Consider the following 72,089-nt stretch of genomic DNA (forward strand, 5'->3'; position numbering starts at 1 on the left):
AACCAAAAAGGGTAATATTTTAGAAACTATCTCTAGAAATGACAAAGCATATAAGGCCATTGTACGTAAAAGCTCACCTTAATGGAAAACCTATTCCAAGGGTACTTTTGGATAATGGGTTGGTAGTGAATATACTGCCACTCAAGATAGTGAAGGCTTTGGGAAAAACAGAAGAAGATCTGACAATAACAGAAGTATCAGTTTCAACATTTATAGGTGAGATTACTAAAACATTTGGTGTTTTACCTGTAGAAATCACTATTGGAAATAAGACTTCACTATTCGCTTTCTTTGTTGTAAATTATTCTGCTAGTTACAATGTTTTATTGGGGAAAGATTAGATTCATGCAAATTGGTGTGTACCATTCTCCCTTCACTAGTTTTTGCTTTTTTGGAAAGGCAATGATGAAGAAGTGGTAGGGCAGATAGGCAATCTTTTTTCACTTGTTCAGATGCAATAAAAGCCAGATATTATGATGTGCATTTTGGGCCAATCAAGTTTACAGGAAGGAAAAAGAATGGAGATCCCAAACATGTTTATATGTGCAAAAAGGAAACTAAGATCATATCAAAGCACTTCTCAAACCTACAAGCATCGTGCCATACAAGCCGATGTCTCAGCCCATCATAGAAGAGATTGATGATTGAGCACTCCAACGAGGAACTGGCAGCAATTGCAGCCACTACATTAAAATATTTGTGCAGCATACTTTCGAGAGACTTGAGTTGGAGGGGTTTCAAGAGGTGGATGGAGCTGAGATAATCTTTAAGGAAGAACTAGAAGATGATGTGGAGGAAATAAAAATTGAAGACTTAGTAATGGCGTCCCAGAAATTTGAAGATATGAGACCAGAAGTCCATGATCCTCTAGAGGAAGTTAACCTTGGTACCTCAGAAGAACCCAAGGTGACATACATTAGCATTTTATTACCAGAACATTTGAGAAAAGAAATTATGAAGACTTTACATGAGTTCAAGGATTGCTTTGCATGGAGCTATAAAGAAATGCCTGGTTTGTACAGGAGCTTGGTAGAGCACTGCCTTCCCATTAAGGAAGAATTTAAGCCATATCAACAACCAGCTAGGAGAACGTCTAAAGAAATTGAACTCAAGGTAAAGGAAGAAATTGAGAAATTTCTAAAAGCAGGCTTTATTAGACCAACAAGGTATTCCCAGTGGCTTTCCAATATTGTGCCTGTTATAGAAAGGAATGGGAAACTACGTGTATGTGTTAATTTTAGAGATTTAAATCCAGCAACTCCTATAGATATGTATGTAGCAGACATGTTAATTGATGCTACTACTACTTATGAAATATTATCTTTTATGGATGGTTATTCAAGTTATAATCAGATTTTAATTATTGTAGATGATGTTTCTAAGACTGCTTTTAGATGTCCATGATAAATAAGGACATTTGAATGGCTTATTATGCCCTTTGGATTGAAAAATGTAGGTGCCACTTATCAAAGAGCCATGAATGCCATTTTTCATGATATGCTAGGTCATCATATGGAAGTTTATATTGATGACATAGTAGTAAAGTTTCAAAAAAGGTATTAATCATGTGGAGCACCTAAGGAAAAGGTTTCAGAGAATGAAAGAGCATAGACTAAAGTTAAATCCATTGGAATGTGTTTTTGGAGGTTTTTTAGTACATCAACGAGGAGTGGAGGTAGATAAGAATAAGGCCAAGGAAATTATTGAAGTAAAACCTCCACAAAATAAAAAGGAGCTCCAGAGATTTTTGGTCAGGTAAATTATTTTAGGACATTTATCTCTAACTTGGTAGGAAAAGTCAAAGAATTTTCAGACCTACTTAAACTAAAGCAAGTAGAAGATTCAAATGGGAAGAGCACCATCAAAAGGCGTATGAAAGGATCAAAGAGTACTTGACAAAACTGCCAGTCTTAATGCCTCCTAGATATGGATTTCCACTTTAAGTTATACTTGTCAGCCGCAAATGAATCTATAGGTTGTTTGTTAGCACAAAATAATTCTATGGGTCACGAGCATGCTATTTATTACTTAAGTAGATTTTTAACCTCTATTGAGGTTAGATATTCACCAATTGAAAAGGCGTGTGGCACTTTATTTTTCTTGTACAAAGTTAAGACATTATCTCATTAAATCAAGGGTGTGTGTGGTATCTCAAACAGACTTGGTGAAATACATGCTCAGCAAACCACTTATCATAGAGAAAATACATAGAAGGTCATTGGCTTTAACTGAATTCTCATTAATTTATTTTCCTCAACAAATTATGAAATGACAAGCAGGGTTGATTTCCTAGCTGACCATCCTTCCTTTGAGTTTAGAGAAAATAAGGAGCAGGGATTGCTAGTGAATAACATGGAAGTTCAAACATGGATGCTAAAATTTGATGGATCAAGCATAGAAAAGTTTGTAAGTGTACGAGTCATCATAACATTACCAAGTGGAACTAAAACAACATTCACTTGGCATTTGATAATACGAACAACCAAGCTGAGTATGAAGCCCTTGTGATTGGATTGAAAATTCTATAAGAGTTAGGAGAAAAAGAAGTTAGGTTATCAGAGATTCTTAGCTAGTTCTCAAATAATTATCAAGGGAGTATAAATGTAGTAGCTTATCTTTAGATCCTTATTTTACTACTGCTACTCAAATTATTGATTCATTCAAGGAAGTTTCTTTCTTACATATACCTAGAGAAGAGAATTGGGAAGCAGATGAGCTGGCTTAGATAGCTTCAAGCCTTAGGATGAGTGAAGAGCTTACTCACAAATTAATTATGGTGGAAAAAAGAATGCATCCATCAATAGTTAAAAGAGGAATTAACGTGGAAACTTTCAATTTTCATGCAGGAGTTGTTGAAGATTGGATGAGTAACTTAAAAAAATCTTGATTGTCTTAGAAAGAAAATGGCTCACAAGATAAAGATGCAGGCTCAGAACTATGTCTTGTTGGAGGAAGAATTGTATAAGAAAGGTCATGATGGATTGTTGCTGAGATGCCTACAATCTCTAGATGCAATGGAGGTAATGAAACAGGTATATGAAGGCGTCTGTAGAGCACATCAAGCAAGGGTGAAAATGAGATGGCTAATTAGGAGACATGGCTACTTTTAGCCAACTATCCTAAAAGATTGTATAAATTATGCCCAATAGGTATGAATAATGTCAGAAGTATGGAAACATTCATAAAGGTCTAGGGGATGAACTATATTCAATTGTCAAGCCATGGCCATTCAAGGGATAGGCTATTGATTTAATAGGTAAAATTCATCCAGCTTCATCTAAGGGTCATAGTTTCATTATTGTGGCAACTGATTATTTTACCAAATGGGTGGAGGCTATCCCTGTGAAAAAAGTAGAATAAAAGGATATGGTTCAATTCATAAAGGAACATATTATTCATAGATTTGGCATCCCACAGTCCATCACTACTGACCAAGGAACTATGTTTACTGAGGAAGACATGGAGGAATTTGCAGGAACTTGTTGAACTTTTGGCCAAGAGTGAGAAGCTGAACACAGATTATGATGCTGCTTCTATAAAAGTATGAACCACTTACTGTTGCGCTTCATTCAAGCTCATCAGGTCAATGCTTAACAAATGTTGAAGATTAACTTTGGCTGACTTGACAAAAGCCTCTGAAGGAAGAGAATGTATGGAGCTATTATCTGAAGAAGCCTTAGTGAGAAATCCAAAATAAGGTTCGAGAAGGGATTGACACATTCAGGTACTAAAGCCATAACCTGTAAAATAATATATCACATCATATTAGCTATGTAAAAAAAAAAAAAAAAGAAGTGAAGTACAGGAAAAAAGAAGTTCCAAAAAGTGAGAAATACCTCATAAAAGATGAAAGGAGTAGGAGCATCAACGCTTTTAGAATTTTTGGAGGCACCACTCCTAAAGGGAGGGTCAGGAATACACTGATTAAATAGGTTACCACCAGTTTCGATCTCAATGTCAATATCATCATCATCTGCAGATTTATATGGTTGACCTCCATTAAGAACATCACCAACATTAAGAGGCAGAGAGTTTTCTTCACTCTATAAGAAAAGAAATAAAGCAAAGGTTTAAGACATTTACAAATAGAGCTCTATTTACTAAAGATAGGGAAATAAAAGCATTTCACTTGAGAGAAAGAGGAAGAGGACTTATCCTCACTTTGGTCGAAAGAAGAAACCAAAAGACTTAATGGGTCCGCAGAAGTGTTGGAGAAAGTACTCTTCTGTTTAATTCGTCTTGAACACCAAACTGCCTTAGAAGCAGTCTTAAAAGCAAAAGGAGCTTTAGTAGCAACTTTAGGAGGAGGTTTTGGCCTAGACACCTTTGTCTTTGTTGAAGAAAGAGGCTTGATTGAGGAAGGAGAAATTGCCCTTTTGCTAGACATTTTTTGAGTAGCAAGGGTAGTTGTAGTCTTCAATTTCTTTTTAGACCGAGGAACAGGAGATAACCTTTAAAAAAGGAAGAAATATATATATATATATATATATATATATATATATATATTCGAAATTTCGCTAGCTTTGGAATTATGAAGGACTTCTGTGTCAAGAAAGTGGTTTGTTCTTTCGGAGGTGGCAAGAAGCTATTTTTTGAAAGGAAATTTTGTACCAACTTTAGTGATAATTTATCTTGGTGGTTAAATTTATCCCACCATTTGACTTTGAACCTTCGGGTAAGGATGATTTCTCCATCTGCTACTTGATTAAAATGGACATACCAAACACATACCCAGAGGAGAAAAAAGTTTGAACAAAATAGAAGTAACGGGGGAAAACGTCTTTCTATCTATGGGCGATGTTGAAGAATCATCATCAAAAAATCTAGAAGAGGTATATATATATATATATGTAAGAGAAATATATACCTGCCAGCATCGACTCAAGAGTATCAAGAGCAATACTAGAATAAAGCAAAGGCCACCAAGTCTTAAAAGCAAAAGTCTATACTCTAATGACTGGAATAATGGAGCAAGAAAGAGATCGTTGTTGTCCCACTAAATCTCGAACAATATCAATAGTCACGTGGTCATGGATAAAGAGAGCAGAAAAGTAAACACGATGAATCACCTGATAAAATGCAAACTATATGCTCCATAAAGAAGGCAAATATCTCACAAATCGTGGAGGAGTATGAGAGAGAGCATTGGTGAAGCAAAAAGAACCCCCAATAACTAATAAACGACTGGTGGTAAAAGCATAAAAGAGCGTCGCTCTCAAATCAAGAAAAGCTTTCAGATTTGAGGCAAAATACAATGAAACCACCAAGGATTAACAATGGATCACGGCAACCCTAAATATCAAGATGCTGGATGGATCTCTCAATCAAAGAATAGAAAAAGGTAAAGATTTCAACAACTCCCAATGAGGTGGTGACAGTCTTTAGCTCTATGCTTGGAAAAATGAGAGGAGAAAGACATGGCTCTAATCTGAATGTGGGAAAGTAAGTAAACAACCAAAGTTGAACTATCCATAAGTGACAACCAGCTCTAAATAAAGGTAAGTCAGTAACAACCTGCTGAAGAGAATGACAAGTATAAGCCAGAAGCATAGTACCCAAATATGAAGATTCTCCCTGATACCATGGCCTGAGCTATAGGAAGTATCTCCGTGGAGGGTTTACCAGACACTAGGCAAATAATGTATTGATTAATAAGAACCTATAGGAAGTCAAAGTGCTCAGCTTTATAAGGTAAGCCATTACCCCTAAACCATCTTTAAATAATGCAGTGATAAAAGAATATGAAGTAGAGGACACAACATGAGCTAGTAAAAAGTGGATCCCTAGCATCTAGTAGTATGGCCGTTTCCTTACCTAATATAGGCAAACTAGCGAGGAAAATAATATCCTTAAGAGTCAAAAAAGCAGGTTCAAAAGGAAAAATGAAAGAATGAACAGAAGGAGACCAAAGCCTCAAAGCAGCACAAAGTTGATCCTGCTCTATAGGCATTCTAATGCCTAGACATTTGAATGAGATAGAAAATACCCAGACGCTTCCACATTTTTTCAAAATGAGGTTGAAGTCTGTCAAAAACTTGATGGTTCCATCTTCATGTTTAAGACATCGTCCTGCACAGAAGAATCATCGTCAAACATAGTAGATAAACCAGAAAAATTCTCACCTGAACGCAAAGTGACGGTGCTCAAGTGTTCCTCGGATTCAGTAGCTTTTGATGGAGTTCCCAATTGCTCTTCAGCTAGTAACTTGAAGATCAAGCCTACTTGATGCTCTATGTTCTTAATGGAGGCTTGTTGACTTTTAAGTACCCTCTCTGTTTGTTGGAATCTATCATCAAGACTTGTAATGAACCTCATCATCAGCTCCTCCAACACTAACTCTTCATCTTGAGTTGAAGGTGCAAGATTAAATTTCTTGATGTGGTTGCTGAGATTCTGGTGGTTCTGGGCCATCTAAGCTCCATCCAAAGGGTGAATGAGTGCTCCACTCTTGATTGTAGGTGCTTCCATACGAGTCATTTGGACAACTTCCCATATAATTCACATGTTCATAGTTATAAGAACAATGAGCAACATCACTATACAATGGACAATCATTACTCAAATGTAAACCACAACAAAATTCATAAAAAACTTGAGATCAAAGGATAGGTGTGGAGAGTTGATCGGTAGCCCTACAAACCGATTCCACTCGAGCTTCTAAAGATGCATGGGTATCCTAATTTTTAGCACTCTCTTGGTTCCTAATCCCATTTTCCAACGCATCATACAAAGAGTTTGAATTTAACATTGAACCTCCTTATCATTCACTACCTAAATCATAAACTTAACTAAATAAATATATACATAAAAAACAGAAATAAAATAAAATAAAAATGGCTAAATTAACAAATAGCAAATTTCACTCTAGTTTTCAAACATTCCTCGGCAACAGCGCTAAAAACTTGATGGATGCTATTTGTGCTAGCTACAATCTAAGGCAGTGTACCTATCGATGCAGTCTAGCACTAATGGCGAGTATCAAGGTCGTATTCTTCGGGAAAGTGAAAGCCCAAAGTTACTTCTTTGTTCTTTGTTATATTAACCTAAAATGAATGATGAATAATTTCTAAACTAACTAATAGCTACAAGCTAAGTTCTAAGGGAGATGCAGGAATGAATGGATAAACGAAATAACCAAGACAATAAAGTAAACCCAAAGGGAGCCTAAACTAGTTGGCAATCAAACAAAAGATAAAAGATTGATGAATCCAATTATGCTACCCGTGGACGAATTCTTAACCGAATTTGGTTTCTCTCTCTAGATAACCGAATTCCTAAACCTAATAACCTAAAGTTGGAATCTCTTCCTAACGATTGATTCTTAAATTAGCATTAAGCTTTAATCTGCCTCTATTAAGCTTTGTTAATTCTTAATCCGGCTAGTTAATTATCCTTATCTCTAAGTGATTATTAACCTTTTCTTGCTATTCAAAATTCCAATCGCCAAATGGACTTCTTAATCACACAAAGCAATCTAAACACCACAATTCACAACGTCTCATGAATAATGATATCTTATTAATACTAAAAGCAAGAAGAATACAAAACCAACTCAAACAATCCAACAACATAATATTAAGCCAACATAGTAAAGAAATCCTAATGGATTTAATCAGTCTAGCTAAACATGTTCATATTTAAAACAATCTAGGAAATCAATTACAATGAAAGAATAATGAAAATAAAACATGTACACCATTTTCTCTCGAATTGGATGAACAACTCCAAATCTGGATCTACACTTTGATTAATCTCCCAAATTGCCTTTTGAATTGCTCCACTACTGTTTTGCACTCGGAACCTTGCGATTCTGGGATTCTTCCTCCCTGCACCTCTCTCTCGCACTCAATACTGTGCAGAAACCGAACCAGCCGCCAGGGCTCCCTCTCACTCCTTCCTCCTCTTTCTAACGATTAAAAAATTTGTTTTCCTTATATATTTTATTTCAGCACGACCGTGGTCAAGGCCGTGCTGGTCAACACGGCCAGAGTCTAGGCCGTGTTGAAACTGTGGATCTCACCAAGTAGGTTTTCACCATGGCCGTGCCCCCGCCGATGCTGGCCACCACGGCCCGTGGTGGAGGCCATGGTGACCTCGAAAAATATGCCCAAACCATTATTTTGAAGACCAAGTTTCGATGGTTGGTCACTGCCAGAGTCCGGGCCGTGATGGTCAGCACGGCTTTGACTCAAGCCGTGCTCAATGTGTGCAACGCGAGCTCTTGTCCGATCTTGATGAATTCTCATCCATTTCCACACGTATTGATCTATAAATGCTCTTGAAATGCAAAAGAAGACAAAACATGGGTGATCTGGGAATAAAAGCACAATAATTGCTAAGAACATACGCAATAATATGCAAGCAAATATGTGTAAAACTATGCACATCAAAATCTGTCTATCCAGGTGCACTAATCTGAAGAAGATTTTAGCCAAGCCTTGATCTTGCCTGAAGGTTCTAAAGGCCGAACCACATAACCCAACAAGAGTTCACCAACATCATCAAGAGGATATGGACATATAAGAAGACTGCCTTGGTCATAATAAGCTCCCACACTGAGATAAGAGCTATCATGAATTGTCTCAAGAGTAAAAACATCAGGATATTCCCTGCATATAATAATTTTGTTTATTTATAACGGATGAATGCAAGTGTCAAATAAAGGAAGTAGGGAGTAAACCTGAAGGTCAAGAAGGATGGTAAGGAGGAGCCAAATAAGGAAGTAGAGGAAATGTAGTCGGAGCAACATTCAAGGGGGGGGCACATGTAGAAAGAAATAAAAAAAGATCAAGAAAGAAACATAACGAGAAGAAAAGGAGCAGAAAAAAAATTACCTCTCAGATGGAAGAAGTATTCACTCACGGATTTGCAAGAAAAGGCCTAGCAAGATGAGGAGAAAAATCAAATGAAAGAAGTCCTTGAGATAAAAGGTGCAAATATATCAGTGGTAAAAATAAATGAAAACATAATACACAAGCCAAATAAAGAAAAAACCTCAGCAGTGGCAGCATCAAAAGAAGTCTTATTCCTAGAAGAAGAATGGTGAACAAAGCCTCGATCCATGATTACAAAACAAAAAGAAAAAGTGCACATATTCCAATTATTTTGTAGTAGCTGAATGATTTTAAGATATAAGCCTGAATGTGTGTGGTGATACCTTGAATATAAAAAGTGTTAAGAGTTTACATTTTTTGTTGGATTAAGTTCCTCAAAGTTCATCAAAGGAAAGGACCAACTCAGTGTTTGGGTGCAATACCCTGAATTTTTCCCTTAATAATGATAATATTAATAATGATTAATTAATGAGTTTTTATTTAAGTTAATTTTAGCTTTATTTTTCTTTGGTTTAATTTGAAATGATTTAATGGAAATTTTAATATTAGTCAATTAAATGAATTATTTTTCTATACCCAATTAGTTTAAAATTTTAAGAATTAATTAAGTAAATTATTTGAAGGATAGATTATATTTTTTATTATTTAATTTAATTGTGTGTAGGACTTATTTGGAAAATTATTTTTGGATGAGGATTAAAAATATAATTTCATTAATATGGGGTAAATTGGAATTCTGCAGGACAAAATTGTAAGTAATTAAGAAAGTTGAGGGACCAAATTGTAATAAGAAAAAGTTTGGGGGCTTAATGTCGATATTGAAAGCAAAGAAAATTGGGGAAGAAGAGAGAGAAAGAGAGAGAGAGAGAGAGAGAGAGAGAGGGAGACGTCGGGGAAGATGAAGGAAGAGGAGGCAACATCATCAATCCGGTAGAGGGCGCTAGCGTTAGCGAGTCCGGCGGCATTAGTAGCGAGAGAAAAAAGAAGAAGAAAGAGAGGTAGCGGCTTCTAAGCGTCGTTCCAGCCGTTTTCGGCGGCCTTTCCGATCGATCTCGGTGGCGATCGGCTCCCCTTGGAGAGAGCTTCCTTTTGGTGGTGGCTGCGTCAGTTTTGGTGGCCGGAGGAGGGAGTTTCGGTGAAGTGGTGGTAGCCGTATTTTTCGGCTTTTCTGGCGAGCTCCGGCAGAGGATGGACGATCGGATGACGTACCCCGACTCTCCTCAGCTCAAGCTTCGCAATGGCACCGATTTCGTGGCGATCGAACTTCGTTTACGTCGGGAAGAGGAAGGAAGAGGCGGCGGTGTCATCCATTGGAGGCGGTGAGGGGCTTCTTGGTGCCGAGTCCGGGCGGTGGCAGCGTTAGCAGCGAGAGAAAAAAAAGAAGAAAGAGAGGCAGCAGCTTTCGAGCGTTGTTCCGGCGGCCTTTCCGGTCGATCTCGGTGGCGATCGACTCCCCTTGGAAAGAGCTTCCTTCTAGCGATGGCGGCATCAGTTTTGGTGGCCGGAGGAGGGAGTTCCGGCGAAGTGGTGGCAGCCATATTTTTCGGCGAGCTCCGGCGAAGGATGGACGATCGGAGGACGTATCCCGACTCTCCTCAGCTCAAGCTTCGCAATGGCACCTGTTTCGTGGCGATCGGACTTCGTTTGCAAATCGACAGTCGAGATCGTCCACAAATCTCTCCAGATGATCAGGTGTCAGATCAAAAAATCGAAAGCAGGGGTCGTCATCAACGCGTTGTTGTGAGTCTGATGGTGTGTTCGGATCATCGATCGGACTCCGGTGGCCAGAGGCGAGTCGACCAAGCGATCGAGCTTCTCGGTAATTTTCTCTGGCCCGTTGATCATGGAAATCTTTTGATTTAAAATTGTGCTTATTGTTTTGTGTTGAGTATTTAATATTTGTGATCTTAAAATAATTGCCTGTCAGTTTGCCTGCCTCATGTTTTGTGCTGTGTAGCGGAGTCGAGAAAATAGTGAAGTCTGGGGACCCGACTCCTGTTGTTTAAATTGTTGGATATTTGAAGTGTTTTTCTGGCAGGTCCTGGACCCATTTTTACGGGGGATAAATGTCCGTGTTGTAGGGGAGGTTCTGCCGGATTTTCAGTAGCATTCTCCCAAAACGGGATTCTTAGACAGTCAGTCCTAGGAGTCTATACCTAGGATTAATGATCGATTGTTTCAGCATTTTGATAAATTGTTTTCTGTGATTAGATGATCTGTCTGTTCGGCTCGCTCCAACCGAGGCACCGGAGCAGAGCTAGGAGGTTGCCAAATTCTATGAGTTAAAGTCATTTAATCATTGCACTATTGCTAAGTCTGATTTTAATATGCTATTTTAGAATTTATGCTTGATATGATTTTTAGTATCGCAATATAAATAATTTCACTTGATTATTAATTATTGAAATAATATAAATATTATTATTAGTAACGTTATAATAATACAAACGTTATTATTTTTTCCCCTAACGAATTGCACGTTGCTTTACCCTAAATTTTTAATCTTTGTTTCAATATGTGTTGAATGATTTCATTAGACAATGATATTTATTACATGTGATGATTGCAATTTGGGAATGTGGCTTTCGCAGAACATGCCACCTAATGGGTTACATCAGGACCGCATGCGCACCGGTAATGATCATGGACAGGTAATAAGATTATTATGAGTTTTGCCCTGGTCGAGCATGGCTCTCTGGGCTGATTTGAGTAAATTGCAGTAATAAGATTATTATGAGTTTTTCCTTGGTCGAGCATGGCTCTCTAGGCTGATTTGACTGAGATGCCGGAGTAAAGGACCCTGGTCGAGCTTCGCTCTTTGGGCGCCAGTCCTATTGGAATGAGATGCCAGAGTAAAGGTCCTTGGTCGAGCATTGCTCTCCGGGCACCGGCATATTTGGATACTTAAGTGACCAGACTAGAGGTAAGGTTCCTGGTCGAGCATTGCTCTTTGGGCGCCAATCTTATTGGATTAAGAGAGCCAAAAGGCTACTAGAATTTGGGGTTAGAGTTCTACTGAGCCACTCGTCCCGTAAAAGTAAATATATTTTTATTTATTCATTTATTTATTTATTATGGTATGATTATAATATGGGTTGTGTTTATGTGCATGGTTAATATACTGATTCTAATGATTAATATTTTTTGTGAAGACTGCAATAGGCTCTAGATTATTTGATTTTAACTCACTCTCGAGACTGACAATCTCAATTTATTTTTTTTCAGATTTATGACTGTTAGTCTTCCCGCGATTCTTCCTCAGTAACCCGACTTCTTCATCATTGGGTGGTGTTTGATTTGGTATGTCAAATTGTAAAAATCTTAGATTTTCCGCAGTAGTAATAGTAGGGATATCAGTGGTAATTTTCTGTAGTTTCGGGTCTCGCCTAATTCTTCAGGCAGACCGATTTAATTGTATAACATTTAATGTTACTGTAAATTATGGCGTTAATAATAGTAAAAGTTGAGATGAGATTTGTTTGAGTGGTGAGTGTCAGGCTTACTACGGGATTCGGTGGCCTTACGCCTACTCATTTCCTAGTGCCGGTCACGGGCCCACGGATGGGGTCATGACATTGGGGATCCAGTTCCTCAAGTTGGAAATGTTCTTAGGGATCCAGTTAATATTTTAAAATATTTTATTAAGGGAACCCCAAGTAAAATGGGTATTTGGGGTTCCAGTTTCTCAAGTTAGAAATCTCCTTGGGGATCCAGTTAATATTTTAAAATATTTTATTAAGAGAGCCCCAAGTAAAATGGATATTTGGGGATCCAGTTCCCTAAGTTGGAAATCTTCTTGGGGATCTAGTTAATATTTTAAAATATTTTATTAAAGGAGCCCCAAGTAAAATGGATAGTTAGGGATCCAGTTCTCCAAGTTGAAATTATTCTTGAGGATCCAGTTAATATTTTAAAATATTTTATGAAGGGCCCCAAGTAAAATTAGTATTTAGGGATTCAGTTTCCCAATCAAACTTTTTAACACAAATTTGCAATACCTCAAAAGCAAACATATTCTATACTCATCAAGTTGTGTCCTAAAAACCATTTCTAGCAATATACATACAAAATTAGCAAAAATACAATACAATAATCGAAAGTAATGGATAAAATTGTACCTTTTTTCTGCATTTTTTGATATACTTGGAGTTCCTTTGTAGGGGGTGAATATACCTCCCAATACCAAGGTCGGGTCTTTATACAAATAAAATCCCACAAATCACTAAAAGAATCAGAGCAAATGGATCTGGTTTGAAATGAACGCACCGGCTTTTAGTTTGTTCTAAGACCACCGAAGAGGACAGACCTGCTAGATGAAGCAACAATGTTCAAGCAGCAGCTTCAGACGATGGAGTGACAACAAGCGATGGCGAGACAACATGCAGGTGAACGATGGCAGCGCCATGAACGACCTGGTCTTCGATGACGTGCAACAGCTAAGCCCTTCCCAATAGCGATGGCAGCGAGATGACATTGGCAGGCGATGACAGGAAGCTGTTGTGGGAGGCGAAAGTGGAGGCAACAGAAGAATCATAAAAAAAAAAGAGGTACGTCAGAGAAGGAAGAAGAGGAAAGTGATGGTGAGGAAAAAGGAGAAAAAAGAAAATTTTGGAAATTTTATGAAATAGAGAAGGGTTTTTGAGGTATATTTGTGATTTTAAATGCGTTTTATTTGCAAAGTCAAGAAAAGAGATTGGTTTTGAAGAAGGAAGTTGAAAGGAAGGGGTTTTAGAGTCCTAGTGAGAGATGAAATTTTCTTGAAACTCTTTTGCTTCGATTTTCCAATACCACGCACCATATAAGTAATATTGGATTTTATGCCTAAAATTTTTGACATTGAATTGGGTAAGAATGGAGATTGAAAGAAAGCAGATTCATTATATATAGCCTTGGCTCATGAGCCAGGCATATATATATGAGGAAGGCAATTGTTGGGCTACAAATAATTTAGGATCAAGGTATAAAAGAAAAAGCCCAAAAGACTAAAAGCCCATAATTATTAATTTAACTAATTAAATAAATTAAAATTAATTAGTTTGGTTAGTTAATAATTGAGGTAATGTGAAGAAGAGTAGTGGGAAAAAGATAGGCAAGACGGTTACTTCCATTCTCCAAGATCAAGGAGATAATGGTGCTCTTGGCATAAAGTGGAAAAAAATCTTCAAGCAAACCAAACATGGGGATTTCTATAAAAAGAGCAAGGCAGCACTAATAAGAGGGGATAACAACAAAAACACTGCATAATACAAATTTCTAACAAACACATTTCAAAATTATAGTTTTCAGCTAATTATTACTCAGATATTTTCTTTGTATTTATATTCATTCCAAATATTCAATTTTTATACAGTTTCTCAGCAAATTAAGTACTAGTCATTTAGTAATCATCTACTGTTATTCTTTAATTAATTTTTATAGTGTCTTTTGAGGATCTAAATAGATTGTGGTAAAGCATTTTAAGAATTTATAAGAAATCTGATTAAAAAAGTCAATTAAAGCGCATTAATTACAAAAGAGCACGCTTAGCATCAAATTTCCACCAAATAGATTTTTAAAAAATTAGATAAATTTATTAAAAATATAAAACTCCAAAACTTATTTTAGTAATTAGGCATTTAAAAAAAAGAAATTAGTTTTAACTTTATTCATCTAATATGTTAATTCATTTTAATCCACATAGATTAAACATAGGTAGCTTGCAGGATTCAAAAGTTGTTTGAAATAAAGTTTACCATTTTCTCGTTATTTAGTTAACTATATAAATAAAATTATGGGCCATCAAAATTAATATCTAACGAGCCATTATGTTACTATTTATGTAATATCTTAACATATGATTACTGCTTAATTTGAAATCAAAATGTTGAAAATTATCACGTGATTATATTATGTGTGGTGCTACATACGATAATGAGTAGACCATAAGTGAAACTAATAAAGAAGGGATTCTTTCAGAAATATTTAAAAAAAAATATTAAATGTCACGACCCCACCCGTGGGCCCGTGACCGGCACTAGGGAATGGGTAGGCTTAAGGCCACCGAAACCCGTAGTAAGCCTGACACTCACTGATTTAAACAAATCTCATCTCAAATTAATATTATTAAAACCATAAATTATCTTAATAGTTACACTTTACAAAATTACTTCGGTCTACCAGAAAAACTAGGCGAGACCCGAAGCTCAGAAAATTTACAACTGATACATCTACTAATTACTACTGCGGAGAATCTAAGATTTACCAATTTACATACCAAATCAAATACATCACCCGATGATGAAGGAGTCGGATTCTTGAATAAGAGTCATGGAGAACTAACGATCACAAATCGAAAAGCGGTAAAAATGAGGACATCGGTCTAGAGTGAGTTAAAATCAAATAATCTAGGGACTATTGCTTCTTCTCAGAAAACATAGATTATTCAAATCAGTATATCAAACCATACTGTAATCGTACCCTACTATTTCCTTCACATAAAATATTAATCATTCGAATCAAAATATCAACCATGCACGTAAATACAATCCATATTATAATCATACCATAATAAATAAATAAATGAATAAATAAAAATATATTTTTACTTTTACGGGACGAGTGGCTCAGTAGAACCCTAACCCCAAATTCTAATAGCCTTTCGGCTCTCTTAATCCAACAGTGCAGCGCCCCAGAGAGCAAGCTCGATCAGGGTCCTTACCTCCAGCCTGAACACTTGAATTCCAAATAAGCCGGCGCCCAGAGAGCATCGCTCGATCAGGGACCTTAACTCCGGCAATCAACTGAACTCAGCCCAGAGAGCAAGCTCGATCAGGGCAGACAAATCCATAATAACCTTATATCCATGATCATTACCGGTGCGCACGCGGTCCTGATGTAACCCATCAGGTGGCATGTTCTACAAGCCACATTTCCCAATTCGCAATCATCACATATAATAAATATCATTATCTGATGAACTCATCCAACACATATCGAAATAAAGATTAAAGATTTAAGATAAAACGACGTGCAATTTGTGAGGGAAAAAAAATAATAACGTTTGTCTTATTATAACATACTAATAATAATATTTATATTATTTCAAATATTAATAATCAAGTGAAATCATTTATTTTGCGATACTAATAATCATATTAAGCACAAATTCTAAATAGCATATTAAAATCAAACTAGCAATAGCGCAAAGATTAAATGACTTTAACTCACAGGATTGGGCGACCTCCTAGCTCTGCTCCGGTGCCTCGGTTGGAGCGAGCCGAACAGACAGATCATCTAATCACGGAAAACAATTTATCAATACGCTGAGACAATCGATCATTAATCCTAGTCTAGACTCCACTGGGGACTGTCTAAGAATCTCGACTCGGGAACTACCGAAATTAGTGAACCTCCCCTACAACACGAACATTAACCCCGTAAAAGCAGGGCCGAGGACCTGCCGGAAAAACACTCCAAATACTTAACGATTCAAACAATAGGAGTCGGGTCCCCAAACTTCACTATTTCCACTCCGCCAGCACAAAGACAAAAATACAAGGCGGGACGGACAATTATTTTTACTCACAATAATCATCAAATACTCAATATAATCCAATAGACACAATTAAACCAAGAATTTCTAAAATTAACGGGCCAAGATAAATACCGAGAGCTGCGATCAGACACACCATCGGACTCTGGCAATGACGATGATTCCCACTTCCGATTTTTCGATCCGACACCCGATCATCCGGGAGAGATTTGCGGACGATCTCGACCATAGATTTGCCAACGAAGCCCGATCGCCCACGAAACCGGTGCCATCGCGAAGCTTGGCGGAGGAGAGTCGGGATATGTCCTCCGATCATCCATCCTCCACGGGAGCTCGCCGGAAAAGCCCAAAAACGCCGGTACCGCCACCATTATCTCTCTCCACCGGATCTTCCGTCTCCCGGCCACCACAGTCGCGCTGCTACTAAAAGAAAGCTCTCGCCGAGAGCCGATCACCACCCAACTCGTAGCCAAAACAGGAAGCGAAGCCGCCACACGCGCGATTCTCGCCTCACGCTCCATTGGGCCTGCTGCTGCCCGGCCATTGCGCTTCGCCTGCCTCCGCGCCCGGAGCTCGTCACCGACGCCGCCTTCCTTCCCTTCTTCTTGGCCATCGCTTTCTCTCTCCTGATCTCCTTTCTCTCTCCCCGATTCCATTTCTTTCAATATCGACATTAGGCCCCCGAACTTTTCCTTATTACAATTTGGTCCCTCAACTTCCTTAATTACTTACAATTTCATCCTGCAGAATTTCAATTTGACCCCCAAACTTCTTTTTAGCCTTTCAATTAAGCCCCTAACTATTTAATTTGGGCCAAATCCGAATTATTGAAAATACACAATTAAATTAAATAATCAAATTCCAACTTAAAATTTAATACTACTAATCAATTATAATACCAATTTTCCCAAAATTCTTTTATTAAAACATCCTTTATAATTTCTTCCAAAATTTTCCAATATATAATTTTATTTATATAAATATGCATTTGGAAAAAATAAATTTTGAATAACCAAAATATAATCATTTCTCAAATAATTTACTTGAATAAAAATAAAGCTAAAATTAACTTAAATAAAAACTCACTATTAAATATATAAAAAATAAATTCCGGGTGTTACATTAAATATATTACTTTTATTGTTACATTTTTTTTAAATATTATAAATTAAAAAATTATTTTAAAAATATGGTGGTATATATTAGGTATACATTTTTTACAAAATCGTATATATTATTATCAATTTGGTATATATTTTTATAATTTTTATGATATTTAATTTTTGGTGTATGTTACTATATGATTTTTATGATGTTTATGATGTTTACTATGTATTCAATAATATTAATTTGACTGCAAGTCAAACCATTGGAGAGTCGAATATATATAACTAGTATCTAAAACTATTTTTTAAGAATATAATTTATTTTATATATAAATCACATTTATTTAAAGAAAATTTGAAAATCATCATAAAGAGAACTTTTTTATTAAATGTACAATAAAAAGAATATATTAGGTATATATTAAGTATATGTTGGATATAGATTAGTCAAAATTCTAATTTTTCAATTTAAATCTTTTAATTTTAAAAATTATTTTTCTCAATAACAACAATATCAGTTTTAATTGATTGATTTAATTAAAGTTTATATAATAACTCTCGTGATTATTAGAAATTAAAAAAATAGTATTATAACAATTATTTTATTATTTTATATTTTATAAAATTGTAAAATATTTTGTATACTTATAACATAATATAATAAAAAGGTAGAAGCAAATGAGATTCATTCGATAAAGTATGAAATACATTAACTATATATTTTAATATTTAAAATATTTTAATATATGTATTTCTTTCTTTCTTTCAAATATAGAAAATTAAAAAGGTAAACTTTAAAAATTGATATACATTATATTCTTTTTAGTATTTATTGTATATATTTATAGTATATTTCAAATACTTATATACCGTTAAAAAAAGTCCAAAAATAGCAACAAATAGTATATGCTTAACAAAATATGATATATATTAAATATATATTTGGTATCTGCAACTATTTTCATTGATATAGATTGCATATTCTTATATAGATCATGTTCATGGGTTAACGAAAATGTGCAAAAGCTCTATTTGCCTCTGCCATTCTATGAGTCTCTTCCTTTTTGCGTATAGCAGTACACTCTTAGAAAATACTATATATTACACTTATTTTATTATATACTGGGTATAAAATGTATATGTTAGCTATATATTAGGTATATATGCTAGGTAACTTTTAATCAAAATTTTAATTTGTTTAATATGTTTTTATTCCGAAATTTAATTTTTTTTCTAGTAGCAAAGGTATATCAAAGTTTATTCAAAATAATAAAATACATTCAATTTATTTTAATATATGTTCCTTATATATAATATACTCACTATATTTATATCTTTAGAAACACAAGAAAAAGTTACAGTAAATGGTATAGATTTTATAAATTTTAGCATATGTTTTGTATATATTTGGTATAGATATAGTATATAAATAGTATTCAGAATTAGTTTTTAGTTTCAACTTGTATCTTTGGTATCCCATATAATTCAATTTATTAACCAACTCAAGTAGTTATTTCATTGTTTGTTCATATATAGGTAACATAGGTAGTATATTTTAAGCTAATTCTACACTTGTAGTACCCCAAAAAAAGAGAAAAAAAAAGAAAATAATTTTTAATATGCAAGAACAACATATCAAAAACTAAAAATTTAAAAAAAATCATACTCAAGATTTGTATACATTTCTGTAAATAAATAAAAAAAGAGAAACTTAATAACAAACTATTTTATGGTTCAAGCATATTAAAAAACAGTTGGAAGACAGAGAATTCAAAGTCATAAATTACCGTTTTATTCATTTTACAACATCCAAAAAACTATTCAGCTCTTCAATATTTGTATTCTTATTTTATTCAACAATACCACAATATAAAATTTGAATCAAATATCAGTAAAACCATTCAAACAATTTAAGATCAAATAATTTTAAAACCAAACTATTTCTTAATTGTTTCTTCAGATCAAACCAAATTAGATAACAAGAACTTAATTTCAAAGAAGATATAACTCATAAAAATTGTAAGAGTCTTTCCAACCAAGCATCCATGCCTTTCCATTATCAATGCTTGTCACATTACAATTATATAGCTTTAATTTGAGCTTTGGAGTTGTTAAAATTTCTTTCTTCTTAATATTGATTTAAATATTTTTTCGATTTTTGATACTCATTGAAGCTTCGCGCAATACACCCGATGAGGATGAAGAAAAAGAGCTTTGATATTCTCCTTTAGTATTGTTACAGCCGTAATGAGGAAGAAGAACAAGAAGAAAAAAAAGAATAAAAAAAATGATTACGGGAGTATAAAAAAAGATGCAATATCACAAAAAAAAATGCTAACTTGGTTTTTGACAAAAAAAGAGAAGATAATAGTCTTACAAGAGATAACAGTAAAAATAAGATATAACAGAAAAATGCAAATTCTAATCCACGTTTTAAGCCTAGTGATGTGATCTAGTTTGACTAGGAAACAACTTAATCCTAAAGAAAAGGGATTATTCAGATAACTAAATAACAGAACATACTAAAATATCTAACACTAGTTCAATTAACTCCAACATCCTCCCTATAAACTGAACACTGTTGCAGTTCAGTTTATACTTGGAGCGGCACAGACACCCAGAAGACTTCGAAACTTAATGAACAAATCTAGCTTCAATGGCTTGGTCATTATGTCTACAACTTGTTCTTGTGCTCCACAATGAACCAACTTCACAACTCCATCCTTAGTTAGTTCACGAAGAAAATGAAACCGGATATCTATATGTTTGCTTTGACCATGTAGTACAGGATTTTTTGAGAGTGCAACAGCTGAACTATTATAACAGAAAATCGTTGTACCATCACTTTGAACATGATCAAAACTCTGCAAAATTCTCTTCAACCAAACTGTTTGGCAAGCACAAGCAGCTGCCGTAACAAACTCAGCTTCAGTGGTAGATAAAGTGACTATTGTTTGTTTCTTTGAAAACCAAGAAACCACCCTTGAATTCAGTAGAAAAACAAAACCTGATGTACTCCTTCTATCATCAGAATCGCCAGCATAATCACTATCAGTAAATGCAATCAGCTCTGCATCTCCTCCCCTTTTATAAAATACGCCAAATTCAAATGTTCCTTTTATATATCTTAACACCCTTTTAGCAACTTGAAAATGAAGTTCAGTTGGCTGCTCCATATATCTGCTTAAAAGACTCACGATAAACATGATATCAGGCCGGGTGGCAGTTAAATACATTAAGCTGCCAATTAATTGCTTATAACGGCTACTATCTACTCTTGCTCCATTTTCATCCCTTGTGAGTCTGCAACCTGGAATAATTGGATTTTGGACTGGATTACAATTATCCATATTAAACCTTGCTAAAACCTCCTGGGCATACCTCTTTTGGCAAATGAAAATTCCATCTCCACTCTGCAGTACTTCTATACCAAGGAAATACCTCATTTTTCCAAGGTCTGTCATGTCAAACTCACGCATCATAGAACTTTTAAATTCAATGAACATTTCCTCATCATTTCCAGTAAAAATTAAATCATCAACATAAAGACAAGCAATCAGAATTTTACCTACTTCTCTAACTTTAGTGAATAAGGTATGCTCATAAGGACATCGCTAAAACCTTTCTTACTAAAATATGACTCTATTCGACTATACCAGGCTCGAGGTGCCTGTTTCAGTCCGTATAAAGCCTTTTTTAACTTGTAAACCTTCTATTCAGCACCATTTTTCTCATACCCAGGTGGCTGCTCAATAAAAATCGCTTCACTAAGTTCTCCATGCAGGAACGCAGACTTAACATCCAACTGAAAAATTTCCCACCGCTTCTGAGCAGCTAAAGAGATCACCAATCGAATTATTTCCAAGCGTGCTTACAGGGGCAAAGACTTTAGTGTCGTCCACACCATGTTTTTGGGTGTAACCCTTTGCAACCAGACGTGCTTTGTATTTCTCTACTTCACCATTTTCATTGAGCTTCATTTTATACATCTATTTGACACCAACCTTCTTTGCACCAGTAGGAAGATCTGTCAATTACCAAGTGTCATTCTTCTCTATAGCTTCAATCTCAGTATCCATTGTTGCTCTCCATTTCTCATCAATTTGTGCTGCTTCGAAGGAAATTGGATCATTTGCTGCAAACATGACCCAATTTGATGTCTCTTCTTCTTCGTCTGATAAACCTTCTCCGTTGACATAATCTCTCATCCAAGCTGGTTACCGTGTGATTTGAGGCTGCAAATGTTGAGTTGTGATGTCACGACCCCACCCGTGGGCCCGTGACTGGCACTAGGGAATGGGTAGGCGTAAGGCCACCGAAACCCGTAGTAAGCCTGACACTCACTGACTTAAATATATATAAAAAAAAATTCCAGGTGTTACATTCTCCCCCCCTTAAAAGAAATTCGACCTCGAATTTTAAAAGAAAAGGGGCTTCACTTACGACTAAAACTAATTAGGAACCTCTCATCTCCACTCGGCTTCTCGGGAACTTTCCTCGGCAGAAATAAACTAAACCACAAGACTCATCGACAAAATCCTTAAATAAAACTGGCGAACCTGAAAATCCGCGATCCTCACTTACTACTCCTCGGAAACCAAATCTTCACTTGCTTCCACACACTAAGGGTCCAACACGAGCAAAGGATCGAAAATACACTTCCTCAGCTCAGAGTTACAAACAACTGGATTTAACCTCAGAGAACATTACTAATACTTGGCGGCAAGTCCAACTTACATGCCACCTCACCAACCTGCTGACAAAACCAAGGGTCTCCACACAAGAAGGGCCAATTCTGATCCTGCCAAAAATCCACTCACCAAGTTTCCTTCCTAATGACGTGCCCCTTGCACGTACAGAAAAATCCTTAACATCTACATCACATCATCCTCGACATAACATCCATCTGATCGCATCAACCGACACAACCCATGCCATCCTGACACAAGATTCCTCCTTGACTAAAATTCAAAAGCGTCCTTTATTATCTAACATGGGGCCTACAGCTCCACAGATTCATTCCCACATCAACTCAGCTCGTCATCTAGAGAATTCTCAAGCTAACACTATTTACTTTGAAAAATTACATCTTTACTTACTTTATAATCATCACTGATAAAAACTTTATTATCTTGCAAGAACACTTTTGTAAAATCATAAAATCTTCAGCCATTTCTCTTTATATAAAATTCTACAATATCGCGCACCAGGGTGATGATGCCCCTATCACCAAGGGTTGCAATGCACAATGTATGATGCATGCCCTAAAATAAATTTATGTATGCCTAACAGTGAAATGCCATATGCATTCTTACGGGACTGGGCGCAATATTGTATTTTAAAACACTTGTTCTACTTAGAAAAATAAACAATGTTCGCTTAAGTTTCTCTAGATTTCCGAGCATCCGAAAATACTCCTGCCACCTTTCTTAAGCTTCTTACAACCACAAAAATCAACCATAAAGCTCTGACATCTACTCGACTTCCCAGGCACTAACTTCGGCGCTACTCAATAAGGCGATGCCTGGTGCGATGACGAGGCAGCTCATGACACGACTGCAACCACGCTCTACACTAAAACTGACTGCGGTGCCCACTATCGAAACCACAATCAAAGCTTCTAAAGGCGGACTGCACTAATCACTTGAAAAAACATCACGAATCTATCGCGCTTCGGATCCTCCCATCGCTACAAAGCACATTCTCAGCACAGCACCAAGGACAAGCTTACAAGAAAGGAAAGACTGACTCTCTAACAGTGAAGGCTGAGACACTGGAGTCAATGAAAATAACAAGACAGACATGATCCTAACTCCGCAGTACCAAGAAAAATATCAACTTAGGTCGAAGGAAATCTAAACCTAAGCTCTGATACCAACTTTGTCACGACCCCACCCGTGGGCCCGTGACCGGCACTGGGGAATGGGTAGGCGTAAGGCCACCGAAACCCGTAGTAAGCTTGACACTCACTGACTTAAATATATATAAAAAAAAATTACGGGTGTTACATGTGAGATCTTCACTTGAGTTGGAAGAATGTTCTTCATTTGAGCTATCACTTACTCTTTCCTCATTATCATCATTCTCACTAGCTTCCACTTCACTTTCATTTCCATTTGCTGCATTTGCACCATCATCTCCCCAATCTAAGTCAACTAGAACAGCTTCTTTATGACTTTTTTCCCAGTCCCAACTTTTGTCTTCTTCAAACACCACATCTCTACTTACTATGATCTTTTCAAAGATAGGATCATATAGTCTGAATGCTTTTGACTCCTCGCTAACTCCAAGAAAAACACATCTTCTGCTCTTATCGTCAAGCTTCGTTCTTTTACAATCAGGAATGTGAGCATGAGCTACACACCCAAAAACTTTAAAGTATGCTACCGATGGCTTGAGTCCGCTCCATGCTTCTTCTGGGCACTTGTTTTTCACGGCAAGTGTTGGACTTCTATTAAGGATATGAACTGTCCAATTGACAGCTTCTAGCTAAAATGTTTTGGGAACTTTCTTTTCTGAAATCATGCTTTGAACCATATTCATGATCGTCCTATTTTTGCGCTCAGCTACACCGTTTTGTTGGGGAGAGTAGGTAGTTGTTAGTTGTCTTCGAATGCCATTCTCACTATAAAAATTTATGAAATCAAGTGAAGTGAACTCCCCCTCACAGTCTGTTCGAAGACCTTTAATGGCTAAGCCACTCTCCTTTTCAACTCGATTCTTAAATTGTTGGAAAGTAACAAAAGCATCTGATTTTACAACCAAAAAATAAACCCAAACTTTTTGACTAAAATCATCAATGAAAGTGATCAGATACCTTTTGTTGCTGTTGGATATGGGACTGATTGGTCCACATATATCGGCATGCACCAATTCAAGAATTTGTGAAGCTCTCCATGTACTTTGTCGAGGGAAAGAATTTCTTTGTTGTTTCCCCACCAAGTAGTCTTCACATATTCTTGATGAAGTGTCGAAGTATGGAAGCCCTCTCACCATCCCTTTTTATTGAAGACGTCTCAATCCATTGAAACTTAGATGCCCATATCTACAATGCCACATTCAAGCTGGGTCATCCATGAAGGAGTTGAGACATTTCTCCTCTTTTATCTGTGTCACAGCAGATAACTTAAACATCTGATTCGACGACATCGCGATCTCCACAATTAGCCCTTTATTTGGATGAAAAATTTTGCACACTCCTTTTTTATGAGAAATTCAAGTCCTTTCTCAGCTAGTTGACCAATGCTCAATAGATAATTTTTTAATCCTGGAACATAGAACACACAAGTAATGATTTGCACATAACCATTTACTAATATGCGTACGGTACCTTTGCCTTTCACATCCATACTTGAATTGTCTCCCAATTTCACTTTCTCCCTGAAATTGTCATCAAGGTAAGAGAAAAGTTCCTTCTTTCCACACATATGGTTACTGCAGCTAGAATCTAAAAACCAAAACTCCTTGTTCTTGCTATTATTGTCACTCATATACGCCATCAGCAACATTTCTTCATTACTTTCTACATAGTTTGCTTTCTCATCAGATTCCTTGCTAGGACATTCATACTGAAAATGGCCAAGTTTGTGACAATGATAACATTCAACAGTGGATCTGTCTACTGCCTCCACCTCTTCCCTCTACCGCGATTCCTCCCTCGACCTCTTCCCCTTCCTCTCGAAGATTCTCCAAAAGTAACCTTCAGTGCTTGCTCTTCCATAACCTGAGATTTCATTCGCTGTTCATGCACTAGAAGACTGCTTTGTAACTCATCAATAGTGATAACATCCAAGTCTTTTGACTCTTCAATAGAGCACACAACATAGTTGAACTTGGGTGTCATGGATCGTAGAATCTTCTCAATAACATCTACATCCTCTATCTTTGCCTTATTGATTCTCAGCTTGTTGACGATTGTGAGAGTACGAGCAAAGTACTCATTTACAGTCTACCCTTCATTCATGCTAAGCACATCGTATTCCTTTTGTAGCGCTTGACGTTGTGCTCGTTGTGCCTTGATATTTTCGGCCCAAGGAATCCCAGAATACCTTTTGTTGTTTCTTTGTTCAAGATTGTTTCCAGAATTGATATATCAATGGCCTGAAATAGATAATTCTTTGCTTTCATATCTTTCAATCTTGCATCTTCAAAAACTTTCTTTTGTGCTTTATTGAGTTGCTCTCCTTCTGCTGCAGCAGGAACTCCATTCTTTATTACTGACCAATATTCCTTTGATCTCATGAAATTCTCCATGAGCATACACCAGTGATCGTAGTGCCCATCGAATTTCGGAATCGCTGCTTCTACGAATCCACTCTCGGTTGTCATATTCTCAATATTAATGTAGGAGACTACTGCTCCTATGATGATCAGACCTTTGTGATTGGCTCTGATACCAGATCTTAACTTGGTTTTGACCAAAAAAGAGAAGATAATAGTCTTACAAGAGATAACAGTAAAAATAAGAGATAACAGAAAAATACAAATTCTAATCCACGTTTTAAGCCTAGTGACGTGGTCTAGTTTGACTAGGAAACAACTTAATCCTAAAGAAAAGGGATTATTCAGCTAACTAAATAACAGAACATACTAAAATATCTAACACTAGTTTAATTAACTCCAACAAAAAAAAAAAAAAAATAAAGTAAAAATGAAAGAAAGACAAAACTACCGTATAAATGATATGTTCTTTTAAAAAATATATATATATATATATAGTGTGATTTCCTCAATAAAGAATTCAAGAGAGTGAACATCAAGGTTCAAATTTTACCAAGAGCAAACCCCTCTTAATTAATAGTAAAAGAATAAAAGAGAATGCGCGTATAAAAAGTGCCAGCTACAGTAAATTGAAATCCAATTTAAGGAGAAATTCGTAACTTCGCCTGCCCAAGCCCTACGCGTGTTGCCCCTCCCTCGCTGATTCCCTAATAAGAAAAGCGACGCCCTCGCTGATCCCCTAATAAGAAAAACGACGCCGTTTGCCTCCTTCATGTCTTTTCGCTACACCCGTCTAAAGTCCATTACTTACATGTCCCCACCCGCTTAACCTGCAATACTATACTAAAATAAAATGAAACTAAGAAGAATCGAAGTTTTGGTCCCATTATGAGGTGGCCAGGTGGACTTCAAATTGTCAAAGTGCTCAAGGGGAAAGGACTTAAGTTGCCTGGATAGACATGCTAGGCTAGGCTCCCCCATTACCATCGTAGATAAGAAATGCATGAAACAGTAGCTATTGATTCGGTTTTACACGATAAAGATGCCATAACAATATAAAAATAACTTCAGTAATTTTGACCACATAAATAAAATCATAGTTCATTAAATGCTTATATCATTCAAAATATTTATTTCGTAAAGTACACGAGGTGATTAATCACCGAGGAGAAAATATCCTCAAGAATTAATTTGGTTGATGTATGTGGATTGCCTGTCTTTGATGAAATTCATTATGCTTGATCCATTACCACGCTTGACAATTCTCCCGTTTTCCATATAGAAAGCACCATCTGCATACTCGAGTTCTTCTAACCGATGGGTTACCCATAGAGCTGTGATTTCACCAGATGCAGCCAAAGAACTCTTGACTGCTTTGATCACCCCAATCTAGAAATCAATAGAAATTTCTCTTGTTTAGAACAGCTTGATCCAGAGAGAGTAAATAAATAATGCTCCTGAGCAATTAGAGGTGGTTTATATCATGTGACTTCAAGAAATATCACTGTCATAAACACTACATGCAAAAAGAAAAAATGCTTGGAATCTTAGAGAATAAAACTGCCAAACTATGACCTTGGATTTGGAAGATAGGTGTTTATGTCCTTGAATTTTAGCTCATTAGAAGACATGATATTTACATGAAGATGCAAAAACAGAACCACAAAAATACAAAAGTTGGCATCATTATGATGTTAGTTAAAGCGCAGCAATTATTTAGAAAGATGAGATATCTGAACCTCCAAAGCAGAAGCACTGCAGTAAAGAAGAGATGGAGGGTAAGAGCAATATTAGTTTAATTGCCCTCCCCCTTGCAGAGAAACCATTCATGTGAAGCTCGCATCCTGCAGCAAAATGAAATATTCCCCTCCCGGCAGCAATTCGTTTGGTTGTGTGTTGTATACAGATAAGTATGCACCCAAATAAAATAGAAGAAAATAAGGTTTTGAAAAATGCATAGCCCGAAAGCATCTTCCTTTTCTATTTTTGCTTTTCTTTTCCTTTTCTTGATAATGTTTTATCAAGCAAATGCATCTGAGAATGCTGTCTTCACAATCAATCATAACATATTATCTGGCACCCATCAAGCAAGTGTAGTTGTTATAGATGCAATCAAACATGCAAATTAACCAAAGCAGGGAATCTTATCTCTATTATCAATCAATATCTGATTTTAAAACTGACACATTAATCACTGAAAATATCATACCTGATCATTATTATCCAAGAATGTTGTGAGCTCATCCAATAAAAGCACTTTGCATCTTTCAGCTAGAGCACCAGCAATGGCAATCCTTTGCTTTTGGCCCCCACTTAGGGTTTGAACTGGCCTCTGACTTGTAGAGCAAGATGATCACATAATGGACATCCAACTAAATATACTTATGGAGATATTTGACAGATAAGCTTACTTGCATATAGGTAGCCATGCCAACAGCATCCAGAGCTTTTGACACCCTATGCCTAACTTCATCCTCAGTCAGGTTGAACTTACCAAGGCCAAATGATACATCAGCTTCAACTGTGGGCATCACAACCTGTAGCCAGAAGGAAATTGCTCTATAATTCCACGCATTTGACGAAAGTGAACATGTATAAGCTTAACATTTGGCTCACTCTTTTAAAAGATGAGGCTTCAAATCTCATTTACATCGTCTCAATTGTCAAATCTCCACAAATTCAATTTCAACACCTCGGAGGTAACACATATACTAATCCGAATATAAACATATAAATAAAGAAGGAGAAGAAGAACACAAACCTGATGGTCTGGATTTTGGAAAACAAAGCTCTTAGGCCTTTTCACATACAGTGCCCCACTGGTTGGCTGTAAAAGACCAGCCAAAATCTGTCTCATTCACAAAATATAATTCTGTAATTACTCTGATGATCAAAATAAAAGACAAGACTTCATACCATGCACCATCTAGCTCACTTGTCATATCAGCATGAACATTCAAACAAGAAATACTTGAAGAGGGTTGCAATTTGTTTTCAATCACTAGAACCACCCACAATGTGTTTGTCAAAATGTACTATTTTCTTTCCACCAACTCATTAGGAAACAAACATGTAGAACTCAAATTCAACAGTGTTTTTCTGCTTTACCTTCAAAAGGGTAGACTTTCCGCAGCCATTTGGTCCGAGAAGCATCCAAAGCTGTCCGGAGGGAACATCGAGGGAGCAGTCTTTGAGAATGGGAAGCAATTTCCCCTGCCTTGTTGCGAATGAGAAGCTCAGATTCCTACCTTCAATCGCGAAATTGTCAGTCATGTTACTCCTGCGAATACACAAACCAACCAAATTTAGTGAAAGAATTGCCACTAAACGAATTTGTAGAGAGATAGAGAGGATACCTGCTTCCTTGTGCAGTGGCAAGGAGGCAGTGAGATTGAAGTGCTGTCGACATAATGAAGAAAAAGGCCTCCCAATCAGGGCTGCCTGCACCAGTAAAGAGAGCAATTATTCATTTATAAGCAAAAGATAGAAAAGTGACTAGAAAGGCGAGATGAAGGCACTAAGTGATGAAGGAAGCCTCAATTAGTTTATTTTAGCTCTTCAAAGTGGCGGATTGCCGACAGCTCACAGGTCAGGTGGGGATGCCAGCGCCGGTAGTTGATGCTATCCGTTTAAAACATAAAATAAAAGGGATAATCACTCCTACGGTATTTAAAATTTTTAAATCTTAACAAATCAGTATATGAACTCTTTTTCCTGACAAATTGGTTGTCGAACCTGCAAATCGCAAACGTTTTGATGCTTTTAACAGGTGTCCATCCGTTGCCAATGCCACCGCAAACAAACTGCTGACCCAGTGTGATCAGCAAAAAAAGACATTTAACACCCCTAATCTCACCTTATATAAGCACATAGATTTAGGGATTTTGACTCATCTTTTCTTTTTTCTCTTTTTTTTTTTCCATTTTTATTCCTTTACCCTTCTATTTATACTGTGGTTTTTTCTTAAAACGGATAATGTTATTGATGTATTATTTACGATGGTCAATGTGTGATGAGAACCTTATAAACAAACCACATTCTGAGCAGGAGATCCATGGCATCTGAGAGTGGCTCTTGTTTATGTTTTAGATGGATCAATGGACCGACTTATAAGGAGAGAAAAATAAATCACACCTAATTTATTGAGGTGAATAAAAAATTCAGAGGTTAACATGCAACAAATGAAGAGAAAATAAATGGTTGTGGATATGGAGCATTTTGTCATTATTAATTATTTTATACAAATGATCAATAATATTAATGGAAACGAGTGTAATTGTGTAAATAGTGGTAAATCTGATAATACAAAAAAATGGATTCTAGCAATTGGTTTAAACAAGGGGAAATGGAGTTAGTGTTAATATGTTGGGTATAGAAGTCAGTGTTAATTAAGAGTTAGTATTAGTCTGTCGGGTGTAGATGTTAGTGTTAGGAGTTAGTATTAATTTTATTTTGCTGATTGTACTTTGGTTTATGGATGCTACATTGACTATAATTCCTGGTAAATTAAAGTAAGAGAAGCATCATTAGCTTTAAACCGTATGTCTTTGTTCATACTATGTGCATATATAGTCTTGGCCAACTGTTGTCTAAATAATATATTTGAAAAATTTAAGTTGTGCAAAGTTGCTTTATTACTATTATACTTATATATCTCGAGTTAAATAAATAAATTGTAAATCTTAAATCGCGAGTTAAATAAATAAACTGATTTGCTCACATCAAAATAAGTTGTATCAATAAATCTATTTTTTTTATAATAAAAAAATCATCTTTAAATATCTAAGGAAAGCATAAAAAGAGTATGCTTAATAAAAGTAGAATCTAACAAATAAGTTTAGACAATTTACTATAAATAGTAAATATCTAATTCACCATGAATAGGAAAAATATAAAATAAATTTAAAATTTAAAATAAGATTTTTTTTTCATAAATTTTCCTCGTTCGGCTTGTGCTTCTAATTCTTGAATTAATATTAGAACTTATGGTACTTCCTATGATGTTTTGACAAGTTTTGTCGTTGAAGTTGTTACTATCATCTTGATTTTTGTCTTTTTATCCTTTCTTATTTGGTCATGATTTATGGATGATCTGTTTCTCATCTACTTTTTATTCTTAGATGCTAAATATAAATATAAAAGTTTAAAATATATTGCAAAATATTAGGTTCAGTATCTCTTTTTCGCATCCAGATATCAAGGAAAAAATAAAAAATTTTATGATGAAAATTACTATTTTTTTAGTATTCATCATAAAAATCGATTCTTTCATTCCTTCTTTTGTTTTTTATATTATTTATTCTTAAAAATATAATTAGAGTTTTGATCAATGATAAATATGATTAGATTAGTTTCTTTCATTAATATACATGTTAATAGGGTCTTAAACCTGATAATAAGGACTTAGGGTATTTTTTTTGAGATCTGATGTTTTGAACCTGGTAAATTAAAGTAACAGAAGTATCATTAGCTTTAAACCGTACGTTTTTGTTCATATTATGTGCATATATATAGTCTTGGCCAACTATTTTCTAAATAATATATTTGAAAAATTTAAGTTGTAAAAAATTGCTTCATTACTATTATAATCATATACCTTGAGTTAAATAAATAAATTGTAAATTGAAAATTGTGAATTACATAAATTGTTAAATAAATAAACTGATTTGCTCATCTCAAAACCAGTTATATCAATAAATCCACTTATTTATAAAGAAATCATCTTTAAATGTCTAAGCAAAACATAAAAAGAATGCTTCATAAAAGTAGAATCTAACAAAGAAGTTTGGAAAATTTACTATAAATAGTAAATATCTAATTGACGATGAATAGGCAAAACACAAAATAAATTAGAAATTGTAAAAATAAGAATTTTTTTTCATAAATCTTCCTCACTGGGCTTGTCCTTCTAATTTTGAGTTAATATTAGAACTTATAGTGCTTTCTATAATATTTTGATAACTTTTGTTGTTAAAGTTATTACTACCTTCCTAATTTTGTCTTTTTATCCTTCCTTATTTAGTCACTATTTGTGGATGATCTATTTCTCATCTGCTTTTTATTCTTAGATGCTAAATATAAATACAAAATTTTAAAATGTTTTGCAAAATATTAATGTGAGTACCCTTTTTTTGAATTTAGATATCGACAAAATAATGAAAAATCCTATGATAAAAGTTATAGCCTTTTCGTATCTCGGAAAATGAGGGACAAGCGAATCAGAGGTTAGGGTCAAGGTTAATACATATAGAATTATCTTTTTAAAATCAATTTGGTTGTAATTGTCAGAAAAAATCAAATTTGAGGTCAAATTGGTGATTTTTATAAAATCAGAGACTAAACTGTAAATTTTTAAACTTTCTCTATAGAGCCAACCGGCTCTATGGCTCTTTATAGAACCGATTGAATTTTGGCACTCTGACATTATTTTTTTAAATGATTTTATGTTCAGATACAAATTCTAGAAGGTTTCCTTGATGATACTCATCGTTTTATCGATAATTATTTAAATTTTAAATAAATAAATTGGATATTTATCTATATTTCTTAAAAATCTATCATTATAAATAGAAAGAGGTGTTTAAGATTTCAGGGGGAAATCAAGAACTAAAAATCGAATCTGAGTTAAATCGATATAGAAGAAACACTGAGAAAGAAAGAACAAAAAAATCAAAAAGAAAAAGAAAAAAAGCATTGTTAATCATAGCCATCGTTAGAGAGTTTAAGCCTCTAAAAAAAGAGCAATTTTAGAAAATAAGTCACTTAAGAATGAGCATTTTTGAAAACTATTTTTCAATCGACAGAAGATTTCTCAAACATCAAAGCCTAAAATGCTCATTATTCCAAAAATGCTAACATGATCAAATCCTAAAATCAAATCAAATCAAATCCTAAAATAATCAAACATCATAACAAGAATGAGCATGTTTCTAAAAGTTGAATAGAAACATGTTACAAGGTTAATGTTTAGATCTAATTGTTATTATGATTAAGTAATTGAATATGATAAAACATGATTCTTTTATTTTGATTGCCTCTTGTTAGTCTATGAGATTTAGGATTTTCTAGTAATTTAGGTTTTAATTGGCTTATGTAATTTTTTTATGTTTTTAGTATTTTTCTATCTCATTCTAATCAACTTTTAACGTTTGTGCATGTGGAAATCGGCTCTAGGGATGCGAGATTATGCTGATGATTGAGAAAACTTCGATGTGAACCTGCCTAAAGCCCATAGAGGTGATCGGCTCTTCACATAGAGCTGATTGGTTGTTCATGCCAGACACCTATTTTTTATGTATTTTTTTGACGTATTTGGATGTTATTTTCAACCTCTGTATAGTTTTAGGTCTTTTCATTTTTGTAAATCGTAGTTTTAGGCGGGTTGTAATAATTAAGATTTTTTTCAGCTTTATTTTTTTTATTTTTGTTTACTATACGTTAATCAAATCAAATAATTAAGTGATTGATTAATTAAAATGGGCCACATAGACTTAGGGCTAAAAGCTGATCTTGATGCAACCAAGGATGTATATAAGTCAACTAGCATGGATCCACTAGCCTATACAAGACCAATGACACGAGCAAGGAGTAAGAAGTTCAAGCAAGCCTTAAATTCTTACTTGGAGCATGTTTTGAAGATGGCTAATGATGGTGCTTTTGATGATGATAACAATACCTTAAAGATAGTGACAGTAATTGTTATTAATGAAGATTGAGGCAGAAGCTCATCTTCAATAAGGCACGACCATGCCTTACAACCTGTGAGCTACGCAAAATCTGTACAGAAGATCATTGTCAATAAGGCGTGACCACACCTTACAATTTCATGAGCTGCTGGAACCTGTAAAAAGAGCTTTGAATTTTTCAAGATAAATTCGTAGTGTTCTCATTTTTTAGTTAATTTTCTCTATTTTTTGAAGTACTGGATAAAGAGGACTTTCTCCATGAATTTAGGATTTTAATTTGTTTAGATTACTCTTTATTTTATCCTTCCTTATAGGGATAAGATCAGCCGCATATTATGAGTCTTTTAGGGTTTGATTTTTATTCCTTATCTCTTAGTCCTTTTTAGGGTTAAAATCATTTTAAAACTCTATAAATAGAGTTATGTATTTCGGCCAAAAGGGCATTAGATCAATATATCATTTTGAATGAAGTTTATTTTCCTTGAGTTGTTAACTCTTGAATTTCTTGAGATTAAATTAACTTGTTTAGTTTAGTTTCGCATCTACATGTTTAATCAATCAATTAACTTTTTATTAGTTTCTTGGGTTGTTTGAACATTCTTCATCTATTTATAACTAAAGGGCTTAGTAGTTCTATTACTAAGTTTGTTAGTTCCATAATAAATTGCAAACTTTCAAGTTAGATCTTAGGGCGACAATTCAAACTTATTGGTAAGGGTGCTTCCTCTTAAATAGGGAGAGCGTTTATCAGTTTGAGTTTCTCACCATTGCTCATCTTGGTGTTTAAACGTATCCGATTCGAGTTCGTATCAGATCCAACATGAATCTGGTAGTTTAATAGAATAATCAACCTTAACTGGGGCTGAAACCTTAAAATCCAAATAGACTAGTGAGCTTTGACATGTTTAGTTAAGGTTTTTGAACTTAGTTAGGATTAAGATCATAAAGAATTGGCCTTCTCATAACAAGTAGTCAATTAGTTTTAAAGTTTATAATTCAAAAGGATAATTGGTAATTGGGCTAGACTAGATTGGCCTTACACATAAGTGGTTAGTAGATTAGATCAAGGACTCAAATATGGGCTAGGTTAATTAAAATGGACTAGACTTAGGTGTATTATGTGTGACATTTTGGCAATGCATGTGTATGAATTGCTTACATTTTATATGGAGTAATTTGTTAAACAATAGAATTAAAGACTAATATACACAAATAAGGAAGTTGGCTTCTAGATCCATCTCTAGACTCTGTGGCGTAAGTTTCCTTATGAAATCTGAGAAATGTCACTCATTAGTAAAAGTGTCTTGGTGATTACCCGAGTGGCGACTCCCATCTCCGCTAGTCTGAATGACTAGTTAGCGTATTTTTGATCAGGTTAAAAAGCCTTACAGTGCCGTTGTTGCTAAAGACACTTAGGTGCGTGCCCGAAACCACTGCCTACAATTAGTACAAATAAAATGTTGCTAGAATAATCATTACATATAATTGGTTGTTTCTCATCAAGCACTTGCATGAATAGTTACTCCATCACTAGTATTCCCAAGGCCTGCCATCATCAATTCTAGTTGACTACAGGTGAATTCAATAAAATATTTCGTACTGTTGATAAACTCTAGGTTCAGAAGTCAATTCTACAGCCTACTACACATCCATTGATAATCAAATCTCATTATTTATCCCTATGTTATTTTAAAAATTATTACTGCTTAATTAACTAATTAAGTTTTAAATAGACTTGATATGCATATTCTCATATGCACGATTAATTAATTTTAAATCATACGCTCAATAAGCACCTTAAAAATCCGTTTCAAAATTGATAGGGTCCTGCTCATTCAAAAATGCATGCATATGAACAGGAATAAATGCATAATATCCATACATATGTAAAAAATTTGACAACGTCTCACTATGGTTCTTTTTTTCATATATGCTCATTCATCTGACTTGTAACCCATTTAAGGTATTCACATGAATCAACACGTATTGTATTATGCATTTGGAGAATAATAAGAGATATTGTGGACTTTCTACATATGCATGAATACTCTTACATCCGCCTAGTTGACATACATATGTCGCATTCACAAACGGTCCAACTTTGATAATTCGATGACCTCTCACTATCCAGTAAGAGACACCAAACCAACTTTTAAGGCTACATACACTAGGAGAGTAGTATATATTAAAGGTCATGTTATTTTTGTTTATATTATGTTAAATATAATTTTACAATATTAATCTAAGTAGTCTCCTGAAAATTCGGTAAAACTCCCCCCATAAATAAGCATATTTCCCCCATAAAACGGGTCTATTTCCTAATAAATCATTTAATTATCACACATATAAATATTGAACAAATAAAATAATAAACTCAAAATATTAAAAGAGCACTTCTATGAATTAAACATATATCCTTCACCACTTGGATCACCAAATACTTGGCAAAATATAAACAAATATAAACACACAAAATAATAACTTCAATGACCTTAAAAAAATACTTCTAACAATTAAACATATATCCTTCGCCTCTTGTTCTCCTTCGTCACTAATTATCTGGCATAATACAAAAGAATATAAAACACATAAAATAATAATTTTAAAAATCTAAACAAACACTTCTAACAATTAAACATATATCCTTCGCCTCCAATTCTCCTCGGGTCACCAAATACCTAATAAAGTACAACCATACATACAAAAATGTGGTTATAAATTTAAATTTAAATTTTATATGATATAAAAGAATACACCTCTGAAGCAAAGACCTGAAATTAACACCCCTGCCAACCACTACTATCTACTTTCTCAATAGAAAATAACTAATGGAAGAGACATAAATTAAATATATTAATCTAAGCCAAAAAGTAATCTAAGAACAACAACTATACTCCCATATAATAATTCAGTTGTTATTAGGCTACTAATCTATTGAACATATAATTTAATTTAATTATTAAATAATTAATTAAAAAATTTTACTATGAGAAGGGATTATATATGGTTTACATTCAGTCATTGACTAAAAAATGTAGCCTTTGGTTGCTATCATGTAGTTTTTTTTCATTTCCATGTTAAATTTCTGGATGCAAAATTACAAAATTGATATTCTCTTTCAGGCTGATGATAAGGCAACAACATCTACGGTCGATGACTAATTAAACTAATGACTTGTGACTTTTTTTTGAATAAACTAATAATTTGTGACTTAGTAGCATAGAAGAAGAGAATTAGAGATAATGCAAGGAATTTATTATGAAACTGAGTCCAAGAGAGTCTAGGATGACTGCACATGCAAAAAACCTTTTCCTTGCTATAATATTGAACATATTAGAGATAACATTGATGTCTTTTCACCTCAACCTTATTTTAAACATTTTATTTCTTTCCAGGAGACTATCATAACTTTTAATAAAGAAGATGCTAACTCTAAAATATTACTTTTCTTAAAAAAAAATTAAACAAAACAGTCTTGAGAAATATTTTAGATAACTATCCTTTCAAAGTTGCAACAAAAGAATATTGTGAGCTTTTAGAACAACTGCCAAACTTAATATTACTAACTAAATTCCAAATCAGAATACCAAACCAAGCAAAAAAAAACTATATTCTCCCGACTAATTTTAATTTAACACATCAATCAATTTTAGTACTGAGAAAATCTAAAAATTATTTTAATCATTAACAAAATTTCTTATTGATTTTTAATCTCCCATCTATTAATTAGAGAGCTCAAGATTTCTTTATAAGCCGCTAGTTCCACTAATCTCAACACTTGAGTTTTGAAGTTGGGTTTGAATTCTCAAAAAGTTATCAGAACCTATTCTCTCTTATTGGTCATGATGCATAAATTAATCCTCTTAGTCATGTTTCTAATCCTTTAAAATAACACATACAAGAATAGATTCATCAAAAAACACACTAAAAATAATTAAATTAATTCTTTATTTTATCCTACAATGATTCAAGAGAGAAATAATATATAGCAGAAGCATACCTTTAGAATCCATAATAATTGTTGATTAGTGGATGATGATCTTGACTAAATTATTGAGAGATGAATTTGATGAGTTCTATTCCTCAAATTGCAGAATTTCCTTAGATTTTGTTAAGTGTCTCTTCTGATGGGGATGAATGAGAATTTATAGATTTTCTACAATTGAGGACCATAACCTTTTATAAAATCATGACTCTTTATTATAACCTTTGTAAAGTTATGATTCTTGATCATAATTCTTTGTAAGGTTATAACTCTTGATCATATAACCCTTTGTAACGTTATGTATTTTGATCATAACTTTTTATGTTTCATATTTCTAATTTGGCCCCTTATCAAATTAGAAATATTGCTTATGGTATCTACACGGTATTTTACATAACAAATTATTCATTAGCCATAAAACTCTTGAGGTGCGCTATTTGCACACGACAAAGTGCACCAATCGTATCAAGTAATACGATGAGAATAAGAATATCGTTCCACTAAGGACTTAATTGTGAGTATTACCTTCAATCATACACTAATGTTTAGCAATCAAAGTGTTTTTTGAGTATAAGAATATTTAAAAGTAAAACTATCTTGAAAATAAAGATTAAAACACTTGGTAAATTTATCGAGGATAAAGCCTATTTAGGTAGTGAATCCCCGTAATAGGTTAAGTATTTTATGAAACAAATAGCAAATAATTCAAATCAAGAGTTGAGTTGGCATTCCACAAAATTAGGTTTAAACTTTTCTCAAGTGATTAAACCCCCTAATTCCTAAGAGGAGGGAGATGAATCTTTCCTCAAACCCACTCACTTAGGTCATGCATTAAGCTTAAGGAACTATTGAACCAAAAGATGTTGTAGATCTATCTCTAGTATCCTATTCAATCCTCAATCTGTAAGATTTGATCAATTCATAAAAAGTTATCTCTAATCATTTTATGAAAGTAAATTCCAATTAATGCATCAATTTATTAATTGAAATAGATAATTAAGCAATCAAAGAGATAAAACAACTCATAGAAAAGATTAATTGCATTAACTTTGAATCAATTGATACAAAATAAATTAGGGTTCATCAAAATCCAATAGCAAGAAAAGTAGTTCCTAAACATTACAATAAAGAAATAAAAATTAGAGAAAGAAGATCTGAGACTAGTCATGGAAGATTAAGGATGAAAATCTTCAATCTTCAATCTTCAATCTTCAATCTTAGAAGATAATGAAGGAATCGATATTCTTCCTTGATAAATGACCAATCAAAATCCTAAAAATAAAAGAAAAATAAAGTTTATAAGTTTTTCTCTCTCTAGAAATAAAAATATGACTGAACTCTTCTAAAACAGCCTTAAAAAGTTCCTTTAGATAGTATATTTTTATGATTTACAGGGGGACTACATAGGCACCACACGGCCGTGTGACGTCCTTAGCTTTTTGTAGCTTGAATATATGTCTCCATCTATTCTTTAGATTGGAGTATATTTTAGGGCATCTTTGAAATCCAATTGAGGCTTACGTTCTTCATCAAAGTTGTAGCTCTTGAAGAGTAGTTCATTTTAGGATTATGAATTACCTCATCTGACTTCAACCAAAGTTTTCTCATCCTTAGAAACCTAATATGGAGTTGAGCCATTCATAAGAAGTATAGCTTAAAACGTATTGTACAAAGTTGATGAAGACCACTTTTCAATTCTAGACCTGTAAGATTACAAAAAATGATATTGAAGCTAATGCAATCAAATATGCATAATGCTGAAATTCGCCTATTTCTCTGATACAGGAAGCACAAGGCCGTGTGGGCTACTCGTGTGGACCCTTCATGCAATCTGCCATTTTTTACAACTCACACCGGAAGGCTACATGCCTGTTTAGCTTCCTATATCAGGCTGAACTTTGGATAAATATGCCTTTTCTTTGCCCGATTCTCATGCTTTTCAATTCCATTTGACTCCTTAATATGTATTATCCTCAAAGTGCCTAAAAGAACTGAAAACAAGGTTGAACAAACAAATCAAACTAAATTGAAGGTAGAATTAATATAAAATAAAGCTCAAAAGTAAGTGCCTTTAGTACTAATCAACTCTATACAATTAGATAGCTTTAATTTTGACTAAATAAATAATGACTTAATCCATTTAATTATTACATGTGTGGTCCAATAAATTTCCTAACAATCTCCCACTCGGCCACATAATCTGTTAGACTTTATAAGCTCAAAATTTTACCATCACAAACATGAGGCATATCCCAACAATCTACTCCATTAGTTAAATTAATAAATGATAAAAGCAGTTTTTATTATATCAATCATAACTAAATTAATAAATGGTCACTAATATCAATAGAACTAAATAACATAGCTCAATCATGAAATGTGTAGTATGAAAACCACATGAAGGTAATCTATACATGTCGATTTTCAACCGGTCCTACTTTACTTTAGTGAGATCACACACTTACTTGATGGTACATATTATAATAAACTGAATACCAAAATTTATTTATGATCAGAAAAATATCCAAATACAAAATTATGCATGCACTAAATCACACTTATAACATATGATACTACATGATAAACTCCCACTAAACCATAAATTCCTTAGATTCTAAGACACCCATGTGAGTAGTGTGCTCATGAAAGACCTTGGGTGGGAGTCCTTTTATAAGAGGGTCTGCTATCATGGAGTTGGTCCCTAAATGCTCTTTGAAAATATGTCCATTCTATACGCTGTCCTTGACAACTAGAAACTTGATATCAATGTGTTTTGATTTGGTTGAGCTCCTATTGTTATTGGAGTATAAAACAACTGATGTATTGTCATAATACAAATTAAGTGGTCTTTCAGCTCCTTCCACAATTGGCAGCCTAGTGACAATTTCTCAGCCAAAACCCTTGGTTGAATGGCTCATAACATTCTATAAATTCTACTGCTATGGTAGAAGATACAATAAGAGTTTTCTTAGCACTACACCAAGAAACTGCACTACTAGCCAATAGATAGGTGTAGCCTGAAGTGGATCTCTTACTATTTTGGTATCCAGCAAAGTTAGAGTCAGTGTACCCAATGATCTCTAAATGGTTTGACTTCCTATATATGAGCATATAATCCTTTGTTCTCTTCAAATATCTCATAACCCTTTTGGCTACTTTGCAACGATCCATTCTTGTATTGCTTAAGTATCTGCCTAACACTCCTATAATATACGCTATATCTAGATGCATACATACTTGAGCATACATTAGACTCCCTATAGCCGATGCATAAGCAATCTTCTGTATTTCCTGTATCTCAAGATTTCATATTGGGCACTGACTGAGACTAAATTTGTCTCTCTTAGCGACTAGATTTCACCTGGTTTACAATCTTGCATGCCAAACCTTTTAAGCAACTTATTGATATAGCTTCTTTGTGACAATCCTAGAGTACCTTGAGATAGGTCTCGATGTATCTAGATCCCTAATACAAAGGAGGCATCACCAAGATCCTTCATCTCAAAGTTTTTCTATAGATGGTTTCATGCAACATGCCTATATCATTGGTGGCAAGTAGTATGTCATCAATATATAAGACCAAGAAATATGTACTTGCTCCTATTGAATTTTTAATATACACAATCATCAACAACATTCATCCCAAAACCAAATGAGAAATTACTTGATGCAATTTGTGGTACCACTAACGAGACACCTATTTTATCCCATAGATGGATTTTGTCAATATGCAAACCATCTTCTTTTGGGTCTCCGGACATAAAGTTTTCTGGATGCACCATATAGATTGTTTTGTCAATGTTGCCATTGAGAAATGCCATCTTGACATCCATCTTATGAAGCTCTAAATCATAATGTGTAACAAGAGCCTTAATTGTCTTATAGGAGTCTTTCGTCGAAACTGAAAAAAGGTCTCTTTATAGTCCTTTCCTTCCTTTTGAGTATAGCCTTTAGCTACATGATGAGCATTATAACTTTACACATTACCCTTTGAATCTCTTTTGGTTTTAAATATCCATTTGCAACCAATGGTTTTCATACCTTCTAGTAATGGGACAAGTTCCCAAACTTTATTGTCTTGTATGGACTTATACTCATTATTCATTGCTTCAATCCACTTTTCTGAGTTGGAATCTTGCATAGCTTAACGAAAGTTGATTGGATTATCTTCTATCATACCATTATTTTCCTCATGTTCTTGGAGAAATACTATATAATCATCCGAAATAGCATTTCTCCTCTCTCTAGTGGATAGTCGCAAAGACACTAACTCTTGAAGTGCTGGTTCTTGAGGATATTGAGTTTGTTCCTCAAGAATAGTTTGAATTTGCTCTTCATAAACAGTTTCCTTATCTTGAATAGGAATATAATGACAATATCTTGTTGAGGTTCTGAATTTGCTACATCATAGCAACTATAGGAATTGGTTCAAGAATCAGAACTGATTCTTCCTTAAAGGCAAAGTCTCTAATTTATTTCTGACTTTAAATTCAATATCCTCAAAGAACGTGGTAGTTCCCATCTCAAAAATTGTCTTTAATTTGGGATCATAAAACTTATAACCCCTAGATTGCTCAAAGTGACTAATAAAGTAACTACTCATTCTTCGAGGTTGCAGTATCTTTTCATTTGGCCTATAAGGCCTTGCCTCAGCATGACACCTCTATATATGAAAATGCTTTAGACTAGGCTTTCACTTTGTCCAAAGCTCATAAGGTGTTTTGGCAGTGGCTTTAGTTGGCATTCTATTTAGAACGTCAGCTTCAGGTTTTAGTGCCTCTCCCTAAAGTGATTTTGGCAAAGTAGAATGAAAAATCATACTTCTCACCATATGCTTAAGAGTATGGTTTTGTCTCTCAGCTACATCATTCATGCTAGGGTGACCTTGGCATAGTGTACTATGGAATGATTCCATATTCATCTAGGTACTTAGCAAATGGTCCTAAACATTGTTTATCTGAACCGTCATATCTACAGTAGTATTTACCTACAGGGTCAGATTTGACATTCTTTATTCTACTATTGAGTTGATTATCAACTTCAGCCTTAAATGATTTGAACACGTCCAAAGACTGATTTCTTATGTATGAGATATAAGTATGCATACCTAGAGAAATTATCTATGAATGATATAAAATATTATTGACCATTCCAGGACGGTGTGGGAAAAGGCCCACAAATATCTGTATGTATAAATTCTAAGATGTCTACGGCTCTGTATGCACCTAATCTCTTTGATTTGGTCTGTTTACCTTTGATGCATTCAACACAGACATTAAAGTTTATGAAGTCAACGAAATCTAAGATCCCATTTAACACAAGTTGCTCAACTCTATTTCTATATATGTGACCTAAGCGCTCGTGCCATAATGCTCTTGATTTTGCATCAAATTTACGCTTAATGCCATATGATTCCATATTTAAAGATTCACGATAAGAAGCTATAGTATCAAGCAAATATGGATTGTCATAGACAATAAGTGAACTAGTTCCAACAATATTTGAATTTAAAGACAAAGTAAATTGATTATTTCTAAAAGGACAAGAATATCTAGATTTGTCCAAATAAGGAATTGAAACTAAATCTCGTCAAAATGACAGTACGATGAAAGTGTTTTTCAAATCCAAATAGTAGCCAGTACATAATAACAACCTAAAATTTCCTATAGCTTCCACTTCTACCGATTTTCCATCTCCTACATAAATGCATCTTTCAGCATCACTTAGCCTTCGGTAGTTCAGACAACCTTGCATTGAAACACTGATGTTAGTAGTAGCACTAGAATCTAATCACCAAGTGTTTCTAAGTACTGAAGCTAAATTGACCTGAAAATAGACCAAAGTGAGGAACACACCTTTTTTTGCACGCCAAGCGTGATACTTTGGTAAATTCCTTCTTAACATGTCCAGGCATTATCCTATAAATGATAAATGTTTATATCAATCATAAAGTTTTTCCATATGCATCACAAAAACAATAAAGGCTTTATAAATAATCAATATTTTCATTTGAGAATATTGATAAATATTATATATATATATAGGCAATGGAAATTGCAGTACTGGATACTGGACATAAATATTAATACTGATGAATAATATATGAAACAAAATGGACATGAATATTAACTGTAATGAATATTAAGTTTACAGATAATGAATTTTTAAATATAAAGAAAATTTATTATTATAGAGTATTACATTTAATGGACATTGTACATATAGAAAATGAACATTTTAGTATATGTAAATGAACAAAAAAGACATTAATATGTATATGGTATAATAAAAACTTTTTGACATGTGATACTATATTCTTATATATATAATTCTTAATTTTGACACATATACTTATTATTGACACGTAGAATTAAAATTTAGATATAATTTTATGGTTTTTTCTATTAATTTATTGATAATTTTTATATTATTGTATTAATAAAATCTTAAAATATTAAAAACTTAACAAAGACGTCAAAATATTTAATTTATTATTATTTTTAAATTCTTTAAATAATTATAAACTCTTAAAAGCTCTATTTAATTTTAAATATAAATTCAATTTATATTATTATTTATAATTAAAATAATTATGACGATTATACAACAAGCGGATAAATGACTAGCTTTCAAAAAATATAAAAAACAATTATTCACAATATCATTTTTTATATAATATTAAATTTAAATTGATTTTATTATAATTTTAAAAAAATAAAAATCTCATGTGTCAAAAATAGATACACATGTCAAAATAAAATCTTTAAAATAATGGCGATGAAATAATTACAACAATCATATAACACGCGAATACACTATTAGTTTTTATAAACATATAAAAACTTTATTTAATATATAATTTTTAATACAATATTATTATAAATTTATTTTATTATAATTTAAAAAGATCTAAAAGTGGTATAATTTAAAAAAAAAAAGTGAAAAACGGAGACAAAAGTTTCCGCACTGTGCAATTTAAAAAGAAACGAAGAGTTGTTTTATTCTCCCCCCTCCCCGCACGTGTTTATGGACTCCAGTCTATGTAAAATCATGAACCAGAGTCTATCTTATAAGCATTGCAAAAACTCTTAGTTCACTTATAGCTACAAAAGTCACTAAAATTTGAACACTAATTAATATCGAGTCTAATTGAAATCAGTTGAGTTTAGAATATATTAAAAATTTACTTTAGATTGTCTCGTGTTATTTGAAACTTAAACTAATCAACTCTATAACACTCGATTTGACAGGCTTATAAATCTAATTAAATTTTTGGTATTTTATTTTTCATATAGTAATCGAATTAAATCGAATAAAAAATCAAATATATTATGAATTTAATTGATTTAAATCTACCAATGTCTTAGAATTTGATAAAGAATTGCTAAAGTTAAAATCAAATCATAAGAAAATGAATAATTATTATTTAAATCGTTATTATCAATCATTGAAATCATAATCAAAATAAATAAATGAATAAGTTTTCTTTTTCTTTGCTTATAAATAGTGGGTTATGGCAAACAATAAAAGAAGAAGGTATTAAACATAAAAGAAAAATGGCTGCTACAAATTTAGTTTGGTAGTTGATACATATCAAAATTTGAGTAAGATTTTAAGTTCAAATTTTCTTCTTCCTCTATTTACAACTCAAAAAAATGAAAGAGAAATGACAACTAAAAAATAGTTAGAAATAAAGAACCGAAAGAAAGAGAGGGAAAAAAAAAACAACGAAAGAGAAAATGAAAGAAAAGCAAACAACGGTTTTGAACTCGCTCTGTTGGCTGCAACCATGGAAGAGGGCACCAGTGCTCAGCTTTCAACATCGTAGGGACTTTTTAGATTTTATAAATTATAAGATGAATCCCAAATCATATAGTTATATAGTTCAAGAGTCCAAAACCACGTCGTTTGACTAAAATAAGGGAGATATTTTTACATGTCCCACATGTGGCGCTTTTATTACAATTTCAAATACCATATCCTTCTTTTCCGTGTTTGGCATCTCCATAATACCATACCCACCTTTTGAGCTTTTAATTAAAATTCAAAAGTCTTTTTGATTTTTAATTCGTTTTACTTTCTACTTTTTTCAAATTTATTTTCAATATCTTTAATTATTTCTTTCACATTTTTATTTTGATTTAATTCAATTTTATTTAGTCTGATTCTATAATTATTTTTTGTTTTTCTTTTTAATTTCATTCATACATTATCTTTTAATTTCTTTTCTTTATTATTTTTATTCTGGTGATTTTTTCTTTCTTATTTATTTTTTTTAATTTTGTTAATTGGACAATTATTAAAATAATTTAAAGAACTTTTTAGATTAGTTTAAATAATTAAGAATTAACTCATTTATACTAAATTAATTAATTCTTTTATTTCTTAAATTATTAGATAATTAAAGAATTGGTAAATATAAAATAAATTATACTGTCAGTCTCGAGAATGAATTAAGATCATATATCCAAAACGAATACAACACTTTCGTAAAACATTTGTTTAACTAAAATAAAATACTAAGTCATGCAAAAACACGTGTCATGCCATGCTTCTATAAATAAATTTTACATTTTACGGGACGAGTATCTCAGCAGAACCCTAACTCCCAATGCTAACAATCTCGGGTCTCTCATTCCAATAGAACTGGCGTCTAGAGAGCAAAGCTCGACCAGGGTCCTTAAATCTAAACTAGTCACTTAAATTTCCAATAAAGTCAGCGCCTAGAAAGTAACGCTTGACCAGGGACCTTACTCCAGCAAACACTCTACTTAGCTCAGAGAGTTAAAGTTGACTAAGGCAAGTCCTAAATCATTCTTCCACTACCTAACTCGGATTCATATCGGTGCGCATGCAGTCCTGATGCAACCCATATATGCTCTGAACTCTGCTCAACATTCTAAGTACTAACTTTGATTCTACTCATTAAGAAGATACCCATATATGCTCTGACCTCTGCTTGACATTTCTAACGAGGCAGTTCATGACACGACTGCAACTACACTTTGCACCAATCCTAAACTATGGTGCCCACCGCCGAAACAACAATCGAAGCATCCAAGGCCAGTTGCACTAATCACTTGGAGAAACGGCAATGAGTCTACTGCGCTCCTGATCTTGGTATCACTATAGCGCTTATTCTCAATACAGAATCAAAGACAAGCTTACAAGAAAGAGAAATAATAGACTCTCAAACAGTGAATGTTGAAATTGGAGTCAATGAGAACAAACAAAGCCAGACTTGACCCTAGCTCCGCAATACTAAGAATCCTAACTTAGGTCGAAGGAAATCTAAATCTAGGCTCTGATACCAACTTTGTCACAATCTGATCTGTGGGCCCGTGGCCGGCACTAGAGAATGGGTAGGCATAAGGCCACCAAATTCCTGTAGTAAGCCTGACTATTCACTAACTAAATCAAATTGCAATCCGAATTCAAACTATTAGCACTATTCCACAAATTGACCTTAGCCATCATATACTACATTTTAAATTTGGTCTGCCAGCATAAATAGGCAAGACCTGAATTTATATGTAATTACAAAATGATAAGTTTGAAATTGCTACTGCAGAGATTATAAAATTTTAAAAGTCAAACATACCAAAAAATTAGTTACATTAACCTGAAAATGAAGGAATCGGGCTGCTAGAGGAAAAGAACTGCAGAAAAAATAACATCACCTGAAAAAACAGTTAAATTGAGACTGTCAGTCTTGAGAGTGAGTTAAAATCATATACTCAAAACGAATACGATACTTCCATAAAAAAATTGTTTAACTAAAATAAAATACTAAGTCATGTAAAAACACGTGTCATGCCATGCTTCTATAAATAAATTTTACATACTACGGGATGAGTATCTCAGCAGAACCCTAATTCTCAATACTAATAATCTCGGCTCTCTCATTCCAACAAAACTGGCGTCCAGAGAGCGAAGCTCGACCAAGATCCTTAAATCTAATTTGGTCACTTAAATTTTCAATAAAGCCGGCGCCCAGAGAGCAATGCTCAACCAAGAACCTTTACTCCAGCAAACACACTCTACGCAGCCCAGAGAGTTGAACTCGAGCAGGGCAAGTCCCAAATTTACCTTTTATTGCGTGTATCAGGTTCACACCGGTGTGCACGCGGTCCTGATGCAACCCATCAAGTAGCATGTTCTACTATCGTCTCATCCCGAGTCAACACGTAGTGATGTAGAAAATGATACATATATGAATAGTAATTAAAATAAATAATTAACATCTTAAATCATTTAATTAGAATTGCTTATGTAAATCTTTAGCATGATACACATGTAGTAGATATATAACTTTAACTCACAGTTTTGACGACCTTCATGCTCTGCTCCTAAGCCTCAGGTGAAGCGAGTTGAAATGATGGATTATCTATTTATGGAAACAATTCAGTCAATAAAAGTGAAACATTTAACAAATATCCCTAGGCCTAGACTCCTAGGACTGACTGCCCAAGAATTTAGACTCGGATAAATTCTACCAAACATTCGGTAAAACCTCCCTTAAATATAAACGTCTACTCTCCATACAACGGGTCTAGGACTTGCCAGAAAACACTTATAATTTCTCAACAATTAATTAACGGGAGTCGGGCCACCAAGACTTCATTATTTTTTCTGACTTCGCCACTCATCACAAATCATAATTATTAGCAGACAGTTTGACATACTATTTATTTCAACAACAATCCTGACATAATTTTTTTAATGCTCAATACAATAATTAAACATATAATTTTCTCAAATGCGCTAGAGAATTACCGAGACGCTTGATCACTCGGTCGGCTCGCCTCCAACCGCCAAAGTTCGATCGACAATCCGAGCGCGCTTACAGACTTGAGACAATGTGCTGATGATGATCCCAGCACCCGATCCTCCGATCCGACCCCTAATCATCCGGAGAAATTTACGGACGATCTCGGCCGTCAATTTTCAAAAGGATTTCGATCGCCACGAAACTGGTGTTGTAATACCCTGAATTTTTCTTTAATAATAATAATATTAGTAATAATTAATAAATGAGTTTTTATTTAAATTAATTTTATTTTATTTTTATTTAATTTAATTGGAATGATTTAAATAGAATTTTAGTGCTACAAAATAAGGGAGTTATTTTATATATCTAATTTGTTTGATTTTTAAGAAATTAATTAAGTAAATTCTTTGGAAAATGGATTATATTTTTTATCATTTAGTTTTCTCCCCAATATGAAAATATGAATTAAAATTCTATATTTCAGAGTTATGAAAGAATTAATAAATAATATTTTATAAAAAAATTTATTTAAGAATGATGAATTTTAATTAGCTAAAGGTGTTGATTTAATTAAAAAATAGTTAGTAGATTGATTAATCAAGTCAATTAAGTTTTAGGATTAAATTGATAATTAATTTTGGAATAAGAATTGAAAATATAATTGTTTTAAATTGGGATTTTTAATGAAAATTTGTATGGTTGGTATTTTTATAATTAAATATGTAGGCAAAGGCTTTTTGGTAATTTTATATTTAAAAGCAAGGATAAATAAGTAATTTTCTATTTTCAATAATTGTAATTTGGCCCAAATTAAATAGTTAGGGGCTTAATTGAAAAGCTAAAAAAAGTTTAGGGGGTTAATTGGAAATTCTTGCAGGACAAAATTGTTAATAATTAAAGAAGTTGAGCGACTAAATGGTAAAGAAGAAAAGTTCAAGGACTAAAAGTCGATATAAAGAAGAAAGAAAAGAAAAGAAGAAGAAGGAGATCGGGGAAGAAGAGGAGAGAGGGGTAGGCGTTGCGTCGTCCAGCTGGTGGTGACAACCATCGGTGCCATGGTGGCGCAATGAGGTGGAGCGGCCACAATGCGATGGCGGAAATCGCGAGGAGGAAAGCAGCAGTGGCTTCCGGACGCCATTCCGGGGGATTCCGGCGGCCGAGTTAGGTGACCGAAGGAGGGAGTTCGAGCGAGGTGTTGGCAGTAACGTTTTCTAGCTTTTTCGGTCAGTGCTGTTGAGCTTTCGATGATCGAAGGGCATATCCGGACTCTCCTCAGCTCAAGCTTTCTAATGGCACTGGTTTCATGGCGATCGGACTCTGTTTGAAAATCGACAGCCGAGATCGTCCGTAAATCTCTCCGGATTATTGGGAGTCGAATCGGAAGCTGGGATCGTCATCAGCGCATTCTTTTCGAGTCCGTTGGTGCGTTCGGATCATTGATCGGACTCCAGCAGCTGGAGGCGAGTCAACCGAGCAATCAAGCGTCTCTGTAATTTCTCTAGCCCGTTGATTTTAGAATTCCTTGGTAAAAATTTATGTGTTCATTGATTTGTGTTGAGCATTAGAAAAATATTGTAAGTTAAAATAATTAATTATCGAACTGTCTACCATTAGTCGTGATTTGTAATATGTGGCGGAGTCGGAAAAAATAGTGAAGTCTTGGAGACCCGACTCTCGTTAAAATAAATTGTTGAATATTTGAAGTGTTTCCTGGCAGGTCCTGGACCCGTTATAAGGGGGTAAATGTCGTAATTTAGGGGAGGTTTTGGCGAATTTTCGGTAGGATTCTTCCAGGTCGAGATTCTTAGACAGTCAGTCCTAGGAGTCTAGGCCTAGGGTTAATTGTCAAATGTTTCAATGTTATTGATTAAATTATTTTCCGTGATTAGATAATCTGTCAATTCGGCTCGCTCCACCTGAGGCATTGGAGCAGAGCTAGGAGGTCGTTATAATTGTGAGTTAAAGACATATATCTATTCACCTATCATGCTAAGATTTTTACGTGATAGTTTTGATTAAATAATTTAATATTTTAATTATTTATTTAATTACTATTCATATATGTTTCATTTACTACATTATGGTTTGTGTTTTCGTCTTGACTCGGGATGGGACGGCTATAACTTGCTATTTGATGAGTTGCACCGGTATGAATTAGAGACAGAAAATAAAGGGGTAAAGGTGTGTAAATTTATAAAAGGTAAATTTAGGACTTGTCCTGGTTGAGCATTGCTCTCTAGGCTGAGTAGAGTGAGTTTGTCGGAGTAAAGGTCCCTGCTAGAGCGTTGTTCTCTGGGCGCTGACTTATTTGGAAACCTAAGTGACCAGACTGGAGTTAAGGACCCTAGTCGAGCTTCGCTCTCTAGGCGCCAGTCTTATTGGAGTAAGAGAGCTAAGACTGATAGTGATAATTAAGTGACTAAACTGGAGTTAAGGACCCTGGTCGAGCTTCGCTCTCTGGGCTCCAGTTCTGTTGGAATGAGAGAGTCGAGATGTTAGTGTTGGGATTAGGGTTCTACTGAAGTACTTTGTCTCGTAGTATGTGAAACTTATTTTTATTTAAGCATGGCATGACACATATATTTTTGCATGACTTAATATTTATTTCAAATTAAATAAATATGTTATTGAAGTGTTTGAAATTGTTTTTGGATATATGATTTTAACTCACTCTCGAGACTGACAGTCTCAATTTCACTGTTTTTCAGGTGATTGTTAGTCTTCCTGCAGTTCTCATCTAGCAACTCGACTTCTTTATCATCGGGTTGATGTGATTGATTTTGGTATGCTTGACTTGTAAAATTTTAGATTCTTCGAAGTAAAATTTAGACTTATCAGTTGTAATTTTATGTAAATTTGGGTTTTGCCTAATTATGCAGGCAGATTGAATTAAATATGTAGGATTTGATAGTTAAGGTTAATTGTGAACCATGCTTTGGATTGAGTCCGAATTTCAAATTGATTGAGTTAGTGAATGTTCAAGCTTACTATGGGATTTAATGGCCTTAAGCCTACCCATTCCCTAGTGTTGGTCACGGGCCCACAGATCGGGTCGTGATAGGTGCCATTGGAAAGCTTGAGCTAAGGGGAGTCCGGATATGCCTTTCGATTGGCCAAAACTCGTCGGAGATGGCCGAAAAAATCTAAAATTCTAGCTGCCCTCACCTCGCCGGAACTTCTTCCTTCGGCCACCATTACCGACTCCATTACTCCTAAAAGGAAGCCTTCAGCTCACCGGTCATTTTAGGACCAATCTAGCGTCGGAACGACACAGGCGTCGACAACCGCCTCCCTTTTTTCTCTTTCTCCCGAGCTCTGACCAGACGGTAGTGTTGCCCCTTCTTCTCCTTTTCCCCGATCCTTTTCCTCCCTTCTTTTCTTTCTTTATTTCTTTTCCTTTCTCTTATCGCAAGTTGGTCCTCCAACTTTTCTTCTTCATCATTTAGTCCCTCAACTTTTTTAATTACTAACAATTTTTTCCTGCAAAATTACTGTAACCCTTCAACTTTTCTTTAGCTTTTCAATTAAGCCTCTAACTACTTAATTTGGGCCAAATTACAATTATTAAAAATAGAGAATTACTTATTTGCCCTTGCTTTTAAAGGTGAAATTACAAAATGCTCTTACCGACATATCTAATTATAAAAATACCAACCATGCAAATTTTCATCAAAATCCTATATTAATCAAATTATACTTTTAGCCTTTATTCTAAAATTAATTGTCAAAATAATCCTAACACATAATTAATTTAAATAATCAATTTGGTAACTATTTTTCAATTTAACCAAACATTATTTGCTAAATAAAATTTGCCATTCCCTAATAAATTCTTTTATAAAAATATTATCTACTAATTCTTTCATAACTTACAAATATAGAATTTAATTCATACATTCATATGGGGAGAAAATTAAGTTATAAGAAAATATAATTTATTTCCCAAGGAATTTACTTAATTAATTTCTTAAAAATCAAACTAATTAGATATAGAAAAATAACTCCCTTATTTTTATCTAGTATTGAAATTCTATTATAAGTCATCCCAATTAAATTAATTAAAATAAAGTAAAATTAATCTAATAAAAACTCGTCATTAATTATTACTAATTTTATTATTATTAAAAGAAAATTTTAGGTATTACATTATTGATACGTAAAATTTAAATTTATTTATAATTTTATAGTTTTTATATTAATTTATTGATAATTTTTATATTATTTTATTAAAAAGCTTAAAATATAAAAATAATTAAGAAAGACATAAAAATATTTAATTTATTATTATCTAAAAATATTATAGATAATTATAAAATATTATATATATTCTATATAATTTTATATATAAATTCAATTTATATTATTACATATAATTAAAATAATTACGAATACAACATCTTGATAAACGACTAGTTTTCATAAATATATAAAAATTTTATTTAATATATTATTTTTAAATATAATATTAATTTTTAAATTCATTTTATCATAATTTAAAAATAAAAATTTTTGTGTCAAAAATAAATACACATATCAAAACAAATATATTCAAAATAGTGACACATGTCAAAAATTTATCTAATTTAAAAATAATTATAGAATTATAATGAATCAAACTAAATTGAATTAAAATAAAAATAAAAAATAATTATTTTAATTATTATTTATAATTAAAATAATTATGATAAACAACTGATTTTTATAAATATATAAAAGAAATTCATTCAATATATAATTTGAACATAAAATGCAGCGGGTGAAATGCACGTGGGATATGTTTGTTTCTTGGTTAGAAATATGGGACTAGTTTCTTTCCCATATCTAGATTTAAAAGGCACAAAACGCTTGCGTTTTGTAATATTTTTAAATAAAAAATTAATAAATAATAAATAATAAATAATAAATAAATAATATATAAGGGGTACTGTAGCAATTTCATTTTAAGGGGTCTCAATGGCACTTTTCTCTTCGAAAAATTTTTTTGAGTCAGGTCCCTATACATATCCTCCCCCTTCTACCTCCCGTTGTCGTCGACCTCCCCTCCTCCAATTTTTATTTTCTACCGCCATTGGAGTCGAGCTCCGGACAAGGGAAATTCTCAGCGTCACCCGCACCGTAACACCTTATCTTTCCGCCTGAAGCCGTCAAGAGCGTCGAAGGAGAAGGAAAGAAAGCTACCCTCCGCTGCCAACGTCGAACCACCTCGCTACCGACGTGTTCCAGCCAATTCGACACTGGAAATAGCTTTCTCGCCACCTAAAACCCTAACCTGGATAGTTGCAGCCTCTGATGCTGCCACTGGACCAGTGATTGGAGTGGGTGTGGTTTTGCCGGACTTATTCGGTTTTTGGCGATTTTGGTGGCCTTCTGGTGGTCATTTGGTGAAGATAATCGCATATCTAGACTCCTAACATCTTGATCTACAATTTGGCATCCTCAAATTCCATTTTTGCCTCCATCGAAAAATTCCAGGGAACGGAATCCAGTGACCTCGTGACGCATGCTGGCAGGCAGAAAATTCGTCTCGGCTTCTTAATTTATCGGGTGCTAGTTTGCGAATTTTAGCTCATCTTGGTAAAATATTTTAAACTCGAGGATTTAATTTAATTTAATATTTATCTTCAGGCATACAATTTTATTAATTAGTGGTTTTAATGCAGTAAACTTTGTAAACTAATTTTTAGTCTTATTTTGGCTTAATTTCAAGTAATTTGAAATATCAGTTGGTTGGGTACGTACTATGTTGGCTTGTGATTAAATTAAAAATTTTAAGAATTGATCGAGAGTTGTTTGTAAAATAAATATTTGTGTTGGTCTGTTAATTAATATTTTTTATTGCATTGTATTGCGGAGTCGGGAAGAGTCGGGAAGAATAATGCAGCTTTAGTGGCCCGACTCTTGTCAAATAATTGATGAATATTAGAAGTGTTTCTAGCAGATTCTGAACTTGTTATACGGGGGTAAACATATGTATTTTAGGGGAGGTTTTGCTGAATTTTTGGTAGAATTTTCGAGTCAAAATCCGTTATTTATTAAATTTTTTATTTTTATTGATTGAATTATTTCCGTGAATAGATCATCCATCGATTCAGCCCGCTCCACCTGAGGCATAGGAGCATAGCAAGGGGGTCACTAGAATTGTGAGTTAAAATCATATATCCTTTATACATGCGCCAGACTGAATTTTTATGTAGCAGTTTCGATTAATAATTATTTCGTATAGTATCTGTAATACCCGAAATTTTATATTTAATAATAATTATATTAATAATGAGTTTTTATTTAAATTAATTTTATTTTATCTTTATTTGGTCTAGTTGGAATGATTTAAATGCAAAGTTTGAATTTTAGTATTAGACGAATAAATGAATTATTTTTCTAAACCCAATTAGTTTGAAATTTTAAGAATTAATTAAGTAAATTATTTGAGAAATGATTATATTTTGGTTATTCAAATTTTTCCCAAATGCATATTTATATAAGTAAAATTATATATTGGAAAATTATGGTAGAAATTGTAAAGGATGTTTATAAAAGAATTTTGGAGAAATTGGTATTTTAATTAATTAGTGGTATTAAATTTTAAGTTGGAAATTTATTATTTAAATTAATTTTGTGTTAGGACTAAATTGAAAATTTATTTTGGAATAAGGATTAAAAGGATAATTTTATTTTTATGGGATTTTAATGAAAATTTGTGAGTTTGGTATTTTTGTAAATAAATATGTCGGTTAGGGGTATTTATGTAATTGTGTATTTTCAATAATTCTAATTTGGCCCAAATTAATTAGTTAAGGGCTTAATTGAAAGGATAAAGGAAAGTTTAGGGGTTAAATTGGAATTCTGCAGGATGAAATTGTAAGTAATTGAAAATGTTAAGGGACCTAGTTGTAATAAAGAAAAGTTCAGGGGCTCAATGTCGATATTGAAGAAAGGAAGAAGAGAGGCGTCGGGGAGAGAGAACCAAGGCGCTGGGAAGAGAGAGAGAGAGAGAGAGAGCTAGTGGCCGATCGATGCGGCGGCCAGCTCAGGCGGGCGAAGGAGGCACAGCGATTTTCCTACCGATCCGGCGGCCTTGCTTCCGGTGGGCGATCGACTCTCTGCAAGGGCTCTATGGCGACTCTTGGGGTGGCCGGAGTTGCAAGATCCGGCGAAAGTGAAGTTTGAGGGGCAGCCCGACGTTTTGGGTTTTTTCTACGAGCTATGGACGATCGGAGGACGTATCCTGACTCTCCTCAGCTCAAGCTTCGCAATGGCACCGGTTTCGTGGCGATCGGGCTTCGTTTGTAAATCGACGGTCGAGATCGTCCGCAAATCTCTTCGGATGATCGGGTGTCAGATTGGAAAATCAAAAGCTGAGATCGTCTTCAGCGCGTCGTTTCGAGTTCGATGGTGAGTTTGGATCGTCGATCGGACTCGGGCGGCTGGAGGCCAGTCGACCGAGCGATCGAGCGTTTCGGTAATTTTCTCTGGCCCGCTGATTTAAGAATTCTTTGATTCAATTTATGCTTATTGATTTGTATTGAGTATTAGATGATATTTGTGAGTCAAAAATAATAGTTTGTCGGACTGCCTGCCGTAGTTGTGATTTTTGTGCTGTGTGGTGGAGTCAGGAAATTAGTGAAGTCTTGAGGACCAGACTCCTGTTGTGTTAAATTGTTGGATATTTGAAGTGTTTTTTTGGCAGGTCCTGGAGTCGTTTTTACGGGGGGTAAATGTCCGTGTTGTAGGGGAGGTTTTGCCGGATTTTCGGTAGAATTCTTCCGAATCGGGATTCTTAGACAGTCAGTCCTAGGAGTCTAGACCTAGGATTAATGATCGATTGTTTCAGCGTTTTAATAAAAAAATTTTCGTGATTAGATTATCTGTCTGTTCGGCTCACTCCAACCGAGGCACCGGAGCAGAGTTAGGAGGTCGCCAAACCAGTGAGTTAAAGTTATATATCAATTATGCACGTGTGTCATGCATAAATTTTTTATTTGCTATCGTGGTTATTTATTTGCAAGTTCAAATTATTCATTTGTATCATGCTTTTGATTACTATTCATTTATATATCATTGATTTTTATTATTGCATGATAACACGGGATGGGATGACAGTAGAACATAGGAGTTTGATGAGTGTTCCGGTATAAATCCGAGAGTGATGGAAAAAGGGTAAATAGGTAAATTTAAAAAGAAAGAATTAAGATTTGCCCTGATCGAGCTTGCTCTCTAGGCTTAGTAGAGTGTGTTTGCCGGAGGTAAGGTCCCTAATCGAGCTTGCTCTCTGGGCGCCGGCTTAGTTGGAAATCAAGTGTTCAGGCTGTAGGTAAGGTCCCTGATCGAGCTTTGCTCTCTGGGCGCCAATTCTGTTGGAATGAGAGAGAGTTGAGATATAAGTGACCAGGTTGGAGGTAAGGTCCCTGATCGAGCTCTGCTCTCTGGGCGCCAGTCCTGTTGGAATAAGAGAGTTGAGATATCAGTGACCAGACTGGAGGTAAGGTCCTTGATCGAGCTTGCTCTCTGGGCTGTTGGAATGAGAGAGTTGAAATATAAGTGACCAGACTAGAGGTAAGGTCCCTGATCGAGCTTTGCTCTCTGGGCGCCAGTCCTGTTAAAATGAGAGAGTTGAGATATTAGAGTTGAGCTCAGTCGAGACGTAAGTTTTGAAATTGATTGAGATGTTGAGTTGGGATTAGGGTTCTACTTAAGTACTCCGTCCCATTGCGTGTAGAATAATTTTTGTTTAAGCATGGCATGACACATATGTTTTAACATGACACGTATGGTTTGCGTGATTTATTAATTATTTTAAAATTAAATGAATGTGATATTGAGATGTTTGAAACTGTTTTAGATATATAATTTTAGCTCACTCTCGAGACTGAAAGTCTCCATTTACTGTTTTTCAGATTCGTGACTGTTAGTCTTCCCGCGACTCTTACTCAGTAACCCGACTTCTTCATCATCGGGTGGTGTTTGGGTTGGTATGTCAAATTGTAAAATCTTAGATTCTCCACAGTAGTAATAGTAAAGGTATTAGTGATAATTTTCTGTAGTTTCGGGTCTCGCCTAATTCTTCTGGCAGACCGATTCAATTGTGTAAGATTTAATGTTAAGATAATTTGTGGCTTTAATAATATTATTTTGAGATGAGATTTGATTGAGTTAGTGAGTGTCAGGCTTACTACGGGATTCGGTGGCCTTACGCCTACCCATTCCCTAATGCCGGTCACGGGCCCATAGATGGAGTCGTGACAGTATTATCATCACATGTATATATACATATATTTTAATAAAATGATTTATAGATTTAAATTATTTATTTATTATTTACCCAATTGATTGATTTGTAACTTTTAGATTAGTTATTTATTTTTATTTAAATAATCGTTTGTGGAATTAATTATTTGTTTACTATTTATTTAAATAATTATATTTACGACTGCAAATCATGTGTTATTCAATGTTATTTAATAAGTTATTGAATAATAGTTAAGTTGCTTGCTATTTATATACCATTTTTTGTAATATCGATACTATGATTGGATATTGACTCGGGATGAGGCATCAACAAAACATACCACCTGAAGGGTGCACACCTAAGATAAATCGTAGACAAAAGAAAAGAATATTTTTGAAACTTGTCCTAGTCGAGTTCAACTCTTTGGGCTGTGAAGATTTGATTCCCAGAGTAAAGGTTCCTAGTCGAGCGTTGCTCTCTTGGCGCTGACTTTAATAGGATCAAGTGACCATGATGGATTTAAGAACCCTGGTTGAGCTTCGCTCTTTGGGCGCCAGTCCTATTGGAGTAAGAGAGTTGAAATGCTGCTAGTATTAGGGTTAGGGTTCTTGCTAAAGTACTCGTCCCATAACGTTTAAACTCACTCTATTCAGCCAGAAAGCAATGCTCGACTAGGGCAAGTCCTAAATTTACCTTTTAAAATTTATCCTTTTTACTATCTGACTCAGATTCATACCAGTGCGCACATGATCTTGATGCAACTCATCAAATAGTATGTTCTACAGCCGTCTCATCCTGAGTCAACACGAAAACACAAAACCATAATGTAGTAAATGAAACATATATGAATAGTGATTAAATAAATAATTAAAATATCAAATTATTTAATCAAAACTATCACGTAAAAATCTTAGCATGATAGGTGAACTGATATATGACTTTAACTCACAGTTCTGACGATCTCCTAGCTTTGCTTTGATGCCTTGGGTGGAACGAGCCGAGCTGGCGGATTATCTAATCATGGAAAATAATTTAATCAATAATATTGAAACATTTGACAGTTAACCCTAGGTCTAGACTTCTAAGACTGACTGTCTAAGATCTCGACTCGGAAGAATCCTACCAAAAATTCGACAGAACCTTCCCTAAATTACGGACTTTTACCTCTCGTAAAACGGGTCTAGGACCTGCCAAAAAAGATTTCAGATTTCCAACAATTTATTATTTTAATGGGAGTCGGTTCACCAAGACTTCATTATTTTTCCGACTCCGCCACACATCACAAATCACGATTAATGGCAGACAGTCCGACAAATAATTACTTTAACTCACAATATTTTTCTAATGCTCAACACAATTCAATAAACACATAAATTTACCAATGAATTCTAAAATTAACGGGTTAGAGAATTACAGAGGTACTTGATCACTCGGTCGACTTGCCTCCAGCCGCTGGAGTCCGATCAACGATCCGAACGCACCAACGGACTCGAAATGACGTGTTGATGACGATCCCAGCTTTCGATCTTTCGATTCAACCCCCGATCATCTGGAGAGATTTATGGACGATACCGTTGATTTTCAAACGGAGTCTGATCGCCACGAAACCGGTGCCATTGGAAAGCTTGAGCTGAGTGGAGTTCGGATATGTCCTCCGATCAGTCAAAGCTCGCCAGAGCTCGCTGGAAAAGCCAGAAAATGCGGTGCCAACACCTCATCGGAACTCCCTCATCTGGCCACCAAAGTCGACGCTGCTACTCTCAAAAGGAAGCCCTCAACTCACCGGTCATTTTGAGACAAAAAACGCCGCAATTGGATGCCGAAAACACTTGAAACGGCGACAAGAAAGCCGCTGCCGCTTCCTCGCATTCTCTCGCTCGGCCTCATTGCACCTTCAAAAGCCTCCTCGCTCTTTCATGCGAGCCCCCTCCCTTCTTTTTCCCTGATCTCCTTCTTCTCCTTTTCTTTTCTTCATTCTTTTCCCTTCTTTTCTTATCAGCATTTAGTTCCTGAACTTTCGTCTTTACCGATTAGTCCCTCAACTTCTTTAATTACCAACAATTTCGTCCAACAAAATTTCTAATTAACCCTTCAATTTTTCTTTAGCTGTTCAATTAAGCCCTTAACTATTTTATTTGGGTCAAATTAGAATTATTAAAAATATAAAAGTACTTATTTACCATTGCTTTTAAATGTAAAATTACCAAAATGCCCTTACTGATACGTTTAATTACAAAAATACCAAACATACAAGTTTTCATTTAAATCCTATATTAATAAAATTATGCTTTTAATTCTTATTCCAAAATAAATTTTCAATTTAATCCTAACACAATTAATTTAATTAATCAATTTACTAAATATTTTTCAATTAAAATTTACACCATTAGCTAATTAAAATGCCATTTCCCCAATAATTCTTTTATAAAATATTATTTACTAATTCATTCATAACTTTCAATATAGAAAGTGATTTATATATTCACATCCGATAAAAATTGAACGACCGAAAATATAATCCATTTTTCAAAGAATTTACTTAATTAATTTCTTAAAAATCAAACAAATTAGATATACAAAATAACTCTTTTATTTTGTCTAGCATTAAAATTTCATTTAAATCATTCCAATTAAATCAAATAAAAATTAATTTAAATAAAAATTCATTTATTAATTATCACTAATATTATTATTATTAGTAAAATTTTAGGTATTACACTCTCCCCCCTTAAGAAAACTCGTCCTCGAATTTTAAAAGAAAAAGGCTCACACTGAGACTGAACTAATGAGAATAGGAGCCTCTCGAGTACTTTCCTCGGCAAAAAATATTCAACCACAAGACCTATTGATAAAACCCTTGAGCAAAATTGGCGAACTTGAGAATCCGCGATCCTGACTTACTGCTCCTCGGAAGTCAAATCTTTACTTACTTCCATACACCGAGGTTTCCAACACGAGCAAAGGATTGAAAATACACTTCCTCTACACGGGTCTACGAGATACCGGATTGACCTGTGAGAAATTTATTTGGCGGCAAGTCCAACTTGCATGCCATCTCACCAATCTTGCCGATAATTCTATAAGGGTTCCACACAATAAGGGCTAACTTGCCTTCCTTATCAAACCACATCACTTCTTGCACCTGAGATGCCTTAGGATTACATACTCTCTAATACAAATCTCCACGTGCTCCCACTTCAGGCCTGCATAACTTTTCTGCCTTCTGAAAGCTATCTTCAGCCGCTCGCAAGAGAAAGAGTCTTCTCTGAAATGATCTAGACTAATTCTGGTCCTGCCAAAAATCCACTCGCTAACTTCTTTCCTAATGATGCGTCCCTTGCACGTACAAAATATCTTTAACATCCATATCACATCATCCATGTCATATCATCCACCTGGTTGCGATAACCGATACAAAACCATGCCATCCTGACACAAAATTCCTCTTCGACTAAAATCCAGAAGTCTCCTCTATAATCCAATATGGGGCCTACTGCGCCACAGATTCATTCTCACAACAACTACGCTTGTCATCTAGAGAATTCCAAGCTAACACAATTTACTTTGAAAGATTTACTTATCTACTTACTTTATAATCGACACTGAGAGAAATTATTATTATCTTGAAAAATACTTTTATAAAATCGTAAAATCTCTAGCCGTTTTCTTTATATAAAATTCTACAATATCGAGCACTAGGGTGATGATGCCCCCTATCACCAAGGGTTGCAATGCACGATATATGATGCATGCCCTAAAAATGAGTATGGAATTGTGCATGCCTAACAATGAAATGCCATAATGATTTCTTGCAGGACTGGGTGCAATATTGAATTTTAAGACACTTTGTTCTACTTAGAAAATAAATAGTGTTTGCTTAAACTTCTCTGAATTTCGAGCGTCTGAAAATACTCCTACCATATATGCTTTGAACTCGATCTCGAGCTTAAGTTTTTTCATTATATAACTACTTAAGGAGCAGAGCTCGAACTTAACTCATTTAGCGTAATAACTCGCGAGCTTAGTAATTTTAAAACGAGCCGAGCTTCAATTTGAATATAAAAGCTCAATCTTTTGCCAAAATAATAAAGCTGAGCTCAAGCTCGTTAAAGTTCGGCTTGCCTTAATTCAATTACAACTCTAACCATATCTATCAATAAATTATTCAATCATAAAAATTTCAAAAATAAAAAGATGAACAAATAAATTAAAATAAATAATAAAATAATAAAAATTATAGAAGCCATTAATTAATTAAAAACCAATTACTAATCAATCAATATAATTAATTAATTACATATAATTAATTAAATGTGACATGTAGGCCTAGTAGAGTGCATGCGGATCAACAAACATCCATTCTATTATATATGAGACAATAGAAAATGACAAATTTCTGTCCATATATTAAATATGGGAAGAGCTTGGATGTCCAATAGCTTCGACAGTACTTAAATTATTCAACTATTGCATAATAAGAGAAAGAAAAATAGAAAGAGTTGGCTCAATATAATAAATAAAATGAAAGAAAAATTAAGAGTAAAAAAGTAAAAAGAAAAGATACTAATGTGAAAAAAAAAACAACGGTGGTAAAAAAGAAAAGATCTAAAGAATCAGCACAGTGGGTGTAATTTTCCTTTTCTTTTTCAATTAATGAAACGAACGTTTGCATGAATTTGAGTCCACATAGAATGATGGACCGAGTCTATGTTACAAAATTATTAGATTTTTTCCTCCTCATGTGGGCATTTGGGCTGTGTTATTTTAGGGCTTTTTGCCAGTCTGTTTAATGGGTATCTTCCTATTTATTTACCCATTTAGAACTTTCAGAGCTATAGGCCCTTCAGTGTGTATGATGTTCAGACTAGAGCTCTATGTGTATCGATTGAACTCTGTGTTCAATGGAGCCTTTTGGCCATATTAATGCCAAGTTTTTTTCCTTTTGACAAAAAAAAAAAAAAAAAAAGAGTTTTGAACTCGCATTACAGATGAGGATATTTTGAACATAAAATGATATTTTTCTTCGTTCTAAATAAGTGATATTTTAAAAAACTTTGTTTCAAAATAAATGATGTTTAAGAAACTAATGAAGTCTAAGATATCTTTTTCTTTTCTTAATTTACTCTCATTTATTGGTATCTCCACTACTTAATAGTACTGCATGCATCAATGTTAATAGAATAATTTCGTGCATTTTAGTAAAAGAATAATTTGGTAATTTCAGTTTTACTTTATTAAACGGATATTTATTAAAATTTCTAAATACAGGTCAGGCGTCTCTCTGACCTGATAACAGTCATTATAAGACTGTTGTTTACGGACATACTGACCCCTCAATTCCTGCTATTCCAGTTATGAGCTTCGAAACTATTTTGGAATGGAAAAAATAATAGTAATAACCTTTAAGCCAATTTTCCTTCTCCAGGGAAAAATTTTTTTTAATGCCTTTTGATTAACGATTTTGCAAAACATTATGAAAGCGTCTTCCTTCACCAAGCTAAAATTAAATTAATTAATTATTTTTACATTACATAACTGTTATTATTATTTTAATTATCAATAATAATATAAATTGAGTTGATAAAAAAATTAACAGATTCTCAATATTATATAACTATTTGACATATTTTAAAAATAATAATAATTTAAAATATTTATAAGTGTTATTCTTAATAAAAATACTAATATTTTATAATTCTTCTATTAATGCAAAAAATATAAAAATTATTTTAAATATATTTATTTATTGATTTATAATTATATATAGAATTAATTAAATGTAGATAATATGCTAATTTATAATTAGTAATTATTGTATGATTAGAAAAGTAAACTTATTAATTTATATGATATTAAAATTATAATTAGAAGACTATTTTTAAAATTTTAATTATTATTTAATTGAAAAATAATTGATTAGTTAATATATTCTTTCATAAATCATTCAATTTATTAAAGAAAAGAAAAAATAATAATAATACACTACTGTGGTCGGCGGGTTCGGACACGCACTCAAGTGTACTACGATCACGACATTGTAAGACTTTGCGACTTAATTAAGAATACAAGAACCAATCACAAAAACTAGAGGCAGAGAAGGGAGTCGCTATTTGAATAATCACCAAATCACTTTTTCTATTTACGAGATAACTAGATTCTTAGAGAAGTATCAATATAGCAGAGATAGATGCGAAACCAATCTCTCTAATTGTTTATTTCTACTTTTAGTTTTATTAATTAATAATTCATTCTCTATAAATGTATCGATATGTACTACACATAAGCAATCCATCGTAACAAAAGTCTATCTAATTTTATTAAGTTAAACCCAACCTTTTCAATTTTATTAGCCTAATGGATTACTATTTTTCATCCAATAGGCCTTAATTCTAGCCCAATTTCATTAAGTTAACCCAAATTCTTATCCTTTAACCTATTGAACTACCATTTGCATGCCATAGTTATATTTTAGCACTTAATTTAGATGGGTCATATTTTATTTAGCATGGCAAAACTCATTTAAGTCTAATTCAATTTTATCATCTTGACCAAATTTATCATTCTTTAGCTTAATGGACTATCATTTGCAGACAAGAGTTAGATTTTTAAGCCTACTATCTATGGGGTTGATTTTAGCTAGTAATCACATCAATAATCACATATTTTCTGCAAAGTATCATGGAGTACAACAAAAATAAATAAAAGAAAAGCTGGAAAAAGTAAAATAAAAATAAAAATTACAACCCTCTTATAACTATTGGCCAAAAAAAAAATTCAAACAGACTAAAATTACAAAAAATGGCAAAATCGGACGATCTAGGAATTGAACAACCGATCGGCTATACGTAAGCTGATCAACAATACGCAAGCCAATCAATTATACGCATAACTGATTGACTGTGTGTCCTTGCAACAAGCAGATTTTGGCGATTTTTCAATTTTCAGCGTTTTTAAGCTCTAGAAACACCTATAAACATAACATATATATATATATATATATATATATAAATAAATAATTAACAAAAATGTTAAATTAAATAAAAGCAACAAATAATTAGAACAAAAAGCATGTGAGAACAGAAAACAACCAAGGGAAATAGGCAAACCAATCATAAAACAAGATCTAATCATATGTTGACTTAGCTAATAATCACGTGAATAAAAAAAAAAAAAACTAGCAGATCCCTAAACTTACCAATTAGTAAAAGCATATTATCCAAATAGGCAGATTTGATAGATTGCAAATCAACTAAGAAAATTATCCTAAAATATATAAGAATAACATATTCATTAAAACAAATAATAAAAAATGAAACAGTCTAATTCAGAAAACATCAGATATGATTAAAAAAAAAAAATACTCACTTATTGATTAACTATCCTAAACATGTAGATCTAACCATGGCAAGAACCCAATTGATGATTAACTATCCTAAACATGCAGATCTATTAATTAACATGGCAAAATTAACAGATCTAACATAGTAAATCATGGATCTTAATAAAAATCTAAGCCTAACATATTGAGATTAAAAAAAAAAACCTAAGAATGTGAAATCCAACAAATCTAAAGTCTAAATCATCATATTATATCTAAACATATTAATGAAAGTATACATAAAAGAAAAAGCAATAAAGAAGTAAATTAAATGGAATGAGATGAGATGATATAGAAATTCTCAGGTTTTCACTGTATTGTGCAGGTTCACGAATTTCACGAGAAGTCAGTTGAAAGACTAAGTATTGGTTAATGTCTTCCAGAGTATTTTTAAATATTTTTTACACACTATTATATTTAAGTTTATTTTCTAAAAGACTTACAAAATAACTACCAGCCTCATGCCTAAGGTTTTTTTTTTCTATTTATAAACAGTAAAAGAAGTTCTATAATCAAGGATCAGAATTTTAGATAATTATTATTATTTTAAAATAAATAAATAAATAGATAATTTTAAATTTATCAAATCTATTTTTTATGAATAAATAAGACTTTTAAAGCCCAAATAATGTCAAGATTACAATCAAATATGATAAATACCAACATTTTGTATTAAAAGAATTCAATATTATCCGTTAAATTGCAGTGCATAGCCCTTTGGCTGTGCAGCCAATCGAATATGCTCTACAACTGATTGGCTCTGTGCACAATTTGCTATACGGGCTAGTGCGGGTGATAATTTTTTTGATTTTGACTAAATTTTAACTATTTTTTGGATTTTTGAAAAAAATTTACAAAATTAATTCTTTTGACTCGATCAATACAAAATTCTAACCAGAACTTTTACTTTTCAAACCTCCGTAAGATTCAGGAGGAACGACTAACTTCATCATTGAGTTTACCAAAATTTTATTCATATTTAAATTTAAAATCCAATATTTACAACCATAAAACTAAACCGATAGGCTCGCCCGTTTACAACAAAGATTTTATAATAGCACAATGTTATATGAAAAAACCCCAAGAAATAAAAAAAAGCACAGCATCATAACGTGTCTCATACAACATAAAATCAGTACCACAATATAAAGAATGAAAAATAAATCGGCAAAAGAACATTCTCAGACCAAAACTTGTAGTTCAATGAAATGCAAAGAAACAATGAGCTAATAGAATATTTTCTTCCAATTAAAGTTGTATATGACAGCAAAACCATCAATATTCTGTCCACGCAATGAAGCCAATAACGCTAGAGTTCCTTGCTTAGCTAGACAATCAGCCATAAAATTATTCTCTCTATTTATGTGAATGAAAGAGATGTCACCTTTCAAGATCATCTTTAAATTTCCAATGAGACAGAATTCTCCATTCAAACCCCAAGGTCTAACCTCGTTAGATTTAGTTGCCAAAGAATAGCATTGAGAGAGTTGGATTCAATTATCAAGTTGCTGAAATTGATGGATGGTTTACTAGCTGATAATTGTAGGGCTTTACCAATCGCAACCACCTCCACCACATTCGAATCCAAAACACCATAATTAATTGAGAAGAGACAAAGTATATTACCTGTGTGATCCGTTAAAACCCCACTTACACCGGTCGGGCCCTGTTTACCAAGAGCACTACCATCAACATTCCATTTAAGATCACCAACACTAGAAGGTTGCCAACCAATAACAAAGCGTTTGACTTTTGATGGAGTTTTGTGTTTCTTGATTGCATCAACAGCAAGAAATAGCTCTTGGTTAATCAAAACATCATCATCTATTCTTTTTAGCACTCCCTTAGGAATCTTGAATAAAGATAAGTATTAGATTGGGAGGCTATTAAGAACTTTGATTTCCACACAACCAACTTCTTTTTTATTCTAGCAATAATGGGATGCAATTTAGATTAATACCAATGGGCTTGCCAAGATAAGTGATAGGTAGGGAAAGAGTCTTACATCATAATGAAGACGCAACACTGTCCAGCCATGAAGTGTCCACATTGAGACCCGTAAGAGCACTTTTGTCAAAATGAACTTTTAAAATCGAAACAAGTGAGAAACACTTGAGCAATCTTTTTATGTTGATAAGCTCCTGAGTGTTTGCATTGCAGAAAAAACAGAGTATCATCTGCGTATTGTAGATGAGTTACCTTATCTCCTCTTATAGAGTATTGATGGCTAGAAAAAGGATCAATCTCCACGGCTGAATTAATCATGATAGACAACCCTTCAACAACAATAATAAATAAAAGTGGAGACGAGGGGTCTCCTTGTCGTACGTCTCTAGTCAGTTGCACCTCAGTAGAAGGACTTCCATTTATTAAGAAGGGAACTTTAGCAGTTGAAACGCAAGAACTAATCCAAGTTCTCCATTTCAGCCCAATTCATATGTTCTAGAACTGAGTCAAGGAAATTCCAATTCAAACTATCAAAAGCTTTATTAAAATCCAGTTTGAATAAAATCCCACTTTGGTTAGATTTCTTGAGGGAATATATAACCTCATTAGTCACTAACACATTGTCAAGAATGTTTTTTCCGGACAAGAACACGCTTTTCTGATGCCTGATGACTTCGGATAAGACGGAGTGAAGCCCGTTTGCTATCAGCTTAGCAGTAACTTTGTATAAGTTTCCAATAAGGCTAATTGGACGAAACTTGACAACTTTAGTAGCTCCTGCAATTTTTGCTATCAAGGTTATAGAGGAGGAGGATATACCATTAGGCAAGGGCTTTTTCTTAATTTAATACATTTGGAAAAAAAAATCATTTTAGAGTAGAAATAATCAAAATTCTCAATTTAAAGTAGATTTTGATCAAATTTTGTATATGTGGACATTGTTCCTCAGTTGGACTGTCGGATAAGTGTTGTTCCCCATTCCAAATGGCGGATAGAAATGGCTCTGTTCTCCACTTTAATTGGGGGACAGGTCTGTCCACCAATTCAATTGACGGACATGTTTCAAATTATATAAAAAGAAAAATTATGTATGGACATGTTTGAAATGTCAAAAAAAATTACAGAGAATATCTATTAGTTTTACTGTCAGACACATAATAATAATTATTACAATATTAATTTAATTTTAATAAATTTTTATATAAGAAATATTTTATAATACGTGATTAAATTAAAATTACTATACATAAAGAAGATATAAATTATTACACGACACAGTTGAATAGTATGAAATAATTATTAAATTAAAAATTATTATACAAAAATTAAGATAACCATTTCATATCCCACAAATTTTCTACGATAATTCATATGTTAGGAAAGTTCTAAAATAAATAATTAAATCTAATTTAATTATTACATAAAATGATCAAGTACATATATAATAATAGTATTTATGTGCCACAATCTCTTCTGCGGATATTTGATTTTAGTCCCCTGGCTCTCGGAGCATTCCTACATGCAGTATCAATCTCAGTGAAAGCAAGATCACGTGATTAAATAGGTTGAAGACCATCATGAATAGCTTCAACCTCATCGACATTATTGCGACCATCTGCATTAGTATCGCCATCTCCGGCATCATTCAAAGTTGCATACGTATCTGTTTGTATTGTATTCGATTGAGAAAAATAATGAAAAGCTGTCAGAACGGAAGATTGAAATAGTGAACGAAAAAATGATGACAACATCATATCTAATGGTGTCTACGTCAGTTGTGATTCTAATGGTGTATACATCAGTTGCAAGTCAAAATATTGTGATTGTGGAGTCGAAAATGTTATAGGAGAAGGCCGAAAAGGCATGAAATTAGCTCTAGCCCACTCTTTGAATGGACCCGATGATGAAAAAGGGACGGAGAACGATAATGCAGAAGGACCTACCATAAAGCCTGATGGATCAACAAATGGGTTCAGTTGAGACTGCATAGGAATATTTGAAGATGTAGTTGTTACAGAAGGAGCTGTGTATAAAGTTGATGCTCCATAAAACTGTTGATTATAATATGAGACTAGTTGTGGCACTATAGCCCATGTCGTAGTAGATGGGATGGGTACTTCTCTATGCTTGTTGCGATTGTAATACACAGTTTTTCTCAAAATAATAATAATAATAATAATTATATATAATAAAAAAAATTTCTCTCTTTGTCTTTCCTTTCTCTCATTTCTCTCCCTCTTCCCTTTTCTTTCCTTCCTTCTTCCTTTCCTCCCTCTCCCTCCTCTCTTCCTTCCCCTTTCCCCTCCCTTGCCTCTCCCCCCCTGCTCCTCTTCCTCTTCCTCCTTTCAAGGGTGAAGGAGGCCGCCATCGTCGGTTCGACCTCCTGCCAGCATGCTTTCAGCGATCTGACACCAGATTCAAACTTCCCACCCCCGAAAACCCTGGGAACGACCTCCCTTGCCATAAAAGTCCCCACTGGTAACCTCGGGAAGCGTCACCAATGCAGCATCTTTCCGACCCCGATTCGACGCCTTCCGATCATTTTCTCGCTGGAATTCTTATACTTCCGGACTTCCCATAACTCGAGCTTCGCGTAGGGGCTTCTGGATTCGAATTTCGACACCGTTGGCAGGACCGGCTTCCGTACCCTGGTGTTTTCCGAACACGTGAAATATTACAATTTCAACTTGGTATAATTTTATTTAGGCTCTAAATATTATGTTGTAATTTTAGAAAAATATTATGGCTATTAACTACATGTGATAGATAATTTAAAAGTTAATTGAATTTAATTAATTGTGTTGTGGTGTGTTGCGAAGTCAGAAAAAATAATACAATTCTAGTGGTCCGACTCTTGTAAATGTAGTATATTTGTTACGTCTTTGGCAGGTTCTGGACCCGTTTTACGGGGATAAATGTTCATAATTTAGAGGAAGTTCTGCTGAATTTTTGACAGGTTTCTCGAGTCTAAATTAATTTTAGGTAGTCTAATATAAGGGTTTAGTCCTAGGAAAAGTTTAAGAATTTCTATTAATTGAGTGTTTTCATGAATATATAATCAATCTTTCTCGCCAGCTCCACCCGAGGCATAGGAGTGGACTGCGGAGCGCGTCAGAACTGTGAGTTAAAGTCACATAATCTCTGCACTATTGTCAAGTTTAAATTTAATATAATGCTTTAGAAATTATATTTAATATGATTATCAGTATCATAATATAAATAATTTCATTTAATTATTAATTAATGAGAATAATTTTAATATTATTATCAGTGATATTATATCGTTATTTGATACTTAATGTTATATTAATACAATCATTATTATTTTCTTTACACAAATTGCATGTTTGCTGTTCCTGAATTTCTAAATCTTTATTTCGGTATGTGTTGAATAATTATGTTAGACTATGATTATTATATATGTGTTGATTGTGATATTGGGATGAGGCTATAGTAGAACATGCCACCTGATGGGTTATATCAGGACCGCGTGCGCACCGGTAATGATTAAAGACATGTAACAAGGTTAATATGGATTTTTGCCCTAGTCGAGTATAACTCTCTAGGCTGTGAAAGTTGATTGCCGGAGAAAGGTCCCTGGTCGAGCAATGCTCTCTGGGCACCGGCTTAGTTGGGAATCAAGTGTTCAGGCTGGATGTAAGGACCCTAGTCAAGCTTCGCTCTTTGGGCTCCAGACCTGGGAATTAAGAGAGCTGAAAGGCTGCTAGTAATTAGAGTTAGGGTTCTACTGAGCCACTCGTTCCATAAGTGTTAAAATATATTTTATTTTTAAGTTTATGGTATGATTATGGTATGACTTGTATTTGATGTACAATAGCATGCTATACTGATGTAATAAATATTATTTTACTGAGAAGACTGTAATAGTCACAAGATTATTTGACTTTAACTCACTCCCTAGACCGACAATCTCAGTTTTATTTTTCAGGTGACAGTCCGAGTTCTTTGCCATCCTGCATTATGATAGTCCGACTTCTTCTTCATCAGGCTTTTTGTAAATAATATGTACTTCTATATTTTTAGTTATTTTATACTCCAGACCTTCCGCAGTAGAGTACTTTTAATTTGTTGTGACTTTTTTGGTCCATGATGGATGTGGGATGTTATAAGACTAGTTAGAATTATTTATGGCATGTCGGTCATGATTAATGATATTTTATTAGTATTTTATTTGAATTATTGGTCTGTAAGGCTTACTACGGGATTCGGTAGCCTTAAGCCTACCCATTCCCTCGTGCTGGTCATGGACTCACAGATCGGGTCGTGATAAAGTTGGTATCAGAGCTTAGGTTTAGTTTTCCTTCGACCTAGGTTAGCTTCCTTAACTACTGTAGAAATTAGGAAGTCGAGTCTGTCCTTGCGTGTTTCATTGATTCTAGTATCTGCACTATACGTTAGAGAGTCTGTTGGGTCTAATAACTTGTTGTTTATTTTCAGCTCTTGCCAATACCGAGAACTCGAGCGACTGTAGCTGCAGCATTGGCCCAGGAAGGACAAGATGAGTTTTTTGCTTAAACGGCCCCTTTGGCCCTAACTTGTGGTACCAGGAGGTGAGGTAGGCCTCGAGCAGTAGCCCAACCAGATCAGGGCGAAACTCAGGAGGTACAAGGTGTTGGTAGAATCCTATTGGAGGCATTTGTAACCAGTATGATTAGGATGCAGAGGGCCTTAGAGCAATTATTAGTCTTCCAGCAGCAGCAGGCTGCCCAGGGTTCAAGAAGCCGTGCTATTGGGTCCGGTATCAGGAATCCGGACAATATTCCCATGTCCGAGTACATTAAGTTAAGACCCATGGAGTTTGATGGGACAGCTGGGGACCCTCTAGACTTCCTGGACGAGGTCGAGAAAAGGGCATATGATTTGCACTGTTATGACAGGAGGACCATCAAGATGGCCAGATTTTCCTTAAAGGGGATAACATCTCAGTGGTTCAAAGACTATACCCACCCCTTTCTAGATGGATTGTCGTGGAGGCAGTTCAGAGATAGGTTTGAGGAGTACTTCATCCCTTTTAGTGTAAGGCAGGAGTACAAAGAGAGGTTTGAAAGGCTAATTAAGGGAGACGTATCAGTGGCAGAATACACTAGGCAATTTGTACAACTGAGTAGGTATGTGCCCTATGCTGTGGGGACCGAGGAGCAGAAGAACAACAAGTACATTTCAGGACTCGATCTAGAGTTTGTTTCCTTGGTTCAGTCTAAGAGGAGCAGCTTCCTAAAAGTGACTGGCATGGCGAGATAGATTGAGATGACCCTACAAGGGTTTTAGTCAGGGGACTGATGATGGTAGGAAAAAGAAGACCGGGGTTGAGGGTCAGCCCAGTGTGCAGCCAGTTATGCCGTACTACGGTAGTGGAGGCTACTCCGGGGGTACCGACCAGCAGAC

At 34.1% G+C, this 72,089-nt stretch overlaps 2 protein-coding genes and 1 long non-coding RNA gene across 12 annotated transcripts; 1 reads left to right on the forward strand and 2 right to left on the reverse strand.

Annotated features, from left to right (window-relative positions):
• Positions 1-20,059: 20,059 nt before the first annotated feature.
• On the reverse strand, positions 20,060-21,451 carry LOC107262220 (uncharacterized mitochondrial protein AtMg00810-like). The gene is made up of 3 exons (XM_015726697.1): positions 21,347-21,451; positions 21,195-21,276; positions 20,060-21,051 (listed from the first exon to the last, which is right to left on the reverse strand). Exons 1-3 carry the CDS (start codon positions 21,449-21,451, stop codon positions 20,060-20,062), a joined length of 1,179 nt encoding a protein of 392 aa, XP_015582183.1.
• A 5,325-nt stretch (positions 21,452-26,776) lies between these two features.
• LOC8269366 (ABC transporter I family member 10) lies at positions 26,777-29,609 on the reverse strand. Of its 9 annotated transcripts, none has more exons than XM_048377324.1 (8): positions 29,427-29,603; positions 29,227-29,312; positions 29,048-29,132; positions 28,800-28,971; positions 28,453-28,539; positions 28,103-28,228; positions 27,901-28,023; positions 26,777-27,080 (listed from the first exon to the last, which is right to left on the reverse strand). In XM_048377324.1, exons 3-8 carry the CDS (start codon positions 29,098-29,100, stop codon positions 26,871-26,873), a joined length of 771 nt encoding a protein of 256 aa, XP_048233281.1. In that variant the 5' UTR covers positions 29,101-29,132; positions 29,227-29,312; positions 29,427-29,603; the 3' UTR covers positions 26,777-26,870. The 9 variants fall into 9 exon arrangements, 8 of the variants coding, with proteins under 8 accessions (XP_048233281.1, XP_048233283.1, XP_048233286.1 ...); XM_048377326.1 differs by having other exon boundaries at positions 29,210-29,312; XR_007216780.1 differs by adding an exon at positions 27,431-27,603 and having other exon boundaries at positions 26,939-27,080; positions 29,048-29,312; positions 29,427-29,609.
• A 23,522-nt stretch (positions 29,610-53,131) lies between these two features.
• LOC125370745 lies at positions 53,132-55,176 on the forward strand. Of its 2 annotated transcripts, none has more exons than XR_007216843.1 (3): positions 53,132-53,706; positions 54,208-54,272; positions 55,042-55,176. It is a non-coding gene; the product is annotated as an uncharacterized LOC125370745 (long non-coding RNA). The 2 variants fall into 2 exon arrangements; XR_007216842.1 differs by having other exon boundaries at positions 54,982-55,133.
• The last annotated feature ends 16,913 nt before the right edge of the window (positions 55,177-72,089 follow it).

This window comes from Ricinus communis, chromosome 7, assembly GCF_019578655.1.
Source record: "Ricinus communis isolate WT05 ecotype wild-type chromosome 7, ASM1957865v1, whole genome shotgun sequence".
NCBI classification, from domain to species: Eukaryota; Viridiplantae; Streptophyta; class Magnoliopsida; order Malpighiales; family Euphorbiaceae; genus Ricinus; species Ricinus communis.

What these genes read in the sequence shown, in the direction of transcription:
- LOC107262220 (XM_015726697.1), bottom strand. Translation starts at nt 21,451, where the DNA reads ATGAAGCTCAATGAAAATGGTGAAGTAGAGAAATACAAAGCACGTCTG. An exon ending in ACACTAAAGTCTTTGCCCCT is followed by an intron (nt 21,277 to 21,346) that starts GTAAGCACGCTT and finishes GAAATTTTTCAG; the next exon opens with TTGGATGTTAAGTCTGCGTT. An exon ending in ACCTGGGTATGAGAAAAATG is followed by an intron (nt 21,052 to 21,194) that starts GTGCTGAATAGA and finishes TATTCACTAAAG; the next exon opens with TTAGAGAAGTAGGTAAAATT.
- LOC8269366 (XM_048377328.1), bottom strand. Translation starts at nt 29,100, where the DNA reads ATGTCGACAGCACTTCAATCTCACTGCCTCCTTGCCACTGCACAAGGA. An exon ending in TCCAAAATCCAGACCATCAG is followed by an intron (nt 28,229 to 28,452) that starts GTTTGTGTTCTT and finishes TTCTGGCTACAG; the next exon opens with GTTGTGATGCCCACAGTTGA. An exon ending in GCATGGCTACCTATATGCAA is followed by an intron (nt 28,024 to 28,102) that starts GTAAGCTTATCT and finishes TCTACAAGTCAG; the next exon opens with AGGCCAGTTCAAACCCTAAG.